Consider the following 72,089-nt stretch of genomic DNA (forward strand, 5'->3'; position numbering starts at 1 on the left):
GGAGATTAGAGATAGTAAGGGGAAGAAGTCACTGGTGGGCGTAGTTGATAGGCCCCCAAATAATAACTTCACGGTGGGGCGGGCAATAATCAAGGGAATAATGGAGGCATGTGAAAAAGGAACAGCAGTAATCATGGGGGATTTTAACCTACATATCGATTGGTCAAATCAAATCACATAGGGTAACCTTGAGGAATTCATAGAATGCATACGGGATTGTTTCTCAGAACAGTATGTTACCGAACCTACAAGGAAGCAAGCGATCTTAGATCTGGTTCTGTGTAATGAGACAGGAATAATAAACGATCTCCCAGTAAAAGATCCTCTCGGAATGAGTGATCACAGTATGGTTGAATTTGTAATACAGATTGAGGGTGAGGAAGTAGTGTCTCAAGCGAGCATACTATGCTGAAACAAAGGGGACTACAGTGGGATGAAGGCAGAGTTGGCTAAAGTAGACTGGAAACACAGACTAAACGGTGGCACAATTGAAGAACAGTTGAGGACTTTTAAGGAGCTCTTTCATAGTGCTCAACAAAAATATATTCCAGTGAAAAAGAAGGGCGGTAAGAGAAGGGATAACCAGCCGTGGATAACCAAGGAAATAAAGGAAAGTATCAAATTAAAAACCAATGCGTATAAGGTGGCCAAGGTTAGTGGGAAACTAGAAGATTGGGAAAATTTTAAACGACAGCAAAGAATGACTAAGAAAGCAATAAAGGAAAGATAGATTACAAAAGTAAACTTGCGCAAAACATAAAAACAGATATATAAAACGGAAAAGAGTGACTAAAGTAAATGTTGGTCCCTTCGAAGATGAGAAGGGGGATTTAATAATGGGAAATGTGGAAATGGCTGAGACTTTAAACAATTATTTTGCTTCAGTCTTCACAGTGGAAGACACAAAAACCATGGCAAAAATTGCTGGTCACAGGAATGTGGGAAGGGAGGACCTTGAGACAATCACTATCACTAGGGAGGTAGTGCTGGACAGGCTAATGGGACTCAAGGTAGACAAGTCCCCTGGTCCTGATGAAATGCATCCCAGGGTATTAAAAAAGATGGCGGAAGTTATAGCAGATGCATTCGTTATAATCTACCAAAATTCTCTGGACTCTTGGGAGGTACCAGCGGATTGGAAAGCAGCTAATGTAACGCCTGTTTAAAAAGGGGGCAGACAAAAGCCAGGTAACTATAGGCCAGTTAGTTTAATATCTGTAGTGGGGAAAATGATAGCTTGAAGCTATCATTAAGAAAGAAAAGCGGGACATCTAGATAGGAATAGTGCAATCAAGCAGACGCAACATGGATTCATGAAGGGGAAATCATGTTTTACTAATTTACTGGAATTCTTTGAGGATATAACGAGCATGGTGAATAGAGGTGTACCGATGGATGTGGTGTATTTAGATTTCCAAAAGGCATTCGATAAGGTGCCACACAAAAGGTTACTGCAGAAGATAAAGGTACGCGGAGTCAGAGGAAATGTATTAGCATGGATAGAGAATTGGCTGGCTAACAAAAAGCAGAGTCGGGATAAATGGGTCCTTTTCGGGTTGGAAATCGGTGGTTAGTGGTGTGCCACAGGAATTGGTGCTGGGACCACAACTGTTTACAATATACATAGATGACCTGGAAGAGGGGACAGAGTGTAGTATAACAAAATTTGCAGATGACACAAAGATTAGTGGGAAAGCGGGTTGTGTGGAGGACACAGAGAGGCTGCAAAGAGATTTAGTTAGGTTAAGCGAATGGGCTAAGGTTTGGCAGATGGAATACAATGTCGGAAAGTGTGAGGTCATCCACCTTGGAAAAAAAAACAGTAAAAGGGAATATTATTTGAATGGGGAGAAATTACAACATGCTGCGGTGCAGAGGGACCTGGGGGTCCTAGTGCATGAATCCCAAAAAGTTAGTTTGCAGGTAATCAGGAAGGCGAATGGAATGATGGCCTTCATTGCGAGAGGGATGGAGTACAAAAGCAGGGAGGTCCTGCTGCAACTGTATAGGGTATTGGTGAGGCCGCACCTGGAGTACTGCGTGCAGTTTTGGTCACCTTACTTCAGGAAGGATATACTAGCTTTGGAGGGGGTACAGAGACGATTCACTCAGCTGATTCCGGAGATGAGGGGGTTACCTTATGATGATAGATTGAGTAGACTGGGTCTTTACTCGTTGGAGTTCAGAAGGATGAGGGGTGATCTTATAGAAACATTTAAAATCATGAAAGGGATAGACAAGATAGAGGCAGAGAGGTTGTTTCCACTGGTCGGGGAGACTAGAACTAGGGGGCACAACCTCAAAATACGGGGGAGCCAATTTAAAACAGAGTTGAGAAGGAATTTCTTTTCCCAGAGGGTTGTGAATCTGTGGAATTCTCTGTCCAAGGAAGCAGTTGAGACTAGCTCATTGAATGTATTCAAATCACAGATAGATAGATTTTTAACCAATAAGTAAATTAAGGGTTACGGGGAGCGGGCAGGTAAGTGGAGCTGAGTCCATGGCAAGATCAGCCATGATCCTGTTGAATGGCGGAGCAGGCTCAAGGAGCTAGATGGCCTACTCCTGTTCCTAATTCTTATGTTATGTTCTTATGTTCTTAAGAGTCAACCACATTGGGTCTGGAATCACATATAGGCCAGACCGGATAAGGACGGCAGATTGCCTTCCCTAAAGGACATTAGTGAACCAGTTGGGTTATTACGACAATCTGGTAGTTTCATGGTCACCGTTACCGATACTAGCTTTTTATTCCAGATTTATTTAATTAACTGAATTTAAATTCCACAGCTGCCATGGTGTGATCTGATCCCATGTCTATGGATTATTAATCCAGGTCTCTGGATTACTAGTCCAGTGATGTTACCACGATGCTACCATTCCTGGTAACTACCATCAAGGAACAGCAATCTCCAAGAAACACACTATCCTAGTTTTCAATTGGTTTTGATCAAATTGTTTATATTTTTGTGTCTCTACTCGTACTTCAATCATACAATTTGATTAAAAACTGCAAGCTTCCTCTGAAATGACTTTAGTAATAGCTTCATCCCATCAACATCTCATTTTTGAAAATTCTGATGGATGACAATGAAAATCATGTAAAACATGGATTATGAATTTCATTTATAGACCCATTTTATTAGACAACCAGATGACACAGAAATCATACAATAATTACACACAGAGAAGCTGAGTATTTTAAAGATTTGTACTTGCAGTCATGCACATTATACAGGAAAGTAAGATGTTAACAAATCCAAAATTACTAAAACAGCCTATGAAAGTTGTAGCATTTATTCAGTCTGTTGTATTGGGCTTTATCATAATGCATCTGTATTTGATGAAGACAAGCTGCATTAGGGATCCTACTACGGTTTTTTCAGTAGCATCATAGGTCAATTAAATAAACACACATACAATACTTCCGATTATTACAGACATCCAAGGCAATGACAGGATAATACAATGGGGGAGGGAAAGCCAGTGGAAAAGAAAATGAAACATACTTTAATCAGAAGAAGAGTTGTACTCTTAAAGTTCAGAAATTATAAAACAAATACCACATTAGGAAATGGATTCACAGTGATCCTTTGATATAAAGGCATGTCACAATCCTGGCGAGAATGCAAAGTATGTGTTCTGGACTTGAACCCATAAAAGGGGTTGCTAAACAGTTCAGTGAGAACAGAATTGGAGGTTACAATCTTAAATCAAAAATCAGGACACAAAAAGGAAAAAAATATTCTTCTCTCAATTAATTAAAAAATATATAGCATGGATATGCTGACCATATTCTTCATACTGTAAATCTTTTTCAATTATTTTACAGCTTTTCTCAGTATAATAAAGAACTAAATGCTAGTTTCAATCATTTAAACAGATTGAGCTTGCTGTCATTAATTACTGAACAAAACCCCCTCACTGCATACCCTGCTGTCTTAATTTGCCTTCTAGATTAGATTATATGAAAATCAGACATACCCACGGTATTAAAGGATTTTTGTCTAGCCCACACGATTTAGATTTTAGTAACACATATGCATTCTAATCCTCTTGAAGTCAGTCTCCTATAATGGATCGTGTGGTGCAAAACTGGATATCACTTCCAATCCTATACAGCAACAAGATAATGGCTAGAACATACTGCTCTGAACAAGTAAAGAAACTTCATGCAATTAAATATGCTAAATGTGTTTTTTTCCTTTTGTTGCATTTTCCAAATATTAAACATTTACAAAACAGTGCAGTGCAACAGCATTTGGAAAAAATTCTGCGTGTTGAGAATTATTGTCGAGCACAGGGATCTTCACTTTTCTTCACACCACTGATTCTCTTTGCGTACCTGAAAAAAAAAAGAGTAACTCGGTGAAAAGGATGCACCCAAAGAAATGGAATTCCGAATTGTGCCAAAATTACTTGTCACTGTGCCTTGGTATCCAGTAATTCCTTCTAACCTCATCAGGAAATGGACAAATGAGCAATGACTACAGCAAAATGGAATTATTGTAACTAAACAAGTTTCATGACAATGAAATGGACAATTACTATTACGCTGTCCCCTCCCCGATTCAATAATCTATGATTTAAGGGGAAGAGATCATGTCACACTACAAAATAAAATTAGCAAGAGGTTTATTTCTAATAACTGTAGCAAAATAAGCTTAATACTGAGCAAAAGAATAATTTAATTGCACTGATGAGCATATTTTTACATTTCCAGTTCATTTCTTTGCCCACTATGGGCATATTCTGTTTAAATTTAAGCCAGCCCGCATAAACAAGGCATTTTACTTCGAGAGAGAATAAAAAGAGTTCAGCTACTCAATGTTTCAGGTGGGCTCTTCGATTTAGTTTAGGACAACAAGCATCTGCTATTCATTTCCAAATCTGAAAATCTAAGCGAATTAAGTGCTTTCAATATTCATGAATTACAAATAAAAGTGGTATTACCTGTGCTTCCTCTTCCTCAGTAAAATCATTTTTGATGTTAAAAGTCTTCCGAATTTCTTCTGGAGTTTTACCTTTGATCATATTTGCTACTGTTTTGCACGTCACATCAAGTAGACCTTTGATATCCAAATAGTTTGCAGCCTAAATAAAAAACAAATATTCAGGTCTCAACTGTGCAGCTTTCCTTCCACCCCATCACCAAGTAGAGAGACAAACTAAACTAAAACAATGTTACACCTTGAAAGTATTCTAAAATAGAATTTTAGGTGAAGATTTCTGAACATTTACAGGATTGCTTAGGGTTCCTTTAAAACATTTTGCCCAAGATAGTCTTGCGGCAGGACAATTTGTACAACATTCTCTCTTTGGTGCAGCTACTATTTTGGACTGCTGATCAGTGATTGTCCATACGAAGTAATTGTGATTTTGAAGAGATTTTTTAATAATACATATATAAAGCCAACTAGTAGCTTAAAAGTACAAAACAAAAGATTCCCCCCATCCCCAAATAACATTTAAATGGCAATTCAGGTAAATAAACTTTCCACTTTTGGGCCATATTATAAATTGGTAAGTTAACTAATAAATTAAAAATTTGACAAGACTTCTATTGTTGCTTAATATGTCTTTGCTATCATCCCAGTACAGAGGTTGTGTGCCTTTATTGTGGCAGTTAATTATATTTGGACTTATTTGAAGGGGTCTAAGAAGAACCAACACTTTCATCCTGCTTTATATGCCACACCACTTGTTAATGACTAAACTTGATCTTTTCCTCACTTTTAATTTAATCTGGTTACAGTATTAGCAACTTCAAAAAACACAAACGCACCGTGTCCCAATGGCACAAGAAACAGATGTGTCAGTGAGATGTGCCACACAGTGGTAGGACTGAACTCAGCAGGCAAGAGATACCAAATGTAAATACAGTCCTGAGGGGAAGAAAGGGTGAAGGATGACACCAAAGCTGACCAAGGCATCCCAAATTGCTTGTGGGACTAGCATCTAATTTAGAGTGCCATTGACAGAAGCCTGTGAATTTGTCACCTGATCAGTATTTTAAACAATCTTACTCATCATGGCTAGAATTCAAGTGCCGACCAAGCCAATTTAAAAATATTCTAAATTACTGTGAGCATGCATAGTGAATGTTCCTCGACTGTATTAGACAGACATGTGAAGGGACTTTCTTTCTCTACGAAACTAGTCAAACTAAAGTGAAGCTTGGCAAACTTAAAGCAACCAAGCAGGTTTAATAGGATAGTAGCCATGAAAACCTAGCAAATACTGTGAATAAAACTACATTTAGTAAATTCAGAATACTTAGGGCTGAAGGTAATGGATAGGATGACAACATTCAGTCATCTCTGGTGCACCTTGGTTTAAATCCAGCTAACATGAAAAGGAACAAAATTTCCGTTTGGCAACTCCAAATTAAGTGAATTTGGGCAAAATCTACCCAGTGCCTAGCATGTAAAGTGCACAACATAAAACTGCCTTTAATTCAGTCTAATATTTGGCAGTTTCACTTAGAGGCTACAAAAGCAGCAAGGTTAGAAAATGAAAAGATCATATTGTCGCAGTAGGAGTTAGGTTCTTCTGAGATTGAGGTTAAGGAAGATTGTTTTGGCACAAAAGAAAAGTTTCCTCTCTGTAATCCATACTATATGGGAGTGAAAATAAACAAATCATTTCTGTTAGTAACTTTTCACACCTCTCAGACATCTCAAAGCAATGTACACACAACAAATTACTTCGAAGTACAAAGTTTGTCAAGATGGGAAAATGGCAGTCATTTTGCACAGAGCAAGATATCACAAATAGCAATGAGGTGAATGACCAGTTAATCTATTTTTAGTGGTGTTCATTGAGAGAGAAATGTTGGTCAGGACACCAGAACTCCCTCCTCCACTTCAAATAGCCTCATAGGATCGTTTGATGTCCACTGGGACACACAAAGCCTCTGCTTAACATCTCATCCAAAGGACAGCACCTCTGACAATAGATTGCTCCTTCAGTACTGCACTGGATTGTCAGTCTATATGACTTTATATGTGCTCAAATCCTGGAATGGTGTCTAAACCCACAATCTTCTGACCCAAAGGTCAAAGCAATGTGGTTGTTGGGTGCCAAGTATTCCAGTATCTATGCATTTATAAAAAGCTACATCCATCTCATCATGAATTCTGAAGCATAATCAGTTCTGAATGCAGCTGTCTACTAGGAAACTTCGCTGCATGAGCATGTTTAGGCTAGTTGCCAAGACAGTACGAGTATCTTTTATCCAATTCCAATTATTCCTACATATCCTTGACAGATAGGGAAAAAAATAATCTATTAACACCTGCAGTACGATAACATATTAAGATCTGAACAATATTTATAGATCTTTTAACTTTATCAGCTATCTTACTTTTTTAATTTTCTCCTCGTCTCGTCCCTAGGCATTGACTCTTTAATAGAATGCAGTTCCATTGGTGCCAGCAGCCCTCCAGTAAATGAGCCGAAGCAATCATTCATTTGTGAACCTAGGCAGTAATTGTCAGCAAGCTGCAGATCATGCAGCACATCATATGAAGCCTAATCCCCCTCTCATCACACATCCACGTACATTCACTTCTGAGCTTGGAAAGGATGGTGAGGACAATTGTATTATCCTAGATGAGATAAGTACTCAACAACTTACACTTATATAGCACCTTTAATGTAGCAAAACATCCTGAGACACGTCACAAAAGCAGGAGAAATTAGGAAGGGTCACAAAAGCTAGGTGAAAAAGGGGTCAAATGAAAGTAGCCTGCAAAAGCTGGCGGTCAGCTTTGTTATCTTGTGGGAATGCTCTGCTGCATTACCAGCCGAGATCAGAACGTCCACATTCAAACTCAAATCCCATTTATGGATGGAGCACACTGACACACCAGTGTATCAGGCCTTCTGTAAATCAGGGCTGTTTGGCAATAGCTCAAAAAATACCAGGGTGAAACAGCACCAACCCAGGATGAATTCCAAGTACAGTTTTATCACCAAAGGAATTTTTAGAATTATACAGTTTGTAAGGGCAGCTCAAGGGCTGTGCCAGAGAGTGGGTGACCTCTGGAACCATGATTCATGGCGATCACCATGGCGAGTTCCTGATCGTGCTCATACTGTATGGAATGAGTATGAACAGAAGCCAAGAAAATAACCCCACCACCAGCAGCTGGCTAAAGAGTGGAATCAGAGGCTCAGCGGCAGATCTCCAGCCCATCCCATATGTCCAGTTTTTATTAATATGTTTCTGAAAAATTACTGACCAGAATTAGCTCAAATAGTGTTCCTTGGTCTACTTTGAGGAACTCCTGATCCCATACTGGGATGTCATCTGTTCTTTTTTCCTTGTTCTCATCATCCTCAGGAGGAGGAGGATCATCCTTGTGGTGAGTGCACCACTGAATCACCTAGAAGCAACAGTGGACATATATGTGTAGATGAAGGAGAGAAATAATTGGAACTTGAAAAAATTATGAAAAAAAGAGAGTGACATAAAAGCTTGAACGTCTTAGTTATACTTCACCACATATCACAATGTGCTGTTATAGCATGCAGCTTAGTTCATAGTTTACTCATTTTATTCTTTCCAAAACTTTTTTGGTGAATTTTGTGCTAATTTACTAAGGGTGGTTTGTGCTAGGGAATTGAACACTTTTCCATTTTAAAGTACCTATTGTCATTGTACACATTCCCAGGTCACCGATAGCAGAGTTAGAAGCTCCCTTTATCATGCTCAACCCCAATCTCAGAAAAGAACCCCAGACTTCCCATACCAGTCATCCTATATATCTTCTGAGTGTGAATGTCACTTTATTGCTACATTGTGCTGTGGACCTCTGATCAATAGGAACTAGTGTATTTCACACGGGCCTTTATTGTCAGTAGCGAAAGGAGACTTTCACCATCGGCCAGGACTGGATTCAAATCCAAATCCCAGGTGTGAAAGTGTAGATTCTAATACACTGCACCAGTCTCCCATAGGTTGCTCAATCCATTACCAATGGGAATTTAATATCAAATCATGGAATTACTGGTCCTGTAAAAACAGCATAATCACTAATATTTTGCTTAAAATAATAAAAATTGTTTCAATTTTTTCTGTATGGGGGATTCCGTGCAAATATTGAAACACTCTCAGGTTCTCACAAATATTGGCATAATCAGATGAAAATCCATGCCCTAATTTGTCAAAGACAGTATCAGCTGACCAAAGGAAATCAGTGCTATCATTGCAGAAAATATTTATTAGTATACAGCAAGAGAAATAACATGCTAATTAGTCAACAAATGTAGAAAAATACAAAAAAAACAGAATGCATAATTCTCAAGATATTATGTGAGGTATGTGAGGTATGTTATGCATAGCAACAGATGGACAAAAATATGATGATAGAATAAACCTTCTAAGATCCGCTGAGGACCAGTTTGAAAACCAACGGCTTGTTGAAATGCATCTCGTCTTCAGTTTGTCCTGAAGCACTTTACATTCAATTATTATTTAAGTACAGTTATTGTTGGGTCAGTAAATGTGGGAGCTAATTTGTACATAGCAAACTGTGAAGTTAATCTGGTTTTGGGTCAGGTAGGAATGTTTTCCAGGACACAGAAGAACTGCCTATAGTTTGAATAGAGCCATGGGATTGCTTACATCTAGCTGATAGATTTAGCACCTCATCCGAAAGATGGCACCTTTGACAATACTGGTTGAGCCTCCCTTATCCGGCATACTCGGGACCTGGCTTGTGCTGAATAAGGGATTTTGCCGGATAAAGGGAGGTCGGGGATGGGGAAGGAAAAGAGGAGGTCGGTGCACCGGGCGGGCCGCGTGTCGGTGGGCCCCAAAGTCGGCCGCATTCTGTGCATGCGCCCCGGCCGCCAGAATCATGCCGAAGGAGGGGTGGTGCCAGATAAGGGAGGTCCAACCTGTACAGTGCTCCCTCAATACTGCATTAAAATAACCTGGAGCGTTGCATCAACCCACAACCTTCTAACTCAGAGGTAAGAGCACTATTAACTGAGCCAAGACAAATCCGAGAGGTCGAGCGCTCAGAGAGGTCTGAGGAGCAGAAGGCTCGAAGGTCGGTGAGGATTTCAATTCTGACGAGTCGGGAGGTCGGTGAGTTGGGAGGTCGACAAGTCGGTAAGGCCCTCAGGTCGGCGAGTCGGGAGGTCGGTAAGGCCCTGAGGTTAGCGAGTCGGTAAGGCCCTGAGGTCGGCGAGCTGGGAGGTCGGCGAATCGGTATGGCGAGGTCGGTGAGTCGGGAGGTTGGCGAGTCAGTAAGGCCCTGAGGTCAGCGAGTCGGTAACACCCAGAGGTCGGTGAGTCGGGAGGTCGGCAAGTTGGTAAGGCCGAGGTCAACGAGTCGGTAAAGCCCTGAGGTCGACGAGTCGGTAAAGCCCTGAAGTCGGCAAATATGTAGGCCCTGTGAGGTCGGCAAGTCGGGACTCCAGAGATCGGGAGGTGGGAGGTCTCGGAGGTCGGTGAGGTGAGTTGGTAAGTAGCTCTCCTTTCTCTATTTCTTTTTAAGTAGATTTTAAACTAGATAAGGCTAACTATGGCAGTGCAGCTCAGTCCCATGGAGTGCACATCCTGCGGCATGTGGAAAGTCCTGGACGCTTCATGCAGCCCAGACAACCATGTGTGCAGGAGCTGGCTCCAGCCTCAACTGCTTGAGCTCCGCGTTTCGGAGCTGGAGCAGCGGTTGGAGTCAATAAGGTTCATCCGTGAGGCTGAGAACTATGTGAATAGCACGTTTCAGGAAGTGGTCACCCCGCAGCTTAAAGGCGTGCAGGTAGAGGAGAAGTGGGTGACCACCAGATGTAGTAAGTATGCTAGGCAGGTAGCGTAGTCCCCCCCGTGAGTCCATCTTGCTTTCAAACCAATATTCACTTCCGAGTGTCAGTAAGGACGATGGTGCCTCTGGGGAGTGCAGCCAGAGCCAATTCCAAGGCACCACGGGTGGCTCAGTTACACAGTGCAGAGGGACAAAGAACAAAAGAGCTCTAGTGATAGGGGATTCTATAGTTAGGGGAACAGACCGGCGTTTCTGTGGCCGTAGACGTGACTCCTGAATGATTTTATGCCTCCCGGGTGCCAGGGTCAAGGATGTCACAGAGCAGACCGGGGGGGGGGGGGGGGGGGAAAGAGAGGGGGGAGGGAAAACAACTAGAGGTCGTAGTCCATAGCGGGACCAACGACATAGGCAAAGGATGAGGTCCTACAGGAAGAATTCAGGGAGCAAGGAAGAAAATTAAAGGGTAGGACCTCAAAAGGTAGTAATCTCCACGTTACTACCGGTGCCACGTGCTAATGAGTGCTAATGAATAGAAGGATACAGAGGATGAACACGTGGCTGGAAAATTGGTATAGGAGGGAGGGCTTTAAATTCTTGAGGCATTAGGACCGCTTCTAGGGGAGATGGGACCTGTACAAATCTGACGGGTTGCACCTCAACAGCGCCGGGACCGATATCCTCACGGGGAGTTTTGCTAGTGCTGTTGGGGAGAGTTTAAACTAACTTGGCAGGGAGATGGGAACCTGAGAACGAATTCAAAAGGGAAGGAAGAAAAGCTGAAATTGGATAGCAAGAATCTAGAAAACAAATCTGTAAGACAGAGGAAACAGGGTTCAGTATGCAGCAAGCAAGGAGGTCTTCCTGTGCTGAAAGGTATATACTTTAATGCAAAGAGTATAGCAAGTAAGGCGGATGAGCTACGAGCACAGGTAGACACTTGGGAGTATGACATTATAGCCATTACAGAAACATGGCTGAAAGAGGGGCAGGTTTGGCAGATCAATATTCCTGGCTACAGGATTTTTAGACAAGATCGAGCGGGGGGTAAAAAGGGGGGGGGGGGGTCACGGTATTGATTAAAGAAAATAGAAAATACCAGTGATGAGGAGGGATGATATGTTAGAGAGATCATCAAATGAGGCCATATGGGTCGAATTGAAAAATAAAAAAGGGGCGATCACACTGCTGGGCATGCATTATAGACCCCCAAACAGTGGGGGGGAGATAGAAGAGAAAATATGTAGGTAAATTACTGTGAAGGCCAAAAACCATAGGGTAGTAATAGTAGTGGATTTTAACTATTCAAATAGTGATTGGGACAAATTTAGTGTGAAGGGGAGAGGGTGCGAAAATCTTGAAATGCATTCAAGAGAACATTTTTTTGTCAATATGTAGCAAGACCAACACGAGAGGGGGCGGGGTCTTGGATTTAGTTTTGGGGAATGAAGCTGGGCAGGTTGAAGGGATATAAGTGGGAGAGCTCTTGGGTGCCAGTGACCATAATTCAGGCAGATTCAAGTTGGTTATGGATAAGGACAAGAATAGGCCTGGAATAAAAGTTCCGAATTGGGGAAAAGCTAATTTTGCTAAGTTAAGGAGTGATTTGGCCATGGTGGACTGAAAACAGCTACTTGTGGGTAAATCAGTGTTGGAACAGTGGGAGGTATTTTAGGAGGAGATCCAGAAGGCTCAGGCCAAACATGTGCCCTTAAAGATAAAGGTTGGGAAAAATAATTCTAGAGCCCCCTGGATGTCTAATGACTTACAGGGGAGGATTAAGAAAAAAGGGACGCTTGTGTCATATATCAACGGTTAAATACTATAGAATCTTTAGAGGAATATAGAAAGTTAAGAGGTAAAATTAAAAAGGATATTAGGAATGCTAGGAGAGAGCACGAGAAACTCTTGGCCAGTAAAATTAAGGAAAACCCTAAGATGTTCTATAAATATATTAAGAGTAAGAGGGTAACTAAAGAAAGGGTAGGGCCTATTAGAGACCATGAGGGTAATCTTTGTGTGGAGGCAGAAGATGTTGGGAGAGTTCTTGATGAATACTTTGCATTTGTTTTCACAAAGGAAAGGAGCAATGCAAATACTGCTATCGAGGAGGAGTGTGATATGCTGGATGAAATAAATATAATGAGAGAGGAAGTATTAAGGGGTTTAGCAGCTTTGAAAGTAGATAAGTCCCCAGGCCCGGATGAAACGCATCCCAGGCTGTTGAGCGAAGTAAAAGAGGAAATAGCAGAGGCCTTGACCATCATTTTCCAGTCCTCTTTGGATCTGGGCATGGTGCCAGAGGATTGGAGGACTGCTAATGTAGTACCCTTGTTTAAGAAGGGAGAAAGGGACAGGCCAAGTAATTACAGGCCTGTCAGCCTAACCTCAGTGGTGGGAAAATTATTGGAAAAAATCCTGAAAGACAGGATAAATCTGCATTTGGAAAGGCAAGAATTAATTAGGGACAGTCAGCACGGATTTATTAAGGGAAGATCGTGTCTGACTAACCTGATTGAATTTTTTGAGGAGGTAACCTAGAGGGTTGATGATGTAGTATATATGGACTTTAGCAAAGCTTTTGATAAGGTCTCACATGGTAGACTGGTCATGAAGGTTAAAGCCCATGGGATACAGGGCAAAGTGTCAAGTTGGATCCAAAATTGGCTTGGAGGAAGGAAGCAAAGGGTAATGATTGATGGATGTTTTTGTGACTGGAAGGATGTTTCAGTGGGATTCCGCAGGGCTCAGTAATGGGACGCTTGCTTTTTGTGGTATATATCAACGATTTAGATTTGAATATAGGGAGTATGATTAAGAAGTTTGCAGATGACACTAAAATTGGCTGTGTGGTTGATAAGAGGAAAGTCATGGGTTGCAGGAGGATATCAATCTACTGGTCAGAGAATTAATAAGGAAAGGGTATACACGTTAAGCGGTAGGCCACTTAATAGTGTGGATGAACAAAGGGACCTTAGAGTGCTTGAAAGTAGCAGGCCAGGTGGATAAGGTGGTTAAGAAGGCATACGGAATGCTTGCCTTTATTGGCCGAGGCATGGAATAGAAGAGCAGGGAGGTTATGCTTAAATTGTATAATACTTTGGTTAGGCCACAGCTGGAGTATTGCGTGCAGTTCTGGTCGCCGTATTATAAGAAGGACGTGATTACACTAGAGAGGGTGCAGAGGAGATTTACTAGGATGCTGCCTAGAATAGAGAATCTTAGTTATGAGGACAGATTGGATAGGCTGGGTTTGTTCTCATTGAGAGGAGACCTCATTGAGGTGTACAAAATATTGAGGGCCCTGGACATAGTGGATAGTAAGGGTCTATTTCCATTGGTGGGGGGGGGGTCTATTACGAGGGGGCATAGTTTTAAGGTGGTTGGTGGAAGGTTTAGAGGGGATTTGAGGGGGGTTGTGGGGGGGCTCCTTTATGCAGAGGTTGTGGGGATCTGGAACTCGTTGCCTGGAAGAGCGGTGGATGCAGAAACCCTTACCACTTTTAAGAGATGGCTGGATGGGCACTAAAAGTGCAGTACCCTGCAGGGTTATGGACCTAGAGCTGGTAATTGGGATTAGACTGGATGACCTTTTGTTAGACGGAGCAGATACAATGGCAAGTACTGCAGGAAATAGAATGCGGCCAGGGTGATCTCCTGGACTAGTTTCGATTGCCTGGATGGGTCGGAGAGGAATTTTCCCAAATTTTTCCTCCCTAAATTGGCCTGGGCTTTTAATCTGGCTTTTGCCTCGCCCAGAAGATCACATGGCTCCAGTTGGGGTGGAGTGTAGAATGTTTTAGTATAAGGGGTGTCGCAGTTGTGGTGAGGCGGATTGATTGGGCTGGGTGCTCTTTGCCTTTCCATCATTGTTCATAGGTTTATATGTAATCTTTAGGGCTGCTGATCAAGGGCCGGCACAGACACGATGGTCCGGAATGGCCTCCTTCTACGCTGTAAATTTCTATGTTTCTATAAAGTATCTTTATGAAGAATTCTCTCTCTGCAGGTTATTCTCAGCATCCACTCACTCATTGAAGTAATACTGATTGAAGCACTTACAATATGTTCTGGCCTCTTACCTTTTTAAGAATTGCAGCATTAACATTTGGAAGTGGAACTGGATCATCATCACCTTCATCATCCATCCCCAAATCTGATTACAATAAAACATTAAAATTTAACTATTTATCATTATCCCTCACGTTTCCCGAAGAGATAACAGTATCGGACATTAAAGAAAGATAGCACGCCGTGGGTGCTTTCATTTTTAAGTACTTCCTCTCCTCCGTCTCATTTATAATATAGAACATGGGTAAAATATTGCTACCATCCATGAAATATCAATTTTCAGTTTGACTATTGATTCCATTCAAGTCTTCTGCACAGCAGTGCATCTGAGATCACAAACTCAGTGAGAGGAGGACAATGGAAGAATTCCAATCAGTTCACATGCAAAAGTAGCCAAAACCCATAAGTGTTTATCCATCTTGGGGAAGCACTAAACCGCAGAAGTAAAATGCTAAATCAACTCTTAGGACTTCATTATGGCCATTCAAGTGTGCCAACAGGGCAAGCCTGGAGAATAGTGCTCGTTTGCCTGTCCTCTCTCACATTCAGTTCAGGAATGGTATGCAAGAATAGAAAGAAAAGTACATTTTGGTTTATTTTAAAAAGTCTTGTTCTTAAAAGATTAGAACACAAGATGAATTAAGTTATTTTACATGTCCATTGAGTTATTCACATTTCTGCAATCGTTTTAGATTATCATTGGACTATCGCAATGAGAAGCTTCATTTATAAAATGCCAGTATTACATTGAATAGTCAGCCACCATAAGCAGGCAAACCTTACTGAAACTAAATGACATACAACAGCACTTACAAATTTAAAACTAGTTAAAGTCTTGCACTTTTTTTTCTACAAAGAAGCTTGATAGCTGTCCTTTTTAAAAAGGGTAATTAATTCCAAGTTTATTTCCAAAAAGACACAAACTGACCTTCCAACATAGTCTTGATTGTCACAGACTGTTTTGCTATCTCCACATCAACTTCAAATATTTCTCCATCAGAGCTCTGGAGTTTAATCGAAGGCATCTGAAAATCAGACAGAACCATTTCAGGGATTCGAAACTTCACAGCAGTTTTTGGTTTCAACAATTGTCCTTCACTCAAACAACTTAGTCACGGGGCTTTTTTGGTGGTGTGGGGAGGAAATGGAGACACAGAACAGAATGATGAACTTTGTCTTTGAATTGTGTGATTCTTTACGGGGGGGGGGGGGGGGGGGAAATTCCTGACATCTCAGTTGATTTTAATGGTAGCACTTCTAAGTCTTAAGATTGCCGGTTCAAGTCCCACTCCAGAGACTTGAACACATAATCTAGGCTGTCAGTGCAGTACTCAGGGATTGCTACAGTCGAAGGTTAAACCAAGACCCTGTCTGCCTGCTCGGGTAGACGCAGATAGGCACACTTTGAAGAGTAGCGGAGGAGTGAGTTCTTTCCCATGTTCAAACTTTACCCCTCAAAACAGATTATCTGGTCATTATAGATGCATTGGGGGAAGCTAGATAAGTATATGAAGAAGAAAGGAATAGGATAGGGCAAGATGAAGTAAGATAGCAGGAAGCTCACGTGCAGCATAAAGCAGCATACACCAGTTGGGTTGAATGGCTGTTTCTGTGCTATAAAATTCTATGCAAAAACAAATTTAGCCCTCTCCCAAGCAGGATTAGCAAAAGTGATGTGGGTACAAACATTCCACTGTGCAATCCATCTTTCTCATGTACAAGACTAACAAATAGAACTTTACCACCACTCTTAATTGAGGAATCCAGGGTATTGTTTATTATAAATTTCTAAAGAAACAATTAATATGCACAGCATATTCCAATACTTATTGAAAATAAGTTAAAATCCTGGTGCAAAGGTAAGAGATATCTCGGAGCAACCGGAGAGGAACCGGAAGAGGGGCACTGGCACCAGTACTGGGACAGGAAGGAGCTGTCCCGCTGGGACCTGTTCCACCTGAACTGGAGTAGGACCAGTATCCTTGCCGAAATGATATAGGGCTGTGGTTAGGACCTTAAACTAATAAAACAGGGGAAGGGATCTGGTGAAAATAACACAAGTCACAAGATAAAAGAATTAGGAGACGAGAGTACATAACATAGAAAATAGGTGCAGGAGTAGGCCATTCGGCCCTTCGAGCCTGCACCACCATTCAATATGATCATGGCTGATCATGCAACTTCATACCCCATTCCTGCTTTCTCTCCATACCGCTTGATCCCTTTAGCCATAAGGGCCACATCTAACCCCCTTTTGAATATATCTAACAAACTGGTCTCAACAGCTTTCTGTGGTAGAGAATTCCACAGGTTCACAATTCTGAGTGAAGAAGTTTCTCCTCACTCAGTCCCAAATGGCTTACCCCTTATCCTTAGACAGTGACCCCTCGTTCTGGACTTCCCCAACATCGGGAACATTCTTCTGTCCAATCTGTCCAATTCCATCAGAATTTTATATGTTTCTATGAGATACCCTCTCATTCTTCTAAACTCCAGTGAATACAGGCCCAGTCGATCCGGTTTCTCCTCATATGTCAGTCCTGCCATCCCGGGAAACTTCGCTGCACTCCCTCAATAGCATGAATGTCCTTCCTCAGATTAGGAGACCAAAACTGCACACAATATTCAAGATGTGGCCTCACCAAGACTCTGTACAACTGCAGTAAGACCTCCCTGCTCCTAAACTCAAATCCTCTCAATATGAAGGCCAACATGCCATTTGCTTTCTTCACCGCCTGCTGTACCTGCATGTCAACTTTCAATGACTGATGTACCATGATACCCAGGTCTCGTTGCACCTCCTCTTTTCCTAATCTGTCACCATTCAGATAATATTCTGCCTCCCTGTTTTTGCCACCAACGTGGATAACATCACATGCATCTGCCATGCATTTGCCCACTCACCTAACCTGTACAAGTCACCCTGCAGCCTCTTAGCATCCTCCTCACAGCTCACACCACCACCCAGCTTAGTGTCATCTGCAAACTTGGAGATATTACTTTCAATTCCTTCGTCCAAATCATTAATGTATATTGTAAATAGCTGGGGGCCCAGCACTGAGCCCTGCGGCACTCCACTAGTCACTGCCTGCCATTTTGAAAAGGACTCGTTTATCGCGACTCTCTGCTTCCTGTCTGCCAACCAGTTCTCTATCCACGTCAGTATATCACCCCCAATACCATGTGCTTTAATTTTGCACACTAATCCCTTGTGTGGGACCTTGTTAAAAGCCTTTTGAAAGTCCAAATACACCATATACACTGGTCTCCCTTGTCCACTCTACTAGTTACATCCTCAAAAAATTCTAGAAGGTTTGTCAAGCATGATTTCCCTTTCATAAATCCATGCTGACTTGGACCGATCCTGTCACTGCTTTCCAAATGCGCTGCTATTACATCTTTAATAATTGATTCCAACATTTTCCCCAGTATTGATGTCAGGCTAACCGGTCTATAATTCCCTGTTTTCTCTCTCCCTCCCTCCTTTTTTAAAAAGTGGGGTTACATTAGCTACCCTCCAATCCATAGGAACTGATCCAGAATCTATAGTATGTTGGAAAATGACTACCAATGCGTCCACTATTTCTAGGGCCACTTCATTAAGTACTCTGGGATGCAGACCATCAGACCCTGCGGATTTATCGGCCTTCAATCCCATCAATTTCCCTAACATAATTTCCTGACTAATAAGGATTTCCTTCAGTTCCTCCTTCTCGCTAGATCCTCGGTCCTCTAGTATTTCTGGAAGGTTGTGTGTATCTTCCTCATTGAAGACAGAACCAAAGTATTTGTTCAATTGGTCTGCCATTTCTTTGTTCCCCATTATAAATTCACCTGATTCTGACTGCAAGGGATCTACATTTGCCTTCACTAATTGTTTTCTCTTTACATATCTATAGAAGCTTTTGCAGTCAGTTTTTATGTTCCCTGCAAGCTTACTCTCGTACTCTATTTCCCCCCTCCTAATTAAACCCTTTGTGCTCCTCTGCTGAATTCTAAATTTCTCCCAGTCCTCAGGTTTGCTGCTTTTTCTGGCCAATTTATATGCCTCTTCCTTGGATTTAACACTATCCCTAATTTCCCTCGTTAGCCACGGTTGAGCCACCTTCCCTTTTTATTTTTACGCCAGACAGGGATGTACAATTGTTGAAGTTCGTCCATGTGATCTTTAAATGTCTGCCAATGATTAATCCACCGTCAACCCTTTAAGTATTATTCGCCAGTCTATCCTAGCCAATTCACATCTCATAGCATCGAAGTTACCTTTCTTTAAGTTCAGGACCCGAGTCTCTGAATTAACTGTGTCACTCTCCATCTTAATGAAGAATTCTACCATATTATGGTCACTCTTCCCCAAGGGACCTCGCACAACAAGATTGCTAATTAATCCTCTCTCATTACACAAGACCCAGTCTAGGATGGCCTGCTCTCTAGTTGGTTCCTCGACATATTGATCTAGAAAACCATCCCTTATGCACCCCAGGAAATTTTCCTCCACGGTGTTGCTATCAGCTTGGTTAGCCCAATCTATATGTAGATTAAAGTCACCCATGATAACTGCTGTACCTTTATTGCACGCATCCCTAATTTCCTGTTTGATGCCATCCCCAACCTCACTACTATTGTTTGCTGGTCTGTACACAACTCCCACTAGCGTTATCTGCCCTTTGGTGTTCCGCAGCTCTCCCCATACAGATTCAACATCATCCAAGCTAATGTCCTTCCTTACTATTGCGCTACCCTCATTACATCAACTGCACTACCCTCATTAACCCTCTAAATTACTTCAAAGAACTTGATCAAGCTAGTCAATTATTGCCTTTAACAAAACCGTGCACTTTCATTACCAGCCATACTTTTCTAAATGCCAATTAATTTTGTCCTGAATTGTCTCTAAGTTTCCCCACCACCGTCAGGCTGACTGACCTGTAGCCACCCCTTTTTAAATAGGGGTGTAACATTTACAAGCCTCCAGTCTTCTGGCACCACCCCCATATCCAAGGAGGATTGGAAGATTGCGGCCAGAGCCTCCGTAATTTCTATCCCTTCGTAATCTAGGATGCATTCCATCCGGTACTTTGAGGGTTGCCAGCCTTAAGTACAGGTTGTACCTCCCTTATTCAGGATTCCCTTATCTGGCACCACCCCTCGTCCGGCATGATTCTGGTGGCCGGGGGTGCATCCGCAGGACGCGGCCAACCTCCACCCTGACTTTGGGGCCCGCCGACACTTTGGGCCCGCCCGGGGTACCGACCTCCTCCCCCACCTCGGGTCGCCTTCCCCCCCAGCCCTCCCTCCCTCCCCTCCCCCGGCATGACCTCCCTTTATCTGGCAAAATCCCTTATCCGGGACATTCCAGGTCCCGAGAGTGCCGGATAAGGGAGGTTCAACCTGTACCTGCTCAATATCTATTTTAATCCTATCCAATATCGCTATTGCCTCCTCCTTTACTGCTACATTGGCAGCATCCTCTTCTCCAGTGAAGATAAATGCAAAATACTCATTTAGTACCTCTGCCTCCACAAGAAGATTTCCTTTTCAGTCCCTAATCGGCTCCACTCTTCCTTTCACTACCCGTTCACTATTTGTGTGTTCATAAAAGATTTTTAGCTTTTCTTTTATGTTAGCACTAATCTATTCTCATACTCACTCTTTGCCCCTCTTATTCCCTTGTTTAGATGTCCTCTGTACTTTCTATATTCAGCTTGATTCTCTAATACATTATGAACCTTATGATTGTCATAAGCCTCCATTTTCTGTCTCATTTTAGCCTCTATCATTAGTCATCCAGGGTGTTCTAGCTTTGGATGCCTTTCCCCCTCACAGGAATGTGTCGACTCTGTACTGAACCATTTCCTCTTTCGGGACTCCCAGTTCGTTGCTATTTTGCCTACCAATTTTTGATTCCAATCCACCTGGGCCAGATCCCTTTTTAACTCACTGAAGTTAGTCCTCCTGCAATTAAGTATTATTATTTGATTGTACCGTGTCCTTTTCAATAACTATTCTAAACCTGAAGATATCATCATTGTTCCACAAAAGCTCTCCCACTGAAACAGGCTCCACTTGTCCCACTTCATTCCCCAAAACTAGATCCAGCACTGTTTCCTGCCTCGTTGGGCTGGAAACACACTGTTCAAAAAAATTCCCATGTACACATTTCAGGAATTCCTCCCCCTCTTTCCATCCGTCTTTCAGATGAGACGTTAAACCGAGGCCCGGTCTGCTCGCTCAAGTGGACGTAAAAGATCCCACGGCACTATTTTGAAGAAGAGCAGACGAGTTATCCCCAGTGTCCTGGTCAATATTTATCCCTCAATCAACATAATAAAACAACAGATTATCTGGTCATTATCACGTTTCTGTTTGTGGGAGCTTGCTGAGTGAAAATTGGCTGCCGCGTTTCCTACATTACAACAGTGACTACACTCAAAAGTGCTTCATAGAATCATAGTGAAACTGGTTAAGGAATAAATATTGGCCAGGACACCCAGACGAACCCCTCTGCTCTTTGAAATAGTGCCATGGAATCTTTTACGTCCATCTGAGAGAGCAGACAGGGCCTCGGTTTGATGTCCCAACTGAAAGACGGCAACTCCCTCAGTATTGCACTGAAGTATCAGCCTAGATTTTGTGCTCCAGTCTCTAGAGTGGGATTTGATCTGACAGCTTTGAGTCAGAGGTGAGAGTGCTACCACTTAGCTATGTCTGAAGGCACAAATTGCTGGATGATTTGTGCCGGTCCATCATTAGCCTCGCGAAAACAGCAGCTTGTCGTCAACGTCCTTGAGAGTTTTAAAAAATTGTTGCATTCGCACATTAATTGCCAATGAAACTCACCACAGAAAGTACAAGATTAATGTTCCTTCAATGGCCAGAAAAGGAACAATTGAAACTGAAATCTCATTCCTCCATTGTTCTTAGAAATGTTTGAAATTTAACATTTATTTTCTTACTTTTCCCACCTCCCTTTATCCAATCTCTTTCCTTCTCTTTATTCCTTTCTGACCTAATTTGACTCAACTTCACCCTATTTCGTTCTGTCGTCCTGTTTCTTTCTCTGTCCTTAAATCTCATTGGTTAAGGGGATAAACAGTGGGTCCCCTTGGTTCACCAACATCCCCAGTTATCAGTTTGCACATCCAGCAACTTATAGTGCAAATTTTTTTGAGCTGAATGGTGAGGGAAAAAAATCTAATTAACGGGGCACATCATGAGATATCCTGCTCTAGCAAATTTGTGGCCATTATGTGATCTATGGAAATACAAAATGACAGAACATGCATATATTGGGGATGAGGTTTATAATCAAGCCATTCACGTACTTTGTTTGTTATTCGGTAATTAATAAATACCATTGTGTTGAATTTATTATAACTGAGTTAACCACCAGTGTAATGTTACTCCTCTGATACTTTAAAGGCTTGCTGCATCACAAATTTGTTGTGCATTATTGTTGTAGTTACAATGTAAACATGAATTGATATTGTACATTATTTTATGTCTCGAGTTGAAAGCACATTTGGTTGTGTGATCTATAGCAAACCAGAGAGTGTTAAGGAGAGATTTAATAGGTGTTCAAGATTGAGGGGTTTTGAGAGAATAAATAAGGAGAAACTGTTTCCACTGGTGGGTGAGTCAGTAACCAGAGGACACAGATTTAAGATAATTGGCAAAAGAATCAGAGGGGAGGTGAGAATTATTTTAATAAACACAGCAGGTTATGATGATTTGGAATGTACTATGTGAAAGGGTGGTGGAAGCAGATTCAACAGTAACTTTCATAGAAACATAGAAAATAGGTACAGGAGTAGGCTATTCGGCCCTTCGAGCCTGCACCACCATTCAATATGATCATGGCTGATCATGCAACTTCAGAACCCCATTCCTGCTTTCTCTCCATTCCCCTTGATCCCTTTAGCTGTAAGGGCCACATTTAACTCCCTTTTGAATATATCTAACAAACTCGCCTCAACAACTTTTTGTGGTAGAGAATTCCACAGGTTCACAATTCTCTGAGTGAAGAACTTTCTCCTCATCTTGGTCCTAAATGGCTTACCCCTTATCCTTAGACTGTGACCCCTGGTTCTGGTCTTCCCCAACATCAGGAACATTCTTACTGCATCTAACCTGTCCAATCCCGTCAGAATGTTATATGTTTCTATGAGATCCCCTCTCATTTTTCTAAATTCCAGTGAATATAAGCCTAGTCGATCCAGTCTTTTCATATGTCAGTCCTGTCATCCCAGGAATCAGTCTGGTGAACCTTTGCTGCACTCCCTCAATAGCATGAATGTCCTTCCTCTGCTTAGGAGACCAAAACTGTACACAATATACAAGGTGTGGCCTCACCAAGGCCCTGTACAACTGCAGTAAGACATTCCTGCTCCTATACTCAAATCCTTTCGCTATGAAGGTCAACATGCCATTTGCCTTCTTCACCGCCTGCTGTACCTGCATGCCAACTTTCAATTACTGATGTACCATGACACCCAGGTCTCGTTGCACCTCCCCTTTTCCTAATCAGTCACCATTCAGATAATATTCTGTCGCCTTGTTTTTGCCACCAAAGTGGATAACCTCACATTTATCTACATTATACTGCATCTGCCACGCATTTGCCCACTCACCTAACCTGTCCAAGTTACCCTGCAGCCTCTTAGCATCCTCCTCATTACTCACAATGCCACTCAGCTGAGTGTCAATTGCAAACTTGGAGATATTACATTAAATTCCTTCATCTAAATCATTCATGTATATTGTAAATAGCTGGCACTGAACCTTGCGGTACCCCACTAGTCACTGCCTGTCATTCTGAAAAGGACCCGTTTATTCCCACTCTTTGCTTCCTGTCTGCCAACCAGTTCTCTATCCACGTCAATCATTACCCCCAATACCATGTACTTTAATTTTGCACAGTGATCTCTTGTGTGGGACCTTGTCAAAAGCCTTTTGAAAGTCCAAATACACCATATCCACTGGTCTCCTTTGTCCACTCTACTAGTTATGTCCTCAAAACATTCTAGAAGATTTGTCAAGCATGATTTCCCTTTCATAAATCCATGCTGACTTGGACCGATCCTGTCACTGCTTTCCAAATGCGCTGCTATTACATCTTTAATAATTGATTCCAACATTTTCCCCAGTATTGATGTCAGGCTAACCGGTCTATAATTCCCTGTTTTCTCTCTCCCTCCCTCCTTTTTTAAAAAGTGGGGTTACATTAGCTACCCTCCAATCCATAGGAACTGATCCAGAGTCTATAGAATTTTGGAAAATGACCACCAATGCATCCACTATTTCTAGGGCCACTTCCTTACGTACTCTGGGATGCAGATTATCAGGCCCTGGGGATTTATCGGCCTTCAACCCCATCAATTTCCCTAACACAATTTCCTGACTAATAAGGATTTCCTTCAGCTCCTCCTTCTCGCTAGACCCTCGGTCCCCTAGTATTTCCAGGTGGTTATTTGTGTCTTCCTTAGTGAAGACAGAACCAAAGTATTTGTTCAATTGGTTTGCCATTTCTTTGTTCCCCATTATAAATTCACCTGAATCTGACTGCAAGGGATCTACATTTGTCTTCACTAATCTTTTTCTCTTCACATATCTATAGAAGCTTTTGCAGTCAGTTTTTATGTTCCCTGCAAGCTTACTCGCATACTCCATTTTCCTCCTCCTAATTAAACCCTTTGTCCTCCTCTGCTGAATTCTAAATTTCTCCCAGTCCTCAGGTTAGCTGCTTTTTCTGGCCAATTTATATGCCTCTTCCTTGGATTTAACACTATCCCTAAATTTCCCTTTTGAGCCACCTTCCCAGTTTTATTTTTGCGCCAGACTCGGATCTACAATTGTTGAAGTTCATCCATGTGATCTTTAAATGTCTGCCATTGCCAATCCACCGTCAACCCTTTATGTATCATTCGTCAGTCTATCCTAGCCAATTCACGTCTCATACCATCAAAGTTATCTTTCTTTAAGTTCAGGACCCTAGTCTCTGAATTAACTGTGTCACTCTCCATCTTAATGAAAGGGAATTGGATATAAACTTGAAAAGGAAACATTTGCAGTGCTACAAGGGAAGAGTGGTGGGAATGTGACCAATTAGATCGCTCTTTCAAAAAAGGATGGGCTGAATAGCCTGCTTCGATGCTCTATGATTCTATGATCACAATGGATTACACATAACCAACCAATGCAATGAGATTTAATGAATGTGAATTAATTACATGTAAGCAATGCAACGAGATTTACTCAATGTAAATCACACAACTTATCAATGCAATGAGATTTGCCGCCTGAAGTTGGAAATTACAAGCCGCCTGAAGTTGGAAAAACACATCGGTAACTTTAAAACAACGAGAACCCGAACGTCTCGTCATTTATATCCCTCCCCAAGACCCCCCTCCCCTTCTCTACAACACTGTCTCACCCCCACCTCACAGTGCCGAGAATGAAGCGGTAATAACCCGCCGCCGCCTAACTCTGCCCCCGTTGTCTCCACGGTCGGCCTTGATCTTGCTGCTCGGGCCTGGTGTAACCCGGAGACTGTCAACAAGGCCTGTCCTAGCAACCGGCCCTCGCTGCCCCGGCTCACGCGTTCGAGCGCCGCGGCGGCGGCGGCGGCAGCAGCAGCAGCAGCAGAGGCTGGAGCCGAGGGGAGGCGCGGCGGGACTGCTGTCACCGCCCGTGTACGGCACACTTACGGTGAGAGGCCGCCAACTGCAAGCGCCGAGTCCGCACTAACCGCCAGCAGCCCGGGCGCCGCGCGATAGCTGTCTCATCAGATCGCCAGCAGGAAAAAACTCCAGACAAACTTGTCAGATTTTATTTTTTAAATCAATTCTCCCCCCCCCCCTTTCATTTTTTTTTAGACAAAAATGTCCTAATATTATTTGGCCACCGTCGCTCTCCAATAATTTAGACCACCCCCCCCCCCCGCAAAAAACTATTAAAGGTACACCCACTTCTTGGAGAAAGTCTTCGCCAAAGTAGTTTTTATTTAAAATGCACAATTACAACGATGTAACTCGCACCTGTGGCAGAGACAGCATCGATGGAAACGACCAACAGTTCGACTGGCGGCTTTGTAAAAAGCAAAAAATCGCCACATGCGGACAGTGCGCCTTTAAGATGATATTGCCTTAAGCACTGAGCAGAGGGATTAGCCAGAATGAGCTAAATTTGATTTTCGAGCTGCTGAAGTCTTGCAATTTTGATACAATATTACCAGGGTATTAAAAAAAAACACGAGGTTTTAGACCCATTGGCATTTACCGCGTCAATTTTACGTTTATATTGTCGTAAACTATTTATAATGCTTCAATGAATAATAGGACGTTTTCCCCTTAGCCTTTGCATTCACAGGGTTCCAATACCCATTTTGCTTTCTTTGCCCCAGTGTCTGGTTGGTTAATGTAGCATTTTTGGCCAGTGTTCATAGAGCCGTAGAAGTTTACAGCACAGAAGGCCATCATGTCTGTACCAGCTCTTTGCTCGAGCAATTCAAAACTACTTGCTCTCCCCATCGCCCTGTATCAAATATTTATCCAATTTTCCCTTAAAAGATGTAATGATCTCAACCTCAGCTACTCCCTGTGGCAAAGCCTTCAATGCTCCAACAACCTGATGTGTAAAGAAATTTCTCCTAATCTTTTCCCCCCACTCTCAGTGACGATTTTAAACTAATGTTCCCTCACCAACCAGAAGAAATAGTAGCCCAGAATTTACTGTCAGCGCGAAGCAAAGGTGTTGGCCGCTGGCGAGAAGTTTGCCTTTTTCAACGAGCAACTTAAATCAGTGTAGTGTAGTGGGAAGCTGATGTAACATCAACAAGGTGTCTGAGCAGCCAATTACAATACCGAATTCTCACAGACAGGGAACCAAGAAATAAAGGAGTTGCTTTTATTCTGGCTTTAAAAAATGTTACAGAGCAAAACAAAGATTGGAGCTCTCATCAAAGTATACCTGAAATAAATAGAACAAACTTTTAAAAAAGTATAATTTTTTTAATGTTTCTTAAAAATGTTAACTTTTATTATAATGGCGAAATTTGACACTCCACAAAATTAAAATTAGTTTTTTTTAGAACCATATAATTTGTTTAGCAGTCAATATGCTGTTAAAACCCCATTTACACCTAATCCAACAAGGTCTAACATTTAATGGGGTATTTAACAGAGATATTACTGCAGAAAAGCCCAGGTTTTCATCACATCACTTTCACTGATTTTGCTGATTACACTGATTGCCAGCTAAGGGGTAGGGGGAGGTGGCCACAGTGCAGCTAGTGTTGGAACGCTGGGCTCTGGAACATCGTGGGCCACCCCGACCTGCGAGAGAACACCACCGCAGGTCGGGTCTATTAAAAAGAGCCGGAGCAGGCTACTGCAACTTCCAGCGCGAGCCGCTCCAAGTATGCAACGGCTTCGAGGTAACGTCATCAGGACCCAGGTCGTCATTTGGAGCGTGGGCAAAAAAATCCACGCACAGGCATCTTCCATCTCTTCAATTGGAGTTCAGGACTGAAACATCGGGTCCTTCATTGAAACATCTGTGAACTCATGTGGAAGTAAGTCATCCTCGTTCGAGGGATCGCCTATGATGGTGAGTGAATGACTGACTGCAACTTCAGGATTTTCACGTTTGGATGCACATGCACTAAATCCTGAAGCTGCAGTCAGCTTCAAGCTGTTCGTTCACTGTTATTACCCACTGCAAATTCCGGGCTACATTCTCTATTCATTCCATCAAAATGCTTCATCATTTTAAAAATGATGCATCGATGGGCAATATTGTTTCCTCTAGTGTACAGGTGTACAGACAATGTATTGAAATGGAAGGTGTAATTAGACGCGGTCCCAGCCTGCAAGACCATCAGCAGGCCGGGGCCATTGGAGGAAGCAGCGTGCGGCGGCATGCCACTGCAGGGAGTAGCACGTGCTGCTGTAGGAGGGCGACAGCTGCGAAGCCAGGTTGCTGATTGCAGTGCAGGCAGGCACAGCAGGAGGGGCGAAGGAGCGGCAAGAGTTTGTAGATGGAAGTGACCGGAGCCCAGCAAAGACGTGAGTCTGGGGCCCAGAAGAAGCGAGGGCCCAGGGGCAGCACGGGGCAGTCCACACAGCGATATGTGTGCATGCTCGATCCGTGCAGCAGAGCTGGTCTCCAATTCGTCTTGGGTAATACTTGCCACTGGACCAAGACCTAGCTCTGTCAAGCCTGTGTGGTGGCTGGTGTGCAACGGCCACCACACGTTAAAAAAATCCAAGCACAGGCATCTTCCACCCTCCAAGATGTAGTTCAGCTCTGGAATATTAGGTCCTTCATTGAAACACTTGTGAACTCATCCCTTTTAGCGTGGAAGCAAATCATCCTCGCTTCGAGGGACTGCCTATGATGATGAGTAATTAGATACAAGTCACCCAGAATTCTGCTTGGAAAATGTAATTTGATCCAGTCAGTGGCAGTCTGGCTGGAAACAGGCCTTCATGCAGAGAAGTTGACAACATCAAAATAAATACTCATATTTATATAGCATCTTTCAGGACCTTCCAAAGTGCTATACGGTCAGTGAAGTACATTTGAAGTGTAGTCATTGTTGTAATGTAGGAAACCCGGCAGCCAATTTGTGCACAGCAAGCTCCCACAAACAACAATGTGATACTGACTGATAATAATCATTTTCTAGTGATGTTGGTTGAGGGATAAATATTGGTCAGGACACCGGGGGGAACTCCCTTACTCTTCTTCGAAATTGTGCCAAAATACATCCACCTGAGAAGACAGATGGGGCCTCGGTTTAATGTCTCTTACAAAAGACGTCACCCCTGACACTGCAGCACTCCCCCAGTACTGACATCATTGAGACATTTCTGAATGGAACCAAAAGTGACCCATTTCACCAGGTTAGACAGTCAAGGAGAGATGTTGGGAAGAATGATCAGGAGTGTTAAAAACATTGGAGAGGTCAAGAAGGATGGAGGGCCAGCAAACTGCTGTCAGTTACAAAGGATGTCATTAGTAGTTTTGACAAGTACTGTCTCTGTGCTGTGAGTGCAGCAGAAACCAAGTTGGAGGGTCATAAACCTACCAATAAACCACTAGTAATGGGGGAAGGCATACCAATGAAGCCTTATCATTTTGAATCCTTATAAGACAGCACATTCTCTGACTTACTACAAGCATCACCACACAAGATTAGCTAGTATTAATTGTGTGATATGTATCGTCCAGTATCAATAAGCTCAGAGTATTTTTACTTTGTGTCATTCTTGTGAAATATTACTTCAGTACATTTGGCGTATAATGTGATTGATACAAAAGGATAGAATGCAGGTACAGCAAGTGATCAGGAAGGCCAATGGAATCTTGGTCTTTATAGCAAAGGGGATGGAATATAAAAGCAGGGAAGTCTTGCTACAGTTATATAGGGTATTGGTGAGGCCACACCTGGAATACTGCATGCAGTTTTGGTTTCCATATTTAAGAAAGGATATACTTGCTTTGGAGGCAGTTCAGAGAAGGTTCACTCGGTTGATTCCGGAGATGAGGGGGTTGACATGAGGAAAGGTTGAGAAGGTTGTGCCTCTACTCATTAGAATTCAGAAGAATGAGAGGTGATCTTATCGAAATGTATAAGATTATGAGGGGGCTTGACAAGATGGATGCAGAGAGGATGTTTCCACTGATAGGGGAGACTAGAACTAGGGGGCATAATCTTAGAATAAGGGGCTGCCCATTTAAAACTGAGATGAGGAGGAACTCCTTTTCTCAGAGAGTTGTAAATCTGTGGAATTCCTCTGCCTCAGAGAGCTGTGGAAGCTGGGTCATTGAAGAAATTTAGACAGAGATAGACAGTTTCTTAACCGATAAGGGAATAAGGGGTTATGGGGAGCAGGCAGGGAAGTGGACCTGAGTCCATGATCAGATCAGCCAAGGTCGTATTAAATGGCGGAATAGGCTCAAGGGGTCGTATGTCCTCCTCCTGCTCCTATTTCTTATGTTCTTATGACTAACTGCTGTCATTTCTATGCTGCAGAAGAACTCCAGTAAATATAAAAAATGAATCACCTGTAAGTAATGCCTCGGGAGATCTACTAGTGTAATGTAGAATTAAGGCTCAACAGGCAAAAGCTGCACTAAATGGGATTCTACTACACAGGCAGAAGTGCAGTTGACAATGATAAGATGATTCTTTTCAATTAATTATTCTATGATATTCCCATCTAAAATACCATGAAATAAATCCAGATATCAATGCTGCTGAAGTCACTTGGTACAATCCTTATCCAGTCGTCCCCCACCCAGTTTTCTCACCTCCTCACTTGACTGTTCTGACATGCTGGGGTACAATTCCATGGACTGTGGCAACCCTCCAGGACCATGCCCAAGTGCCTATTCTGCATACATTAGCATAGATTGTGAGTGTCTGCAGGATATTTGATAATGGAGACATCACAATTACCCTGATCCTGCCTTCAATTGATATCCACTTACAAGCCAGCAAGGGCCAGAGCCTTATCTTCTCTATTACATGGATGCCAAGGTTAATTACTGTGCTCCAAGAGCAGCTAACTCGGCAAGACCAGAAATTGAATGTATGACAATAAAATGATTAAATCAATGGCACTTAAAATAGTTTCAGAGTTAGTTCAGTTGTAATGATTTTTTTCAAATGTTCTTCGAATGTGGGCCGCACTGGCGAGGCCACATTTATTGTCTCTCCTTAGTTGTCCTGAGAAGGTGGCGCTGGGCCTTCTAATTTAATTACTGCAGTTTTTGTGGTGATGGAGCTCTCTCAATGGCTTAAAGGGTTGACGGTGGATAGGCAATGGCAAACATTTAAAGATCACATGGATGAACTTCAACAATTGTACATCCCTGTCTAGAGTAAAAATATAACGGAGAAGGTGGCTCAATCGTGGCTAACAAGGGAAATTAAGGATAGTGTTAAATCCAAGGAAGAGGCATATAAATTGGCCAGAAAAAGCAGCAAACCTGAGGACTGGGAGAAATTTAGAATTCAGCAGAAGAGGACAAAGGCTTTAGTTAGGAGGGGGAAAATAGAGTATGAGAGGAAGCTTGCTGGGAACATAAAAACTGACTACAAAAGCTTCTATAGATATGTGAAGTGAAAAAGATTAGTGAAGACAAACATAGGACCCTTGCAGTCAGATTCAGGTGAATTTATAATGGGGAACAAAGAAATGGCAGACCAGTTGAACAAATACTTTGCTTCTGTCTTCACGAAGGAAGACACAAATAACCTTCCGGAAATACTAGGGGACCGAGGGTCTAGAGAGAAAGAGGAACTGAAGGAAATCCTTATTAGGTGGGAAATTATGTTAGGAAAATTGATGGGATTGAAGGCCAATAAATCCCCGGGGCCTGATAGTCTGCATCCCAGAGTACTTAAGGAAGTCGCCCTAGAAATAGTGGATGCATTGGTGATCATTTTCCAACAGTCTATCGACTCTGGATCAGTTCCCATGGACTGGAGAGTAGCTAATATAACACCACTTTTTAAAAAGGGAGGGACAGAGAAAATGGGTAATTATACACCAGTTAGCCGGACATCAGTAGTGGGGAAAATGTTGGAATCAATTATTAAAGATGAAATAACAGCGCATTTGGAAAGCAGTGACAGGATCGGTCCAAGTCATCATGGATTTATGAAAGGAAAATCATGCTTGACAAATCTTCTAGAATTTTTTGAGGATGTAACTAGTAGAGTGGACAAGGGAGAACCAGTGGATGTGGTGTATTTGGACTTTCAAAAGGCTTTTGACAAGGTCCCACACAAGGGATTAGTATGCAAAATTAAAGCACATGGTATTGGGGGTAATGTACTGACGTGGATAGAGAACTGGTTGGCAGACAGGAAGCAGAGAGTCTGGATAAACGGGTCCTTTTCAGAATGACATGCAGTGACTAGTGGGGTGCCGCAGGGCTCAGTGCTGGGACCCCAGCTATTTACAATATACATCAATGATTTAGATGAAGGAACTGAGTGTAATATCTCCAAGTTTGACACTTAGCTGGGTGGCGGTGTGAGGAGGATGCTAAGAGGCTGCAGGGTGACTTGGACAGGTTAGGTGAGTGGGCAAATGCATGGCAGATGCAGTATAATGTGGATAAAAGTGAGGTTATCCACTTTGGTGAAAAAAGCGCGAAGGCAGAATATTATCTGAATGGCGGCAGATTAGGAAAAGGGGAGGCGCAACGAGACCTGGGTGTCATGGTACATCAGTTGTTGAAAGTTGGCATGCAGGTACAGCAGGTGGTGAAGAAGCCAAATGGCATGTTGGCCTTCATTGCTAGAGGATTTGAGTATAGGAGCAGGGTGGTCTTACTGCAGTTGTACAGGGCCTTGGTGAGGCCTCACCTGGAATATTGTGTTCAGTTTTGGTCTCCTAATCTGAGGAAGGACGTTCTTGCTATTGAGGGAGTGCAGCGAAGGTTCACCAGACTGATTCCAGGGATGGCTGGACTGACATATGAGGAGAGACTGGATCAACTGGGCCTTTATTCATTGGAGTTTAGAAGGATGAGAAAGGATCTCATAGAAACGTATAAGATTCTGACGGGAAGGGAGGTTGAACCGTGTCAACGCTGCCAATCGTGCCCCAGCATCGCCCCACTTCCTCTGAAGGGTGGTAACCGCAATTTTGCGGCGAGGGCGGGACGTCCGCGCTGGGCACAGCAAGTCCCGCCCCGAGCTGGTTACCGCCCCAAATCGGAGCGCTGGGGAATTTCTCCCCCTGGTCTCTGCTGAGTTAGTTGATCTCAGTCAAGCTGCTGGGTTAGATGCGGGAAGAATGTTCCCGATGTTGGGTGAAGTCCAGAACCAGGGGACATAGTCTTAGGATAAGGGGTAGGCCATTTAGGACTGAGATGAGGAGAAACTTCTTCAGTCAGCGAGTTGTTAACCTGTGGAATTCTCTGCCGCAGAGAGTTGTTGCTGCCAGTTCATTGGATATATTCAAGAGGGAGTTAGATATAGCCCTTACGGCTAATGGGATCAAGGGATATGGAAAAAAAGCAGGAAAGGGTACTGAGGGAATGATCAGCCATGATCTTATTGAATGGCGATGCAGGCTCAAAGGACAGAATGGCTTACTCCTGCACCTATTTTCTATGTTTCTATGTTACATAAGGAATTACAGGATATTGACCCACCGACAATGAAGGAACAATTTTAACTATGAGCTACACTTGGAAATCGATGTCCTATTTAACCTTTAGTTGAGCTACCAAGCCCATATCCTCTCCATCTTAAAGATTACCTACCTCCACCTCTGTAACATTGCCCATCTCCGTCCTGTCTCAGCCCATCTGCTGCTGAAACCGTCATCCAGGCCTATGTTACTTCCACACTCAACTATTCTAATACTTTCCTGGCCGGCTTCCCATCTTCCACCCTCCATAAACTTGAACTCATCAAAAACCCGCATCCTAACCCACACCATCCCACGCCTTCATCCTCCCTGTACTTGCTGACCTACATTGGTTCCTGGTCCACTGACATCTCAAATTAAAAATTCTCAACCTCATGTTCAAATCCCTCCATGGCCTTGCTCCTCCCTATTTCTGTAACATCCTCCATCCCTACAACCCTCTAAAGAACTCTGCGTTCCTCCAACTCTGGCTTCTTGCACATCCCCTGCTATTTTCACCAAACCAGGTTAGCAGGTGTGTCTTCAGCTATCTAGATTATAAGCTCTGAAATACTCTCCCTAAATCTCTCCATCTTTCCTCCTTTAAGGCTCTCCTTAAAACCTACCTCTTTGACAAAGCTTTTAGTCACCCCTCTTATCTCCTTCTTTGGCTTGGTGTCAGTTTTTATTTCTTTACATTCCCGTGATGTATGTTGGGACATTTTTCTATGTTAAAGGCACTATATAAGTGCAAGTTGTCGTTAGCAGGCAGCCCCATTGGTTTAGCAAGCTTATTCTGTGAGCAGCTTGGCCAAACAGAAAAGGAAGGCCCCAGGTTTAATCCACAATTTGTGAGAGTTAATTGATCAGAGGTACAGTGCTGGACTATAATTAGTCTGTGTTGGGCAAGGGAAATAAATTGGTCAAGTTTCCCTTTCCCGCTGGCCATCCAATGACCTCTGCTGGTAGTACATGTGTGTAGAGGCAAGAACAAGATCAGGCTTGGCAGTCAAATAGCTTGTAAACACTCATTATCAAAGCATGGACCTGCATAGTCACTTGGGTGAGATATCAGAGGGTAACTGCTGCCCATAGATCCATATCCCAGCAGTGCCTTCAAAAGAGAAGGGTAGAAGAAAAACCTTAATCCTTCCCTAAGCACCTCTGCCTCTCCACCTTCTCCTCCTCCTTTAAAGCCCTCCTTAAACGTATCGAAGCTTGGTTAGACCACACTTGGAATAGTGTGCACAATTCCATATTATAAAAAGGTTATAGAGGCATTGAAGATGGTGCAAAAAAGATTCACAAGGATGATGCCAGAACTGAGAGGATATACCTATCAGGAAAGGCTGAACAGGCTGGAGTTCTGTTCTCTCAAAAAGAGAAGGGCAAGGAGTGACCTGAAAGAGGTCTTTGAAATTATGAAAAGGTTTCATAGGATAGATGTAGAGAAAATGTTCGTGGAGTTCAAAGCTAGAGGTCATAAATATAAGATCGTAACTAATACATCCTATAGGGAATTAAGGAGAAACTTATTTACTCAGAGTGGTCAGAATGTCAAATGTGCTACCACAGGGGGGTAGTTGAGGCAAATAGCACAGATGCATTTAAGCAGAAGCTAGATAAGCATATAAGGGAGAAAGGAATAGAAGGTTATTCTGATGGAGTTAGATGAAGAGAGGTGGAGGGAGGCTTGTGTGCAGCATAATCGCCAGCATAGACCAGTTGGGCCGAATGGCTGTTTCTGCGCTGTAGACTCAATGGGCTCAGAAAGCTGGTTCTCCCCTCACCGTTTTGTGGCCATTCACGCCGACATTTTTTCCTGGCTGGGCCACTCCATATTCAGCTCCAAAAGAGAACAAATGGGTTCCAGCGCTAATGAATCCTTCCAAAGTGGATTTTTCAGCAGTGTGGCTGTCTTAATTGGAGCGTTATCACCACTGAGAAATTCAGCATGCAGGTAAGGGTTTCTAATGAGCCAGCTGGTCCCTGGTCTTTTTAAAGGTCCAGGTTTTCAGCAAGGCCCTGAGGGGGAGAAGGAGTTCAGAAGGATGGCTGGTGTAAGAGGTGCAAGGAGAGCCAACAGGTTCACTGATACGGAGCTGGAGATACTGATGGACGGTATGGAGGACAGAAGAAGAATACTGTTTCCTGATGTGAGGAGACCTGGCAGACCACCAGTACATAATGAATGGAAGGAGATTGCAGGGGAGGTGTCAGGCACCTCCATATATGTGAGGACGCACCCTCCCAGGAGGGTGCTGGCGACGGGTCGATGCCTCCTAGCTCTGGGACGACGGGGATCCTCCTCCTGTGCCTCCTCCTCCTCCTCAGGTGGGACTGCTGGCTCGACCTCCAGCTGCTGTCCCCTCATGATGGGAAGGTTGTGCAGCACGCAGCCGACCACGATGATGATGGAAACCCATTGAGGAGAGTACTGCAAGATGCCACCAGAGTGGTCCAGGCACCGGAACCTCTGCTTAAGGATGCCTATGCACTGCTCGATGATTCACCTGGTAGCACAATGAGCGTCATTGTATGCATACTCTGGCGCTGTCCTGGGTTTCCGCAGTGGAGTGAGCAGCCAAGTGTACAGGGGATATCCCTTGTCCCCAAGCAACCAACCGCAATCCTGATTTGAGCCAGTGAAGACGGTGGGCACACTGGTCTGGCACAGAATGAATGAATCATGGCTGCTGCCTCCCTTGCCCGCTGCCGGTCTGCACAGTGCTGATGGTGACGCCTTCTCCTGTGCGCCACCTTGCTTCTGACCAGGTGTCGCCCTCCCAACACTCCTCCCATCCTCATTGTGAACCCTGCCAAGCAGGTCTCAGCAGCTCACAGGACTCCACTAAAGGGTCAGACCTGAAAGTTGTACAAAAGTATGTGCAAACCTCTGAGCAGCACTCGGCAGTTTGAATGGAGCCAAAACAATTATTAAAACTATTAAAAGATAAATACAGTGGATGCTGTAATCTTGAATAAAAATACTAAAATTAATAAAACTATTTCCCTACCAAAGGGCCCCGATCGCGGCAATGCTCCAGCGGTGTTCCGTTCGAGCACCAACTCGAATACCTCGCGGGGGCACTGTTGGGAAAGGCTTAACTTTTTGCAGCTGAAAATCCCGGTCCTTGCCGCTTTCCAGCGGCCTGCAGGCTGCAGAGCTCTCCGCTGGAATGTCTCCTTTACAGCGGCTTCACCGTGCCGTTTCCGGCGGAAGTGCACACCATTCAAATCCCTCCAAGCGGAATATGGCTCGGGGAGGGAAAATCATCCGACCGCGGCAGCTGATCGATTTTATTGGTCACCCGCCCAAACTCCGCAGTAACCATCCCTTTGGGGACAGTGAATTTCGGCCTCAATGTAAAATCCTCTTTGATTAAACTTTTGATGAATCCTTCTAATACCTCTGTCATGTTTGTAACTACACCACTGTATTACTGTATACACTCAACTTAGATGCACACCTTGATAACGGGGTGAACTTGTGGGAGACACTCCTTACCTGATCATACAGGTATATAAAGGGAGGTCCCACGCAGGGTCATCACTTCTGGAGTCCTGTAATAAAGAGTTACGGTCACAGAGTGGCCTTGTCCCTGGAATGTGCCTCGTGTGGTTTCATGCTGTAGAGTAAGGACTTTACATTGGCGACGAGAAACGGGAATTCATGACACACGAGAATGGCCACCGGTAGCACAGAGGAACGGTACTGTGTTGGGGAAGACAGGGACGATTTTGTCGAGAGGCTTCAGCAAAGCTTCATTACTAAAGATTGGCTGGGGGATGCAGCGGCCGACAAGCGACGAGCTCATCTCCTGACTAGCTGCGGGCCAAAGATTTATGCGCTCATGAAGGACTTACTGGCATCCGAAAAGCCGGCGGACAAAACCTTTGAAGAGCCTAGCAAATTAATCGGGGAGCACCTCAAACCGGCGAGCAGCATACACATGGCTCGACACAGATTCAACACCCACCGACGTCATGAAAGACAGAGCATACCAGACTTTGTAGCGGACCTCCGGCGTTTGGCTAGCCTCTAAGTTCACAGATGCCTGCAGGGGGGAGATGCTAAGGGACTTCTTTATCGAGGTTATCGGTCATGCGGAAATTTTTCGCAAGTTAATTGAGACCAAGGACTTGACCTTGGAAGCGGCAGCGTTGTTAGCTCAAACTTTCATGGCGGGGGAGGAAGAGACGAAAATGATTTACGCGCGCAATTCTGCCTCTAACGCGGCGATGGATCAGGGAGTCAACATCATCAATGCTACTCCGAGCCCCGCAGGCAGGCAGGGGCAGTCTGACATTTACCAGGCAGCAATAGACCCCAGAACAGGATCTCAACAGAGACAATGGCAGGCTGAATGGATGTTCACGGCATCACAGTGGACAATGCGGCCCGGGATGGGGCCATTGACACCCACTAATAGGGTACTTAAGAGCAGTCAAAGGGACAGTCAGCGCGGAATTCCTGGCCATAGTCCCTTTGTCCCCAACAATGGAAACTTTAACTCATGCTGGAGGTGTGGGGGAAAACACTCAGCCAGATTTTGCAGATTCCAACAGTTTGTCTGCAGAAACTGCAATCTCAGTGGCCATTTAGCTCGAATGTGCAGAAAACCTATAACCAGACTTATATATGAGGCAGATGGACCAGAAGAGGGTTCTGTGAGGCAGAATGACTTTTGGGGCAAATCAATGGACGCCGAGGTTCAGCAGGTCCATGCGGTGAATATTCACAGTTCATACACCAAAAGCCACCAATGATGATGAGGGTTTTGTTGAATAATATCCCAGTACACATGGAGCTGGACACTGGGGCCAGCCAGTCACTCATGGGCGTTCAGCAATTTGAGAAGCTATGGCCACTCAACCAGTCGACCCAAATTAGAACATATTGAGACACAATTACGGACTTACAGTGCAGTGCAATGATGGCTGTCACACACAATGGGTTAGTAAACCGGCTGCCACTCTGGATTCTCCCGGCAATGGTCCCACACTGTTGGGGAGGAGCTGGTTAGCTGAGACGAACTTGAAATAGGGGGATGTTCACGCAATGTCCTCGGTGGAGCGAAATTTGTGCTCACAAGTCCTACAACAATTCGAGTCACTACTCCAACTGGGCATTGGGACTTTCAAAGGCACCAAAGTAGTGATACTCATCACCCCGGACGCCAGGCCAGTGCACCACAAAGCCAGAGCGGTGCTGTATGTGATGCGGGAAAAAAACGAGAGTGAATTGGACCAGCTGTTGCGAGAGGGCATCATCTCGCCTGTTGAATTCAGCGACTGGGCAAGCCCCATCGTTCCCGTTCTAAAAGCGGATGGCTCTGTCAGGATCTGTGGCGACTACAAGGCCACCATCAATCGGGTGTCCCTACAAGACCAATACCTGCTCCCAAGAGCAGAGGACCTCTTCACCACGCTGACAGGCGGCAAGCTGTTCACCAAGTTGGATCTCACTTCAGCCTATATGACCCAGGAACTGGCCGACGAATCCAAACTACTGACCAACATCACCATGCACAAGGGACTGTTTGCGTATAACAGGTGCCCGTTTGGCATTCGATCAGCGGTCGCGATTTTTCAACGTAACATGGAAAGCCTGCTTAAATCCATTCCGGGAATGATCGTATTCCAGGACGACATCCTCATCATGGGTCGAGACACCGAGGAACACCTCCACAACATGTAGGAGGTGCTACGCTGACTTGACCTGGTAGGCCTGTGACTCAAGAAGTCTAAATGCATGTTCTTAGCTCCTGAGGTTGAGTTTCTGGGTACGAGGGTTGCTGCAGATGGGATTCGGCCCACCGAATCCAAAACAGAGGCGATTCGATGAGCACCCAGGCCCTGCAACACGTCGGAGCTGCGTTCATTTCTGGGACTGTTGAACTATTTCGGGAACTTTCTGCCGATCTTGAGCACGTTGTTGGAGCCGCTACACATGCTACTGCGTAAGGGTTGTGATTGGTTTTGGGGGGACTGTCAGGAACGGGCTTTTGATCGGGCGCGAAACCTACTTTGTTCAAACAAGTTGTTGACCCTGTACGACCCCCGTAAACGTTTAGTTCTGACATGTGATGCATCGTCCTATGGGGTTGGGTGCATGTTGCAGCAAGGTAATGCTGAGGGTCAGCTACAACCTGTGGCTTATGCCTCCAGCTCGCTCTTTCAAGCAGAACGGGGATATGGAATGGTCGAGAAGGAAGCACTTGCATGTGTCTATGGTGTAAAAAAAATGAATCAGTACCTCTTCGGTCGAAAGTTTGAATTAGAGACGGACCACAAGCCACTCACATCCCTGTTGTCAGACAGCAAGGCTGTCAATGCCAACGCATCAGCTCACATACAGCGGTGGGCTCTCACGTTAGCTGCTTATAATTACTCCATCCGGCACCGGCCCGGCACTGAAAACTGCGCTGACGCGCTCAGTAGGCTCCCACTGGCCACCACCGAGGGGGCAGCTGAACAAAGCGCTGAGATGGTCATGGCTGTCGATGCCTTTGACAGTGCAGGCTCCCCCATCACAGCCCGCTAGATCAAAATCTGGACAAACAGAGATCCCCACCTATCCTTGATTAAGAAATATGTCCTGACTGGTGAGGAGGTCAGACCGTTCCACATGCGGATGGATGAGCTCGCCATCCAAGCCGACTGCCTACTATGGGGCAGCCGGGTAGTCATGCCCCAGAAGGGCAGGGAGGCATTCATCAGGGAACTCCACAGCGAGCACCCAGGCATTGTGATGATGAAGGCCATTGCCCAGTCACACATTTGGTGGCCTGGAATTGATTCAGACCTAGAACACTGTGTTCGCAGGTGCACGACCTGTGCCCAGCTGGGTAATGCCCCCAGGGAGGCTCCGCTCAGCCCGTGGCCCTGGCCCACCAAGCCATGGTCATGCCTTCATGTTGATTACGCGGGCCCGTTCATGGGGAAGATGTTCCTCATTGTAGTAGATGCGTACTCGAAATGGATCGAGTGCATCATCCTGAATTCATGCACGTCATCCATCACCGTGGAAAGCCTACGTGCGATCTTTGCAACCCATGGCTTGCCGGACATCCTGGTTAGTGATAATGGCCCATGTTTCATGAGCTATGAATTCCAGGAGTTTATGTCGGGCAATGGCAGCAACTACATCAGAACTGCGCCGTTCAAGCCCGCCTCCAATGGCCAGGCGGAACGGGCAGTCCAAACCATTAAGCAAGGTATGCTCAGGATTCAAGGACCCTCCCTACAATGCCGCCTATCGTGCCTCCTGCTGGCCTATAGATCCCGCCCGCACTCGCTCACGGGGGTCCCGCCCGCAGAGCTCCTCATGAAACGGACACTCAAAACTTGGTTGTCCTTCATCCACCCAGTCCTGACCGACATAGTTGAGGGCAAGCGCAAGTCACAAAACAAGTACCATGACCGCAATTCAAGGGGGAGATGTATAGAAATAAATGACCCTGTATTCGTCCTCAATCACACCATGGGGCCCAAATGGCTTGACGGTACTGTAATTGGCAAAGAGGGGAATAGGGTCATCGTAGTAAAACTCAACACTGACCAGATATGCTGTAAGCATCTGGACCAAGTTTAAAAAAAAGGTTCAGCATGGACACGGAGGAACCTGAAGAAGACCATGAGGTGGAGTTCACACTACCGCCAACGAACATGCAACAAGAGCAATCCAATGAATGCACAGTCCCTGAGGTCAGCCCGGACAGGCTGGAATCACCATAGGTGACAGACACTCATGTCAGTGTCCAATAATCAGAGCCCCAACTGCGGCGCTCCATGAGGGAGCGTAGACCACCTGAAAGACTAAACGTATGATCCCAGTAAGACTTTTGGGGGGGGGGGGGGGAAAGATGATGTCCTGTTTGTAACACCACTGTATTACTGTATACACTCAACTTAGATGCACACCTTGACCACAGGGGGTGAAATTGTGGGAGACACTCCTTACCTGATCACACCTGTACATAAAGGGAGGTCCCATGCAGGGTCATCACTTCTGGAGTCCTGTAATAAACAGTTATGGTCACAGAGTGTTCTTGTCCCTGGAATGTGCCTCGTGTGGTTTCATGCTGTAGAGTAAGGACTTTACAACCTCCTTTGGTTGAGCATCCATTTTTTGCTTATGCCTCTGTGAAGCACTTTGGGTTGTTTTTCTACAACAAAGGCACTATACAAATGTGTTCGTGAGTCGGAGAGGCGGAGCGGGGAGATCGAGGCAGCCTACAAAAGGCCCAGCATCAAGGAGAGGCTCGGGAGTTCGTGAGTCGGAGAGCCCAGTCGGTGCAGCTGCAGCAGGGAGGCAAAAAAGTAGAAAGAAATCGAAAGGTGACGTCACAGCCAAGGGGGTAAGTGATTGGCTGGTGATTTGTAAGTAGTTTTTCTTTTTCTTTCTTTATCAGTAAGTAACATTTAGCATTGTTGTTGCCAAATTAAGTTAATCTAAGGGTTAAGTCATGGCTGGAGAGCTCGGACACGTGTTATGTTCCTCCTGTACAATGTGGGAAGTCAGGGATGCTTCCGGTGTCCCTGACGACTACGTGTGCGGGAAGTGTATCCATCTGCAGTTCCTGACGGACCGCATTGTGGCACTGGAGCTGCGGGTGGATTCACTCTGGAGCATCCACGATGCTGAGAATGACGTGAATAGCACGTTTAGCGAGTTGGTCTTACCGCAGGTAAAGGGTACACAGCCAGATAGGGGATGGTGACCAACAGGAAGAGCAGTGGAAGGAAGGTAGTTCAGGGGTCACCTGCGGTCATCCCCCTGCAAAACAGATACACTGCTTTGGGTACTGTTGAGAGGGATGACTCATCAGGAGAGGGCAGCAGCAGCCAAGTTCATGGCACCGTTGGTGGCTCTGCTGCACAGGAAGGCAGGAAAAAGAGTGGGAGAGCTATAGTGATAGGGGATTTGATTGTAAGGGGAATAGATAGGCATTTCTGCAGCTGCAACCGAGACTCCAGGATGGCGTGTTGCCTCCCTGATGCAAGGTTCAAGAATGTCTCGGAGCGGGTGCAGGACATTCTGAAAAGGGAGGGTGAACAGCCAGTTGTCGTGGTGCATATAGGTACCAACGATATAGGTAAAAAACGGGATGAGGTCCTACAAGACGAATTTAGGGAGCTAGGAGCTAAATTAAAATGTAGGACCTCAAAAGTAGTAATCTCAGGATTGCTACCAGTGCCATGTGCTAGTCAGAGTAGGAATTGCAGAATAGCTCAGATGAATATGTGGCTTGAGGAGTGGTGCAAGAGGGAGGGATTCATATATACATGTTTCTATGCATGATTTTGTTGATAGTTATGATCCTGTTCCTAAGCGTGTACTCAACACTAGGTTAACAATTTACCTGGGATCTATCTTATATAAAGGATACAGAATTAGGGGAAGGACAGTGAATTGGTTTAAAAACTGGTTAGAAGGGAGGAAACTGAATATAGAATCAAAGAAATTTACAGAACAGAAGGAAGCCATTTGACTCATTGCGTCTGTGCTAGCTGAAATAGTGCTATCCAGCCTAATCCCACTTTCCAGCTCTTGGTCCATAGCCTTGTGGGTTATGGCACTTCAAGTGCATATCCAAGTACTTTTCAAATATGATGAGCATTTCTGTCTCTACCACCCTTTCAGGGAGTGAGTTCCAGACTCCCACCACCCTCTGGGTGAAAAAGTTCTCAACTCCCCTCTAATCCTTCTAATTGCTTTAAAGCTATGCCCCCTGGTTATTGATCTCTCTGCTAAGGGAAATAGATCCTTCCTATCCACTCTATCCAAGCCTCTTATAATTTTGTACACCTCAACCAAGTCTCCCTTTAGCTTCCTCTGTTCCAAAGAAAACAACCACAGCCTCCAATCTTTTCTCACAGCTGAAATTATTCAGACGTGGTAATATCCTCGTCAATCTCCTCTGTACCCTCTAGTGCAATCACATCTTTTCTGAAAATAGTACTATAACTGTGGCCTAACTACTGTTGTGTACAGATCAAGCATAACCTCCCTGCTCTTATTTTCTATGTCTCAGCCAATAAAGGAAAGTATCCCATATGCCTTCTTTAACCACCTTATCTACCTTTCCTGCTACCTTCAGAGATCTGTAGATATGCATTCCAAGATCCTTCTGTTCTTCTATACTTCTCAGTATCCTACCATTTATTGTGTATTCACTTGCCTTGTTCGCCCTCCCCAAATGCATTATCTCACACTTTTCAGGATTGAATTCTATTTGCCACTTTTCTGCCCACCTGATCAGTCCATTGATATCTTCCTTTTGCCTACAGCTTTCATCCTCACTATCAGCTACAGGGCCAATTTTTGTATCATCTGCAAACTTCTTAATCATGCCCTCTACATTGAAATCTAAATCATTGATATATACCACAAAAAGCAAGAGTCCTAGTACTGAGCTCTGCAGAACCCCATTGGAAATAGCTTTCCAGTCTCAAACATCTGTCGACCATTACACTTTGCTTCCAGCCACTGAGTGAATTTTGGATCTAACTTACCACTTTTCCTTGGATCCCATTGGCTTTTACTTTTCTGACCAGTCTGCCATGTGGGACTTTTATCAAAAGCCTTGCTGAAATCCATGTAGACTACATCAAATGCACTAACCTCATTAATCCTCCTTATGTCCAAAAAAATTCAATCAAGTTAGTCAGACACAACCTTTCCTTAACAAATCCATGCTGACTGTCCTTGATTAATTGGTGCCTTTCTAAATGATTAATACTTTCCCTCAGAATTGTTTTCCGACAATTTGTCCACCACCGAGCTTATGCTGACTGGCCTGTAATGACTCAATCTATCCCTTTCACTCTTTTGAACAATGGTACAATGTTAGCAGTCCTCCAGCACACCTGTACCAGATGGATTAAAAATGAAGGTCTTAGCCTTTGCTATTTCCTCCCTTGCTTCTCATAACAGCCTGGGATACATGTCATCCGGGCCTGGCAATTTATCTACTTTCAAAGATTCTAAACCCCTTAATGCTTCCTCACACTATGTTTATCACATCTAATATTTCACACTTCTCAACTACATCGTCCCTCTCTTTTGTGAAGACAGATGCAAAGTATTCATTAAGAACCATATCCACGTCTTCTGCTTCCACACAACCTTCCTTTTCGGTCTCTAATAGGCTTTACTCTTTCTTTAGTTATCCTTGTGCTCTTTATGTATTTATAAAACATCTTTTGATTTTCCTTGCCGATATTTTTTCATGCCCTCTCTGCTTTCGAAATGTCCTTTTTAATTTCACCCATGTAAGATCTGTCAGAAGAGACCTGTCAGTGACCACAACAAATCACACTGGGTACTGGTATATTGTAAATAAGCACAACAGATTTTATTAAGTGGTTTAACTTCCAGTAAAAGAAATAATACTTAAGGCGAAAGACAGTCTGTTCTTTGAAACCTCAACAGAAGCCCTCTGAGTGACTGTGGAGCGGTCTCTTGTGTTCTGTTGACAGTAGATCTCCTCCAGTCTTCCTGTGTCCACAATGCCTTCAGGGTTCAATAGCTGCTTCTCTTATACCTTTTCCTCCCTTTCAAATGCTGAGAGCGCTTGCAACTGCTTTAAGCCTCACAACACATCTCATTCTAAGCCTTTGACCTACAATAACACAGTCTATCGTTATCTTGCTGTCCTCCCTTTCTGCAGAAGGAACCATTTTTCCTCTGAACCTCTAGAGAAACAATTTCATATTATTTAGCTTCAGCGATAAGAAATGCATTGCAGATCACTATTATTTTGTGGCTAATTAATATTCTGGCCTTGACCATCCTAGCTCTAAAAGCCATCTCAGCAGTTAAAAAATGGTTAATGTAATATTGGCTCAATCTACCATGATGCTTTGCTTTTCAGTTTTTACCATGGTTAGCTAAGCTTACACACATTTTTGTTAATTTTATATTATAGTTAAACAAAAGCATTATTAAAACACTATCACATCATGCAGGTAAGTTTTATCTTACACCTGCCTTTTCTATACTCGAGACTTTCTGCAGTATTTAGCTCTCGGTATTTGACATAAGCTTCCCTTTTTTGCCTTATCCTACTCTATGGCCCCTTGACATCCAGGGGGCTCTAGATTTGGGAGTCCAACACTTTTTCTTTGTGAGAATATATTTGCTCTGAACCCTCTGTCTCCTCCTCAAATGCCTCTTACTGTTCTGACACTGATTTACCTTCAAGTTGGTTTCCAGTCCACTTTTGCTAAATCATATTTCTGCTTAGAAAAATCAGCCTTTCCCCAATCGAGAACTTTTAATCTGATCTATCTTTATCCTTTTCTATAATTATGTTAAATCTAAATAAATTATGATCACTCTCACTAAAATGCTCTCCCACCAATACCCCTTCCACCTGCCCAGCTTCATTCTCTAAAACTTCGGCCAGAACTGCCCCGTCTCTTGTTGGGCTTGTACTAGCTAAAAAAGTTCTCCTGATTGCATTTTTAACAATCCTACACCTGCTGTACCTTTTACACTGATTCTATCCCAGTTAATTAAAAAAAATGTTTTTTAATAGTTTTTGCACACCTCAAAAATTTGCCTACATATTTGCTCGTCTATCTCCCTCTGACTATTTGGGAATCAATAATACTCCCAGCATTGCAATTTCCCTTTTGTTCTTCAGTTCAACTCATATGTTCGAAGGGTCATCAAATAAGGCCATATCATCTCTCCTCAATTGTTTCTTTAACCAATATTGCAACCCCCCTTTTTTTTTTATCCCCCTTGCTATCTCATCTTAAAACTAACCAGGAATGTTGAACTGCCATTCCTACCCTCCTTTCAGCTATGCTTCAGTAATAGCTATATCATAGTTCCACATGTCTATCTGAGCCCACAGCTCTTCTAACTTATTCACTAGACTCCTTGAATTGAAGTATATACCATTAAGTACTGCCAAACCCCTTTGTTGTCTATTTTCTAATCTTTTGTTTCCTGCCTTCCAAACTCACTTACTAATTTACTGCCATCTATTTCCAGCTTTGCTTCTCTCCCTTCTGAATCTACATTCAGGTTCCCATCCCCAAGCTAGCTTAACCCTTCCGGCGAGGATATTAGTCCCAGCCCTTTTGAGGTGCAACCCGTAAAAGGGTAGTTCCTCAGAGTAGTTCAAAGTAGCAGTTTCCTGTAGAGTTCTTTTCTGGAACCGCTTCTGTGCAATGTGCACATCAATGATTTAGATATAGGGCTGGAGGAAATGGTGTCCAAATGAGTATTTGACACTAAAATAGTAGGCATAGCAAATAATTTGGAGGATCAAAGGAAGCTACAGGGGATATTGATTAAGATGGTGGAATGGGCAAAAAAGTGACAGATGGAATTCAATGGCAGTAAATGTGAGCTGGTAAATTTGTGAAACAATAAACTTAGAATTAGGAAAATTGCGTGACCTAGATCATCAGAGGGATTTCAGATTCATGAGGCATTAAAAGCAGCACCTCAAGTGAATAACGTCGTAACAAAATGGAATGCTAAATTTTAATCGCAAAAGGTATAGATTATAAGTCAAGATGTAATGGTGAGTCTATATAAAACCTTAGAAAGCCCGCAGTTGGGAGTACTGCGTGCAGTTTTGATCTCCACATTATAGGAAGAATACTGAGATACTAGAAAGGGTACAGTGAAGATTCACTAGAATGTTGCCTGGTACAAGGAAATACAAAGAAAGACTTTAAAAATTGGGGCTGTTTTCATTACGAGATTGCAGGGTGATTTGGTAAAGGTATTTAAAATAATGAAGACATGGGACTGAGTAGATAGAAAGAGAATGTTTAATATTGAGGAGTCCCTAAGACAGATACAACATTAAATGCAAGACTTAGGACAAATAGTAGGAGAAAAGTTTTTTTTTTTAAACAGAGGTTTTTTGAGGCTGCCAAATGCACAACTGGAGTTTGTGATTGAAGCAGAGACATATCAACATTTAAGAATAAATTAGGTAGGTGGTTGAAGGAAAAAAAGAGGAACAGAGAAATAGCTCCCCAGATACACAGGATTAGGACTACAATCTTGTTGGAAGATAAACACCAACACTGGTTGGACTGAATGGTTTGTTTTCGTGTTGTAATTTCTATGTAATATTGACAAATGTGTAAAAAATCTCTCAAGTCTTGCTAGAAGCTTACAGTCCACATCAAATAGCATTCTTACCTTTACATTATTTATGAAAATCTAGAACTTGTCTCCTCTCAATCACCTATTCTCTAATGAAAGTTCAGTTCTGTAAACATCTATTCATATGTTAGACCTCAAAGTCACAGAATCACCTTGTAATTGTTCTCAGAACCCTCTTCAATACTGGTGCCAGTGACCTGTGACATTGTGCAGAGCATATTGAGCTGATTGCAGTCTTACACTGGTTCCTAAACGTTCATCATCACCGAAAATAAATTTTGACCTTGAAAGGAATTAAGACCTACCTTATAAACAGAGATGCAGCGTACAAATATAGGGGTGTATATTTAGTTAGATACAAATATAGATATGCAAATATAACTACAGCTACAAATATAGACAGAGCTTGCAAAACCCAAGAAAATGAGGAGCATCTGGAGCTCAGCTTTGCACTCTAGTTAATGTAACAAAGGAAAAGGAGCATTGTGCTATGATGGGCGCAGATTTCTTTATTGATTTATGTAAATAGGATAGATGAAGGGAACAGATTTCTTCACATGTAATGGATTTGGGTAAGGGATATGGATATTATATTCCTTTATACATTCAATTAATTTTAAATGTTTATTTTATCCTGGAGCACTGTCAAAGGGTGTGAACTTGCAGCTGCAGATACAAATAGAGACACCAATACAAGAAAGTCGTTCACAAAAAGACTGGAAATGGGCTTTTGCAAACAATTCAGTTCTATCTGCAACTGCGATCATTTTTGGACACAACTTTTCCATCAGCTTTACTTAAATTTAAGCAGTTAGTGGCAGTCCAGGAACCACATTCAACAGCAAGCCCACAGCTTCCACTTCAGAATCACAAGGCAGGCCTCTATGCCATCATGTTGTTGAAAGAAAATGTACCAATTGATCAACAGTCCAACATTGTTTTCTATATGATAGCGTTACGTAATCAAATACATGGTTATGTTTGAAAGACCAAATTTACCTGCATCGTAGTTATACAATGAGAATATGGAAACTGTCTTCATGAAAAAGATTTTTTTTTATACAAACAAATCTTCCCCAAACCCCACAAATTTTCTTCCCTCTCCTGAAGGCATTGTTTTAAGATACCCTTACCAAGTCTCCATTGTTAATGTTTGAGGCTGAGGTTTTCTATTTTGACAGTATATTATAAATTCATATATCATGTTATTGCTAGCTGTTTGCACTGACCTGAAAAATGGTCACTGAAAACAGCATGAAGAAATGATTTAGAATCATAGATTTTCACAACACAGAAATAGGCCATTCAATCGTGTGCGTGCTGGTGTTGTTATCTACAAAATCACAACTGACTGATGAACTGGCAATTTCTGCTCAGTTGCTTATCAAAATTATTTGAAGGAAAGCTAGAGGGCAAATTTCAAAAGTTTTGTTCAGGTAAAGTTTATATCAAGTGTAATTTGTAAACAGCGAGTATTAGTAAAGGAAAAACACATAAAAAAATATAGTTGGGTTCTACAAATTTCAGAAAGCACATTAAACAGAGCATATCTTTCCTCGTCATAATTCAAATTCCTTTTTTCCCCCAAAAGAAGTTCTGAAACTGATGAAACATCCAATAATGTAATGTAATCCAATAAGCATGGTACAAGATTCTGAACTGCAGTTGACTTAAACCCCATGCATACAGTGACTAGATGGCAGCCATTACATCAAAACTAGACAAAATACCTCATTTTATGCTAAATTGATTCTGATAAAACTCAGGATTCCCTGGGGTACAAAGAGACTGTCTGAATATATTAATTAACTGATGGAAATAGCTTATGGCTTGTCTAGGGTTATGGTCTTACTAGTTAACTATGTCATTGTATAGCCCATAGGTTACAATTCAACAAAGCCAGACAAGCCCAATCTATTATTAAAATGTTTTACATCTGCACACACTTCCTATTAACTTCTCTATTATATAAATTCCGACATCCATATTAATAATGCATGTGCTCACTTCAGTGACACTCTTTCGGCAATTGATACCTCAGTGCCACGTCTAGAAGGGTGTAATTACAGCACAGCAAATTACATAGGCAGTTTTCATTGTAAATGTGGACATATGAATTTATATAAATGCATATACAAATATAAAAATTACAATGCATGGTCTGATAATTACTCCCTTCACCTGAAAGCTACATTTGGTCTCCACTTCTAAACAAAGCCACAAGGGTTTTCAAAGATCCACAGGGATTGAGGCTAGATCAAATAATAGCACACTTCAGCATTAGCATATACTCACCACCTAAAACCTCAATGCTTTATGGCTAGGAAGTATGTCATTCTGATAGCTTGTGACCAGTCGACTGGAAGCACCAACATAATCATGGGCATCATTACCATCTTGCATTTAGTTAAAATTAGTTAAGCTTGGAGGTCAGTGATATGCTAAAGCACTTTTTTGGAACATGTACCCCTGATAACTCATACAATTCTTTCAACTAATGTTACTGTTCAAACATTCACATTAGGTGTATATTCTGTAAGAACCAAACATAATTTGTATGAGTAAATCATCACCTTGCCTTTAGATTTAAACCAGGTATAATATATGTATGGAGCAATACTGCCTAACCAGTTACCTACTCCAAGGTAAGTTCTTTAGAGATAGTTTGGCTATCTATGCAGCCAAAACTTTGCTTGCATTTGTTGGGCTGTTAAATTTCTTCTAGATACAACTGTATGCCAGCCCATTGCTCAGTTGGTAACACTTTCACCTCTGAGTCAGAAGATTGTGGTATCACGTCCCACTCGAGACCTGAACACAAAAATCTAGGCCGAGACCCCATTACAGTGCTGAGGAGTGCTGCACTTTGAGTCACCGTCTTTTGGATGAGACATAAAACCAAGGCCCCGTCTGCGCTCTCCCTCAAGTGGACGCAAAAGATCCCATGGCTCTATTTCGAAGAGGAGCGGCATTATCCCCCCCGGTGTCCTGGCCAATATTTATCCCTCAAACATAAAAATCTGGTCATTATCACTTTGCTGTTTGTGACTACACTTCAAAATTACTTCATTGGCTGTAAAACACTTTGGGGTATCCGGTGGTCCTGAAAAGCGCTATATAAATGCAAGTCTGTCTTTCAACTGGTGCATGCATATCTGGATGTTATGCATAACCTAATTTACGATTTGTATTCAGATGATGCTAATGTTGGCTTGACATCATGGATTCAGGTGTAGGATTTAACAAAGGATTTGAAACATTTACAATTTCCATTCTCAATGGAACCGCATTAAAATGTTAAGAATGAGAAATCCTTCAGGTGGCTGTCTCATCAACCATTCTTCTTGCTCAATTAATCTTGGTAAATAAGCTGGATTCAGTCACTCTCCATCTTCCATTCACCTGGAATCATATTCATGCTAGGATACAGCTGCAAGACCACAGTAAAACCAATCTCTCGTGTCAGTTTAGCAGTGCTCACAACAATGTGTGGTATTTAGCCAACCAGATTACAACATGCACACACAAGAACTTTGTCTATTTTTTTTATTTGTTCAACAAATTTCAATTATATAAGCTCCACAAAAATGAAAACTGCAAATTATCACTGATCAAATGCTGTAAAAGGGATGGCCACCATGTTGAAAAGCAACTATAACACACTTGCAATTCTGGTAAAGCTTAGTTATGAAAACCTGCTGTAATGACAATGCACAACTCCTAGTAAAAGGGGAGGTTATGTGAATTGACCTTTATAATAAAAGATTACATGTAAAGACATTCATTATCTATTTTTAATACATAACTACATTATAACTGGAATGCATCATTATTGGAGTTGGCTAAGCTTTCAGAACACAAGTTCATAGGCACACCATTCGGTTACAAGAACTGAAAAATGTACGAATCATGCGGCCTGATCAAAGACAAGGTTGGTTTCAGCTTACATTCAACCAGTGACAGTAAAATAAACCAACCAAGTCCAGAGTTGCAGAAGACAGCTAATATTAACAAAAGGTCATAATTAGCTGATACAATTCACAAAACTCTGTTGGACAAATAAACTCCTAGTTCACCTTGGGGACACAATGGTTTATTTTCAGTGTTCACCCTCAAACGATGTTCTGGTCTTTGCACATCTCATAACCTATTATAAACCATCTTGTTCCCAATACGAGTAAATGGAGTTTGTTAACTCTCTTCCTCCACCCCTTACAGACAATATTAAGTTGAAAGCTGGTCCGGGTATGCAATCCTTGTATTAGCAGAATGCTCAAATACTGTTCCCTCAGCTGGTCTACTTTATCATATCTGCAGTGCCACTGTGTGGATAAGACAGTATTTATATGTTTACCCTGGAGAGAATGAGGCTAAAAGTCAACATAGTGTCCTGATACAATTGTGTGCCTCCAGGATCCATCGCAATTTGGGAAATTGCAAAACAAAAGTTCTGTTGCTGTTATATAATATAGATAAGCAGTACAGTAAATAATAAATCAAGGATCTGATCTTTGAAGAACACCAGCACAGATCAAATACTTCAACCAAGCTTCCCATCTTCAATTACAACTTTGTGTATAAGCATTACAATTATTCAATCATGCAATAAAAGTTACTTATCTGCATCCTCGCATTTTTTTTTCTGGTGTACATTGGTCTACCAAGGCTTCATTCTTCATGCATTAGTGTGGAAGTGAGCTATTCCATCAGAACTGAGCCCAAACACCTGGAACTAAACAAGCACTTCTAGTAGTGCATGCTGGCCATTTTTGCCCTCCATTTGCAATGTGCCTACTGCTGTTCCTATTGAAATCTAACAGCACAAAACAGGTACAGGTATCAATTCTAATCATGTGACTCTGTAAAACACACATGGAGTTACATAGAATGTACAGCACAGAAACAGACCATTTGTCCCAACTGATCCATGCTCCACACGAGTCTCCTCCCAGCACTATTAATCTAACCTTCTATTCCTTTCTCCCTCATGTGTTTAATCTAGCCTCCTCTTAGATTTATATCCACCAAATTCCTGTGGGAGACGCAATAGAACAAGAGCACACGTATGCGCAGAGAATGACAGACACACACACAAACACAAAGAATAAAACCAAATATTGGGCCAGCCACTAATAAAACCTCCAGAAAAACAGCACTGTACCAATATGGCACCTTAACCAAATTCAATGGTCCCATGAATGAATGGATTACCTGGCTGTGCCTAACTAGCACAATATAATACGGTACACAGCTATGAACAGAGGCCCAGGAAAGAAAAAAAAACCCAGCATAGCTACTAAAGCAGGCAGAAGCAAATATTTTAGTTGAGGCTGGATTGTATAGTTTTGTTGCGATTGGATTGTGCTGGTTTTAGGTTAACAATTTAAATAAAAATTGAATATTCTGTCTTCTGGAAGTCAGGGCAACAATCCTTTTGCTAAATTACCGCCAGGGAAAAATTAAATTAAGGATTGGTTTAGAAAATCATGAAGAACTATAATACTGACTGTGGTCTTGGTGCTTCAAAACTAATTACAACACATGCATGAGCTTTACAGTAGTTAACAGTGAATTTACGTAACTTTACACTGAATACTTCTGTGCCATGTTACGCAATTTTCTCAAATTCCCATCACGTTCATTGGGAGGAGATGCGAATGGACCGAATCAGTCTGCTCTCAAATGCACAAACATACCCTGCAGGAGTAATTTCAGTCTTTATTATTTTAACCTGGAGCCTTCAATACACATACACTTATATAAACTCAAATGTATTAGTGTAGCCATTTTACATAAAGGCATCATTATGTCTTCCATCCCAAACACAATTAAAATCTGAAATATTTCAATTCTTAGTTCACAAGTTTATTATGAAAAACAGAAAGTAGTAGACCTCTGCCATGATTCTGTAAAGAGGAAAGAATGATTTGTTCCGTACAACTAATCAGGTATGGACATTATGACAAAATAAGTGGAAAAACAGTAGAGACAGAAATTAAATTAAACAGTATTCCCTGAAACAAGATTTCAGTACTCACACAAATAAAGAGGCCTTTGTACTTTGAAATGTTCTTTTAAGCTCCATTGATTGTTTACTGCTTTTTTAAATATCTACAATTCATGCTTAATAACGCTATAGCTAAATGAAAAATTATCACGAGGTGCAGGTTTTAATGTTTACATCTTTATCTCTGCACTCTCTGGAAAAAGCAAAAGTAACTACAAACAGGTCTAGGCTCAAACCATGGCTCTCAACCCATAACTTTCACACATCAGCATGCATTGATGAATGGGTGCTCAAAAAGAACAATGTGATATTTGCAGACTGAGGCTTGTATTTATTATGGCACGTCTTTTGGTCCGTGAAGACAGCAGGTTTCTGAATGTTCGAGACTCTTTCTTGTAATTTGAAGTTACTGTTGCTCTTCCAATTTTATCAGGTCAACTTTTAATTCATGGCAATACTGTACATGATAAGATTTTACAGGAAGTAGTCTGGGGTGCGACGGGTAACATGTGGTTCACCTCTGCGAGGCGCTGGATCAAACTGCAGGCTATTAAAGTGGGAAAAACAAACATTATATCATTTAAATATGTAGCCTGGAAGCGCACCCATTCTACACAAGGATACTGATGCAAATGCCAGTGTGACTGGCCACAGAACAGGATACAATTCTGGCCACATGGTATTATGACAGTTGAGATTAGGTGGGAAAACAAGCAAACATAGAAAGCAAAACTGCCTTATCCCTTCAATCCCAATAGCAAGAGCTAAATAGATGTACTCTTAAAACCAACACAAGCAACTTCTTGTCATGCAGATGATTAAGTTGAAAGCGCCACTGATCGAAGTCCTGAAAAAATATCCCATTCAAGTTGGGAGTTGGGGCCGGGGAAGGAAAGGAAACTAGGGACTGAGGGTTGGCAGATGTGAAGCTACAGTATCAAAATGGCTCGTGGGAGCGGTGCCGAGAGAGGAGCAGCCAGTAAAGGGATGAGTCGAAGCTGAAGTCTTTATCTTTAACGTGAGTAAATAGTAAAAGACTTTATCCACCGGTGGGTGAATGAAGAACATGGGTATGGAGTCACAACTCAAAGGAAAAGATAAACTATTTTACACTGTAAAAATCACATACCTGGCCACTTGCTGCAATACCTACCATTTAAAAAATTGTCCCCTAACAAATTTCAAGTTAACCACTGAAACAAAGAGCTACGATGATTTGAGGAACACATCAGGAAAGTTATGGGGCTGAATTAACACTGGATTGGAGGGTTGCTAATGTAACCCCACGTTTTAAAAAAGGAGGGTGAGAAAACAGGCAATTATAGACCAGTTACCCTGACATCGACAGTGGAGAAAATGTTGGAATCAATTATTAAAGATGTAATAGCAGTGCATTTGGAAAGCAGTGACAGGATCGGTCCAAGTCAGCATGAATTTATGAAAGGAAAATCATGCTTGACAAATCTTCTAGAATTTTATGAGGATGTAACTAGTAGAGTGGACAAGGGAGAACCAGTGGATGTGGTGTATTTGGACTGTCAAAAGGCTTTTGACAAGGTCCCACACAAGAGATTAGTGTGCAAAATTAAAACACATGGTATTGGGGGTAAAGTATTGACGTGGATAGAGAACTAGTTTGAAGACAGGAAGCAAAGAGTAGGAATAAACGGGTCCTTTTCAGTGACTAGTGGGATACCGCAAGGTTCAGTGCTGGGACCCCAGCTATTTACAATATACATTAATGATTTAGACGAAGGAACTGTATGCAATATCTCCAAGTTTGCAGATGACACTAAGCTGGGTGGCAGTGTGAGCTGTGAAGAGGATGCTAAGAGGCTGTAGGGTGACTTGGACATGTTAGGCGAGTGGGCAAATGCAGTATAATGTAGATAAATCCACTTTGGTAGCAAAAACAGGAAGGCAGAATATTATCTGAATGGTGACAGATTAGGAAAAGAGGTGCAACGAGACCTGGGTGTCATGGTACATCAGTCATTGAAAGTTGGCATGCAGTACAGCAGGCAGTGAAGAAGGCAAATGGCATGTTGGCCTTCATAACGAGAGGAATTGAGTATAGGAGCAGGGAGGTCTTATTGCAGTTGTACACGGCCTTGGGTGAGGCCACACCTTGAATATTGTGAACAGTTTTGGTCTCCTAATCTGAGGAAGGACATTTGTGCTATTGAGGGAGTGCAGCGAAGGTTCACCAGACTAATTTCCGGAATGGCAGGACTGACAAAAGAAAGACTGGATCGACTAGGCTTATATTCACTGGAATTTAGATGAATGAGAGGGGACCCCATAGAAAGATAAAATTCTGACGGGATTGGACAGGTTAGATGCAGGAAGAATGTTCCTGATGTTGGGGAAGTCCTGAACCAGGGGTCAGTCTAAGGATAAGGGGTAAGCCATTTAGGACAGAGATGAGGAAAATCTTCTTCACTCAGAATTGTGAACCTGTGGAATTCTCTACCACAGAAAGTTGTTGAAGCCAGTTTGTTAGATATATTCAAAAGGGAGTTAAAATGTGGCCCTTATGGCTAAAGGGATCAAGGGGTATGGAGAGAAAGCAGGAATGGGGTACTGAAGTTGCATGATCAGCCATGATCATAGTGAATGGTGGTGCAGGCTCGAAGGGCCAAAAGGCCTACTCCTGTACCTATTTCCCATGTTTCTATGTACTTTGGGTTAGCATGCCAGCAATTTTTTCATTTCAAAATGGTATGTTTGTTCAGCTCCCACATTAATCCTCTCACCCAAAAATGCCAGAGCTTACTGTTTAATAGAAGCATTTAAAAAACAAAAATAATTTTACCGATTACTAGTCGATACACAGCATTTAATCTTTTTTCATCAAGTACTTACAAAGAGTATTTTAGGGTGTCATCCAGTTCCATTATTGCAGCTTGATTGCCACAACGATAGCAGTAGTTTGGAGCACTGAAGATGGTTACTACATTGCGATCATGGCACCAGTTGTAACCCTATTAACATAAATTACATTATTAATATACATATTCTGTAGCAAAACTGATTCGGCAGAGATTCTAGGGGTACTGCCTATAACTCCAAGCTGCAACCAATGAGGCAATCGTCAGGTTTTTGCGTGCAGTTTCCAGACCGACACCGTCCACCTCAATTGGGACAGAAGAATAAAATGCATTTTTTGCACAAGGCAAAAAGTTATCCCAGCACAGCATGGATCAGACAATAAATCAGACAATAGGTTAAGGTGTTTAGTTGCAGCTAGAGACATGGAGAAAATGTTACTCCTTATTCTGGAGAGATTGTCAATGTTGGCAAATTTTCAATTCCAATTCACCTAACAAACAGATTATCTGGTCATATCACATTGCTGTTTGTGGGAATTTGCTGTGCGCAAATTGGCTGCCGCATTTCCTACATTACAACAGTGACTACACTCCAAAAGTACTTCATTGGCTGTAAAACGCTTTCAGACGTCCGGTGGTTATGAAAGGCGCTATATAAATCCAAGTCTTTCTTCTTTCAATTCTCTATTTATTTTATTACTTTACTTCTGTTCTCCCCCTCCCCAACTTAAATTCTTCCCAACCCATTCCATAATCAACAAGCAAGCAACACACCCCCAAGTACCAAGGACACCACATAAGATTTCTCTCTCATTAGTAAGGAAAATGTCCTCGGATCTCATCCACATTGTGGAAACATCGGCAGACACAAAATCAGTGTGCTACCACTTGGTGTTGCAGTGAATTGCTTTGACAGTAGGCAGCCTGAAATGGGCTGCGAGCTGAACATAGCCTCTTACAGAACAGAATTATATTAAAGCGACACAGATCACTGAAGATTTACAAACAATGCAGAGAAGCTGTAGCCAAAGCAAACAGGGTAGTTAGTGGGTTGTATTAATAGAACCACTTAGCTCAAATCAAAAGGACACCATTCGGTCATTATACAGGTCGCTGGTTGGACCGCAGCTGCACCCTGTTCTGGTCCCCTCACATAGCGGGTGATACAAAGGCCTTGGAAAAGCTTTAGAGGAGAGCTAAGAGAATGATTCGTAGCTTAAACAACCTCAGGTCAGATAAGCTTATAGAGATAGTTCTATTTATTCTAGAACAGTGTAGACTTGGAGGCAACCGGACAGAGGTTTGTAAAATAACTAAAGGACTGGACAGTGTCTCTTTTGACAGATTGGAGAGGACTACACAAAAGTAGGAATAGACTGAATGTTAGACAGTTCTTGTTTTCCCAGAGGAATGAGACTCTAGAATGCAGTGTCAGCTGGTGCAGTGTATGTTGACACTCTGCATGCCTTCAAGAGGGAGCTAAATCTGGTGGGGGTTAGGAAGTGTCTAATCATGATGCCACTATGAGTGGGGCAAGCTTGATGGTCCAGCTGGTCTTTTCCTGCTCATCATTTTCATGTATTAGTGGCTGTGGAAACCTATTTCATCCCCATAGAAGCTCTGCAAGGGTCACTATTTTCCTGGGATGTGAGCATCGCTGGCAAGGCCAGCATTTATTGCCCATCCCCAATTGCCCTGGAGAAGAGGGTGTGAGCCGCCTTCTTCAATTGCTGCAGTCTGAGTGGTAAAGGTACTCCCACGGTGCTGTTAGGGCGAAGGTCCAGGATTTTGACCCTGTGACGATGATACAGCGATATACTTCCAAATCAGGATGGTGTGTGACTTGGAGGGGAACATGGAGGTGGTGGTGTTCCGATGCGCCTGCTGCCCTTGCCCTTCTAGGTGGTAAAAGTTACCAAAGAAGCCTTGGCGAGTTGCTGCAGTGCACCTTGTAGATGGTACACACTACAGCTACGGTGCAGGGAGTGAATGTTTAAGATGGTGGGTGGGGTGCCAATCAAGCGGGCTGCTTTGTCCTGGATGGCATCGAGCTTCTTGAGTGTTATTGGAGCTGCACTCATCCATGCAAGTGCATATTATTCCATCACACTCCTGACTTGTGCCTTGCAGATGGTGGAAAGGCTTTGGGGAGTCAAGAGGTGAGACACTCGTCACAGAATACCCAGCCTCTGACCTGCTCTTTTTGTCACAGTATTTGTGTGACTGGTCCAGTTAAGTTTCTGGTCAATGGTGACCCCCAGGATGTTGATGGTGGGAGATTTGGCGATGGGAATGTCAAGGGGCGGTGGTTCGACTCTCGCTTGTTGGAGATGGTCATTGCCTGGCACTTGTGTGGCACAAATGTTACTTGCCACTTATCAGCCCAAGCCTGAATGTCGTCCAGATCTTGCTGCATGCGGGACTGCTTCATTATCCGAGGAGTTCCGAATGACACTGAACACTGTGTAGTCATCAGCGAACATCCCCAGTTCTGACCTTATGATGGAGGGAAGGTCATTGATGAAGCAGCTGAAGATGGTTGGGCCTAGGACACTGCCCTGAGGAACTTCTGCAGCGATGTCCTGGGGCTGTGATGATTGAGTATGACTCCAGCCAGTGGAGAGTTTCCCCCCCGATTCCCATTGACTTCTGTTTTACTCGGGCTCCTTGATGCCACACTCGGTCAAATGCTGCCTTGATGTCAAGGGCAATCACTCTCACCTCACCTCTGGAATTCAGCTCTTTTGTCCATGTTTGGACCATGCTGCAATGAGGTCTGGAGCAGAGTGTTCCTGGTAGAACCCAAACTGGGCATCGGTGAGGTTACTGGTAAGTAGTTCTGATATTGCAAATTTTAAAGAAGGAATGCCAAAAGAAACTTGCAATGTAACTGTTTTGATAAAATAGATTCAAAACATAGAAGCTGGCAGAACCAATGATTGCTCATGAGACATGTGGCACTGCTCAGATCAATCTGAACATAGCACTCACTCGCCAGGTTTTATGTGGCATGCAATACATGTTTCTGGCTTTTTGGAAATTGCTTTATATAGCCAATGGCAAATACATTTGGATTTGTAAATTGTAAACATACCGCGTAATATTCTTTGTCTTTAATTAATGCAAGAGCCTATGCTTGGTACATATGTAAAATATTAAAATGTGCCTTTTACCTCCATTACCAGCTGGTGAGCTCGTGAGACCAATGTAAGGCCATTAGCATGATTAAAAGTCTCAGAAATATCCTGACCAAAGGTGTAACCAGCACCTCTAGGAGAGATACCCCAACCTCCACGGTCATCTGGATCTGACCACAGCAAGTCACACATTGGACCCTGAAAACACAGGAGGAGGATAAAAACATGAGGACCAAAATGTTCATTAAATATCCAGGCAGTAAATACTGCTGACAATTCTGAAAGCATACCTCATGTGGAACCTCCTGAAGACGATCAAGTGCTCGGATGTGATCCAGTGTATCTATAGAAGGAGAAAGGCCTCCATGGAGACAGAAAATCTAATGGGAAAAAAAACAGAAGCAACAATTTAAAAAAAAGGTATGAGCCAGCATGAAAGTTTACTTTAATTCAGCTTTCAAAAATTAACAGGGATTATATATATATATATATTAAAAAAAAAAACTTAGTATACTTTCAAAGTCATGGCAACAGATTTTTTGGAACCCATGTATTGTTGCAAGCAATCATTTGGATACAATATCATAAATAAACATGAACCTGACACTTGTGAATTACGGTACGAATTCATTTGATAATCTAATTTGATTTTTCATTCACTTGTGTGGTTAATTAATCACCAATTTTAAGTCACTTGCATAGGCCCTATAACATACCACGATTACACAAATAGGCCTTAGTGTCTAGTCCTCGGTTATATACACATATTGAAAAGCTATTCACCTGGCCATCAACCAAGGCAGTGAGCGGAAGATAATCAAAGAGATCTGTAAAATATTTCCAAACATTGGCATTTCCGTATTTCCTTAAACATTCATCGTAGAAGCCATAAACTTGTGTAATTTGTCTACTTTCATGATTCCCTCTAAGTATTGTGATACGTTCACGGTAACGTACCTGAAACAAAATCACCATTACATTAGTGAAGCCACATACATTCATGTCTCATCTTTCACAATAAAAGGACTGCTTTAATTTCTCATGGTTTAATAAAAATAAGCAAATGCTGAGTTCCAAGATGATTTTCATACAATAAAATGCAGTTTTTTCCCCCCAAACCTACATAAATTAAGCAGAGTTAATTCCCCAAGAAACCAATGCTCTCAGCATTTAGCCATCCTAAATTGCTAGATCCCACCCAAGACACAAACCTGCACATTAGATTCAGCCCCAGGAAATTACTTTGATGTAGTTTTAACCATTAACTGCAGAAACACTGCTATATTTAGTGATATTTCTCATGGTAGCTGAGATTAGAAAGCAGTAGTTTCATTTTGGTGACAGACAGCATAAGTATCATCTATTAAACTACAAACTATCAGCTTTTAAACGACAGACATGGAAATTGACCTAACCTTGAATTTTTTTTTAAATAAAAGTTTTAGAGTTTCCCAACTGGTGGGTTAGATCGACAATCTGCCCGTAAACAATGTCAAATGACACTGCTGCTAAGCGACTAGTTTAGTTGAACCACCATGTGACGAATCACAGTTCCCAGAGTCAAACCACTCTATGGCACAAAGCAGAGCCACATTAAAACATCTAATATATATTAGGCTGGTGCAGAGCATAAACACGACATGGCCTGTTGGGCCAAATGACGTGTTTCTGTGCTGTAAATACTATGTAATATGCTACCCCTCCCCACCATACTGAAATGAGAACATAGAAGCTTGCCTGCATCACTACATATCCCAGGACCATACTTCACAATCTCAATGCAAGATGATATTAGAGCAGTGTTCTACAAATGCTAAGCTTATGATGTAGTCGATCAAAAATGGAAATCACAAGCCATTATGCAAAATACTGTACATTTCAAGATCATATTCAGAATGACATTTACAATGCCAAATCTGCTATATCTTGCAGAAAAGCAGATTTCATATATTTTCTAGTAAATTCTTACAACTTTAATACTACACAATAAAAAGAATATTGATACCTTAAGAGCTACAAGGAGTGTAACGGTTTCAACTGAATAATAACCTCGGTCAACATAATCTCCCATAAAAAGATAATTTGTGTCTGGTGATTTGCCTCCAATTCTAAAAAGTTCCATGAGGTCATGAAATTGCCCATGGACATCCCCACAGACTGTGACAGGACATCGCACCTCCTGCACGTTTGATTCCTTTGTCAAAATTTCTTTAGCCTAAACAAAAAACAAATTGGAAGAAATGAGCTCAAAAGGTACTGGCACAACTAAATATAGCAATGTCGATACTGATTTTAACATCAATATTCAGCATATTCAAGAAGAACGATAAAAAAATAATCAGTTAGACAACTACATGACCAATATTAATTTCAAGGTTAAAAATATTTAAAGCGACAATATTTTATATTTTGAAGTTCATATTCTCAACTGCAGGAAAAAAAACAAAATTAAAAAGTTAACTTTTTTTTCATTACTAGATGAAATGCACTCAAGCAAACTTAAAAATCTTCATGACCTTCAAATATTTGATAGTTCAATTAGCTTAATCAGTCTAACTCAACATGCATGAATGAATATACCTTAAATCACAATCCACAGAAAGAGACATTGTACAATAACCTATTCAGGTGGTAAGAGTATAGATGAAATACATTTTTATTAATGGTCGGTATTAATGTATTTATGAATGCGTCAGCCATTTCTCATTTGGTAGCACTCTCGCCTCTGAGTTAGAAGGTTGTGGGTTCAAATCCCACTCCAGAGACTACCCAAGCTGACACTCCAATGTAATACCGAGGGAGTACTGCACTGTCGGAGGTGTCATTTTTCGGATGAGGGGTTAAATCATTACCTTCTGCTCTCTTAAATGGACGTAAAAGATCATAGAAATTTACTGCACAGGAGGCCATCCGGCCTATCGTGTCCGTGCTAGCCCAAAAAGAGCTGTCCAGCCTAATCCCACTTTCCAGCTCTTGGTCCGTAGCCTTGTAGGTTATGACACATTGGGCCCAAGTTTCCACAAGAAACAAAACGGGCGCCCCTCCGAGCTGGGCGCCCGTTTTTCGCGCCTAAAAAAATCCTCGGTATTCTCCACCGACTTGCAGGTCCTGTGGCACTCGGTGGGGGGGGGGCGGAGCCAGGTCCCGGCGCTGAAAACAGTGCCGGGACCTCTGCACATGCGCGCTACAGTCGGCACGCAAGTGCAGTAGCTCCAGGCGCCGAACTGTGTGGGAGGGGCCCGAAGCACGCAGCCCCTAGCCCTGGCTGAATGGCCTCACTGGGGCTGCGTGAATGAGGCTCCTCCCACGGCCAGCTCCTGCTCCCTGCCCGACCAGACCCGACACTCGCTTCCCCCCCCCACCCCCCCCCCCCCCGCCGACCAGACCCGACCCGACACCCGCTCACCCCCCCCCCCGCCGAGACCCGATCTCCCCCCCTTGCCCCGACCCGAGACCCGCCCCCCCATCGCCGACCAGACCCGCCCCGACCCGACACCCGCCCCCCGCACCGACCTGACACCCGTTCCGACCCGACCCGAGACCCGCGCTCCTGTCCCCGACCCGACGCCCTCTCCCTCTCTCTCTCTCTCTCTCTCTCCCGCTCAGCGGCACGAACGGCTGCAGAATTCTCCCTGGCTGAAGCACTTTCACACATGTAGGAAGATGGTTTATTTAATCTTTTCCTGGCTTATAAATGTTTATTCAGGTTGGATTTATTGGTATAATATTTGTAGAAGTATAAATAAGGATTTATTGTAGAATTTAATGAGTTCCCTTCCCCCCCACCTCGTTCTGGACGCCTAATTTGTAACCTGCGCCTGATTTTTTAATGTATAGAACAGGTTTTTTCAGTTCTACAAAAATCTTCACTGGCGCCATTCTACTTTAGTTTGGAGTACATTTTCACTGTGGAAACTTTCAAATCAGGCGTCAGTGGCCAGACACGCCCCCTTTTGAAGAAAAAATTCTGTTCTAAACTAAAACTGTTCTACCTGACTAGAACTGCAGAAAAAAAAATGTGGAGAATTGAGATTTCTAAAATAGTCCGTTCTCCACCAGTTGCTCCTAAAAATCAGGCGCGATTCATGTGGAAACTTGGGCCCATTAAGTGCATACCCAAGTACTTTTTAAAAATGCTACTGGGTTTCTGCCTCTACCACCTTTTCAGGCAGTGAGTTCCAGACCCCCACCACCCACTGGGTAAAAAAAAACACTTCTAAACCTCCTACCACTTACTTTAAATCTATGCCCCCTGGTTATTGGCCCCTCTGTTAAGAGGAATACGCCCTTCAAATCCACTCTAGGCCCCTCAATTCATGCAGCTCAATTAAGTCTCCCCTCAGCCTCATCTATTCAAAAGAAAACAACCGCAGCCTATCCAATCTTTCCTCATAGCTAATATTCTCCAGTCCAGGCAACATCCTTTTAAGTTTCCTCTGTACCCTCTCTAGTGCAATCACATCCTTCCTGTAACGTGGTGACCAGAACTGCACACAATACTCTAGCTGTGGCCTAACTAGTGTCTTATATAGTACAAGCATAACCTCCCTTCTCTTATATTTTATGCCTCAATAAAGGCAAGTAACCCGTATGCCTTCTTAACCACCTTATCTACCTGTCCTGCTACCTTCAGGGATCTGTGGACATGCACTCCAAGGTCCTTCTGTTCTTTACACTTCTCAGTGTCCTACCATTTAGGCATTACCTCACACTTCTCCGGATTGAATTCCATTTGCTACTGTTCTGCCCACCTGACCAGTCCATCGATATCTTCCTGCAGTCTGCAGCTTTCTTTTTCATTATCGACCACATGGCCAATTTTTGTATCATCTGCAATCTGCTTAATCCTTATATTCAAGTCCAAATCATTTATATATACCACAAAAAGCAAGGGACCTAGTACTGAGCCATGCAGAACCCCACTGGAAACAGCCTTCCAGTCACAAAAACACCCATCCCAGGGCATATTTCAAAGAAGAGCAGGGGAGTTATCCCGTGTCCTGGCTAATATTTATCCTTCAATCAACATCACAAAAGAGAGATTAAGTTGTCATGATCACATTGCTGTTTGTGGGAGCTTGCTGTATGCAAATTGGCTGCTACATTTCCAATCATCATCATAGGCAGCCCCTCAAAATGAGGATGACTTGCTTCCACGCCAAAAAGTGACGAGTTCACAGGTGTTTCAATGAAGGACCTAATATTCCAGATCCCGAACTACATCTTGAAGGGTGGAAGATGCCTGTGCGTGAATTTTTTTTGAATGTGTGGTGGCCGTTGCACACCAGCCACCACACGGGCTTGACAGAGCTAGGTCTTGGTCCAGTGGCAAAGATTACCCAAGATGACTGGAGACCAGCTCTGCTGCACGGACCTAGTGCGCATACATATCGCAGTGTGGGCTAGCACGTGCTGCACTTGGGCCCTCGCCTCTTCTGGCCCCAAACGCACGCATCTGCCGGGTCCCTCTATATTCTCTCGCCGCTCCTTTGCCCTGATCTCACCGATCCTGATGTATCTGCCCACGCTCCCATCACCGACCTGGACCTTGATAACGTCCCTCTTCGCTGCCGTCGCCCTCCTGCACCAGCTCGCGCTGCACCTTGAAGTGGTACGCCGCCACGCTGCCCATGGCTGCCGCTCATCACTCCTTTTATGGCCCCGACCTGCCGCTGATGGTCTCTCGCAGGTCGGGGCCCAGTATTACAACAGTGACTACACTTCAAAAGTATTTCATTGGCTGTAAAGGATTTTGGGACGTCCGGAGGTCGTGAAAGGCACTATTATAAATCTTTCTTTTAATTATAATTTACTCCCAACTGGTGAGGAGTTAATTTTTATTTTAAAACTTATGTCACCATGTTGATGTGCTATTCTGCTACACCACTGATTCATATGATAAATTCCCTTGGATGTTAGGCACTTGCCTTATAGATAGTAAGGGAACAATGAAGCTTCCCAACAGCAACAGTTGGTTACAAAGTTGCTATGGCAGAAGCCTGGAAAGCAAGCTACTTTTCTATCTCAGTTGGAGAACAAGACAAAAAAATTAAAACTTCCCAGGAACCAACTACTAGCACACTCAAAAATAAAGTTCAAATATGGATGCTGATTGTCAGGATTACATATATAATTTTCCCTCTTATACTTAAAAAAAATAAATTCTAGTGCTAGATTCCCCTTTCGTCACCCATTTTCCTTTCTAATTTGAGGATTCCTGTGCTCCTAAAGATATTGGAAATCTCATGACTGTCAAATATTTGATAGTTCAATGAGTTGCTAACCAGCATGAATATTTTTAGAGTGCTAAATTTAGTCAGAGATATAGCAGAAAGGGAGTGCCAACTCAAAATATTTTGAGGCTTCAGTAGCTGGCTAAAATTGCTTAATACAAAATAATCATGGTGCGAATATATAGTTTATAATATTGTAGCCACTTATTGCACAGCTGATTTGATACTTTCGGAGTAAAAAGTCCCCAAACCCTGTGCACACATTTTCCAATCAACTCCTACATCTCCACCACTAAAAGATGCAAATTGCAGCATGGGGAAACTTGCCCTTCACTGTTCACAGAATTATGCAGAAACACTTCTTCCCTTTAGGCACAGACTCTTTACTACATCGCAGGAAATCTACTACCACCAGTACAAACTGGCCACCAATGCTCCCAATTCATTCTAGAATGATTCCTAAGTGGATCGGCATTTCCTGACTGAGGCTTGAACAGACCGCCTGTAAACTAGTGGCTTTCTGCATTTTCTGTGCACACGTATGCAGTACGCACAAGTTAGTATGCAGATACAGCAAGTAATCTGTTTTTGTTATGTTGACACTGCCATATCAAGTACAAGCAGTAAATGGGGGGATAGGGGAGGGGCACCAGTTGATGGGGGATAGAGGAACCAGTAAATGGGGGATTGGGAGGGGAACCAGTAAATGGGGGGATAGGGGAGGGGCACCTGTAAATGGGAGATTGGAGAACCAGCCCCCACTGCGATAATGTGTGCGCACACTTGGTCCGTGCAGCAGAGCTGGTCTCCAGTCGCCCTCGTTCAACCCTTGCCACTGGATAAAGACCTAGCTTTGTCAAGCCCGTGTGGTGTCTGATGTGCAACGATCACCACATGTTAAAAAAATCCACGTACAGGCATCTTTCACCACCTCAATTGGAGTTCAGGACTGGAACATCTGGTCCTTCATTGAAACATCTGTGAACTCTTGTGGAAGCAAGTCATCCTCGTTCGAGGGACGGCCTATGATGATGATGGTATTTTCTGTGTGAGGAAACCCTGATAGCATTTTCGCTCCAAAAGGTCCTCCTTTCTAAACTTCCAAAAGTTAGCTTTGGGTATCAAAGGGAAAACTGTACCATTATTGAGAAAACAATCAATAATATACAACAGAAATAATAACAAAAATAGAAATCCAAGGACTTTTCAGAATTTCCTAGGGCATTCAATTAGGAATCCTATGCTGCCAAGTCGATGCCAATAATGCCAGAATGGCTACAATGTCAGCAACACATATGTTGAATGGAAGAAATGTAGTGAATGTGTTATACTTGTACTTTCTGAAAGCCTTTGGCAAGGTGCCATACAGGAAACTATTGTAGAAGATTAAAGGCAGGTTAGCAAATGAGAAACTAGTTAGAAGGGAGGAAATAAGGTCAGAATTAAGGGTGGTTTCTCAAAGTGGTTGTAAGTAGGTACTGGTGTCCTGCAGGATCTGACCACAGCAAGTCACACATTGGACCCTGAAAACACAGGAGGAAAAAAACATGAGGACCAAAAGTTCATTAAATATCCAAGCAATAAATACTGCTGACAATTCTGAAAGCATACCTCAATACAACCGGAATACAATGTCAGTTAGCGTGGTTACATTTTGGTAAGAAAATAAAATTAATAATTATACTTTGAATCGGGAAAGTCTGGACGATGTGAAAGAGCAGAGATTTGAAGGGAACATTAATGATTTAGACGAGGGGATTAAATGTAGTATCTCCAAATTTGCGGATGACACTAAGTTGGGTGGCAGTGTGAGCTGCGAGGAGGATGCTATGAGGCTGCAGAGTGACTTGGATAGATTAGGTGAGTGGGCAAATGCATGGCAGATGAAGTATAATGTGGATAAATGTGAAGTTATCCACTTTGGTGGAAAAAACAGAGAGACAGACTATTATCTGAATGGTGACAGATTAGGAAATGGGGAGGTGCAACAAGACCCGGGTGTCATGGTACATCAGTCATTGAAGGTTGGCATGCAGGTACAGCAGGCGGTTAAGAAAGCAAATGGCATGTTGGCCTTCATAGTGAGTGGATTTGAGTACAGGGGCAGGGAGGTGTTGCTACAGTTGTACAGGGCCTTGGTGAGGCCACACCTGGAGTATTGTGTACAGTTTTGGTCTCCTAACTTGAGAATGGACATTCTTGCTATTGAGGGAGTGCAGCGAAGGTTCACCAGACTGATTCCCAGGATGGCGGGACTGACATATCAATCAAGACAGGGTCAACTGGGCTTGTATTCACTGGAGTTCAGAAGAATGAGAGAGGATCTCATAGAAACGTTTAAAATTCTGACGGGTTTAGACAGGTTAGATGCAGGAAGAATGTTCCCAATGTTGGGGAAGTCCAGAACCAGGGGTCACAGTCTAAGGGGTACGCCATTTAGGACCGAGATGAGGAGAAACTTCTTCACCCAGAGAGTGGTGAACCTGTGGAATTCTCTACCACAGAAAGTTGAGGCCAATTCACTAAATATATTCAAAAAGGAGTTAGATGTAGTCCTTACTACTAGGGGGAATCAAGGAGTATGGAGAGAAATCAGGAATGGGGTACTGAAGTTTCATGTTCAGCCATGAACTCATTGAATGGTGGTGCAGGTTCGAAGGACCGAATGGCTTACTCCTGCACCTATTTTCTATGTAGGAGGGGTTCAGGTGCACAAGAAACTAAAAGCATCACTTCAAACGAATAAGGCCATAAATAAGCAAATGTAATACTGTTTATCATCACAAGAGGTCTACAATATAAAAGCAGAGATGTAATAGTGACTCTCTATAAAACTTTCGGAAGACCACAGTTGGAGTACCGTGTGTAGTTTTGGTCACCACCTTACAGGAAGAACGGGGAGCTAATAAAAAGGGTATAACGCAGATTCACTAGGATGTTGCCTGGTATGAGGAAATAGAAAGAAGACTTGAAAAAGAGGAACTGTTTTTGTTAAAACAGGAGATTATGGGGAGGGTTTGATAGAGGTGCTTAAAATAATAAAAGACCGATAGAAGAGAGAGAAGTAGATTGTTCCAGTTGTTGATGGGTCTAGAAGATGGGGACAGAAAAACAAGATTAAATGTGAAAGACTTAAGATAGAAAGCAGGACAGAAAGGGATGCAAGATCAGTTAGTGACCGAGAGACCATGGGCCCAAGTTTCCACAAGAAAAAAAACAGGCTCCCCTCCGAGCTGGGCGCCCGTTTTTCGCGCCTAAAAAATCCTCGGTATTCTCCACCTATTTGCAGGTCCTCTGGCCCTCGGTGCAGTCAGCACGAGCTGTGGGGGGGGGGGGGGGGGGCGGAGCCAGGTCCCGGCGCTGAAAACAGTGCCGGGACCTCTGCACATGTGCGCTACAGTCGGCACGCAAGTGCAGTAGCTCTAGGCGCCGAACTGTGTGGGAGGGGCCCGAAGCACGCAGCCCCTAGCCCTGGCTGAATGGCCTCACTGGGGCTGCGTGAATAAGGCTCCTCCCACGGGCAGCTCCTGCTCCCCCCCCCACCCCCGACACCCGCCCCCCCCCCCCGCCGACCAGACACCCCCCGCTCACCCGACCCGACCCCCGCTCCCCCCCCCCCCCGACTGACCCGACCCGCGCTCCTGTTCCCTGACCTGACCCCCCCCCCGCTCTCTCTCTCTCTCTCCCTCCCGCTCAGCGACACAAACGGCTCTCTTCCCCCTTCCCCCCCCCCCCCCTCCCGCTCAGCGGCACGAACGGCTGCAGAATTCTCCCTGGCTGAAGCACTTTCACACAGGTAGGAAGATGGTTTATTTAATCTTTTCTTGGCTTATAAATGTTTTTTCAGGTTGGATTTATTTGTATAATATTTGTAGAAGTATAAATAAGGATTTATTGTAGAATTTAATGAGTTCCCTTCCGCCCCCCCCCTCCCCCCACCTCGTTCTGGACGCCTAATTTGTAACCTGCGCCTGATTTTTTTAATGTGTAGAACAGGTTTTTTCAGTTCTACAAAAATCTTCACTGGCTCCATTCTACTTTAGTTTGGAGTACATTTTCACTGTGGAAACTTTCAAATCAGGCGTCAGTGGCCGGACACGCTCCCTTTTGAAGAAAAAATTCTGTTCTAAACTAGAACTGTTCTATCTGACTAGAACTGCAGAAAAAAAAATGTGGAGAATTGCGATTTCTAAAATAGTCCGTTCTCCACCAGTTGCTCCTAAAAATCAGGCGCGAATCATGTGGAAACTTGGGCCCATAGTCACCATTTAAGAATAGGTTAGATAAGTGGCTGAAGATGGAAATGAAGGGAACTGAGTGGGCACATGGGATTAGGACTACTGTTCATGTTAAAGACAAACACCAAAACAGTCTGTTTCCGTGTTGTGATTTTTATGTAACACACAGGACAAACTGTTATACAGGAGTTCAAGGATCCTTCACCAATAGTATGGATAAAAATGCAGGCCCTTAACCAGTCAATGGGGATATAAAATCAACTGAAGCACAGAATCCATCTGTAAATAAACAGCAATGCACATTTTCAAGAACATCCAGTGACACCTGTAACATATTGCAGAATCTGTCACCAGCTAGCACTCAGATTGATCCAGAAACGCTACACTCCAAAACAAAGTTAGAAAATGCTATTCAATTATTCTAAATTACCTACACTAGTTTTGCCAGTCTTCAGCTGAGTCACAAAATGAAATGTAGTACCTTTCTGAATAAAAGGATAAACCAAGCAGACTAGTCCCACCTCATTTGGCATAGGTGTCCCAAAAAGAACTTTCAATGTAAATTGCCCAGAACAAAATGGTCTAATTTGCCTTTCTAATTGTTTTTTGGCTGACTTAAAGGGCAAGTGTCATGGTCATATAATTATTCAGTATGTTACAATTTTTTAAAAAAACATTGTGAATTTATAGCTTTGGGATACACTTTCATTAGTTGGTTCAAAATTAAAACAAACTACTGTACGTTTATTTAGTGTGAAATTTTCAGAGTGATTCTGAACGATCAGGAATTTCTTCACCTCTAAATTTCCAAGAACCATGTAATCGGACAGAATTTAGACTCAGTCAAAATGTTCAGAGTTCTGACATGGTTACAACATTGGTGTCCATACCATAGTCGTTTTATTTCTATTTGTACTTTTACTTATCCTGTTCAAAATTTCATGGGCCCACAGGATTAGAAAGGGCTGCTGCCTCACAGGTGGATAAATCCTAAATTAGAAGAACTAAATTTTCAGGTTAAGATATATGCAAATTAATGGTAACATGATTTAAAATATGTATGTGGCATATGGGCTCCATAGGATGCCAATAAGGGGCCCATTATGACAAAAACTCTTGGACAGTCCTGGGATCATGGCAGTCAGGTTTGAAAACCCTTTATATCAACCGTTGAACTATTTTCAATCAAGACAGAGCTCTTGGCATTTATTTTTGAGAACTCCTTTTTTAAAACTCCGATCAGTTACAACACAAATGCATTTGTATTCTTTATTTCAACAAAAGACCAATTATGGCAATGCATTATCTAGCCCCCAAATTTGCCATTTGCTTCTTCTCTCCCGCAGTTGATCAGAATCAGTTATGCCAAGTTAAAATGATTATATAACTGGGAAGCTAAATGGCAAAGTTACAAGTAGTGATTCCTGTGAAATGGGTATTTTAGCCAATTATTCAATGCAGCCCAAAAGCTCAACCGATTTTTTTAAAATCTCTGAATGTAGACAACACTGGTAAGCTCACATTTATTGCCCAACCCTAGACAAGTGCCTCATTAGGCCACTATGGAGGGTATTAGTAGTCAAACACAGAGTGTGAACTGAAGTCACATGTAGGTCAGACCAAGTGCAGCTGTTGGGTTTTCACTAATCCAGGATCAACCACTACACCTAATCAATGAACAGATTTAGAAAGGGCAGATCAAAATAATCCCAAATGTTGTTTGTTACACAAGTAATATGATTTTCCCATTCCACTCAAAATCTTATTTGTAGCATTTAACCACTGATCAAAAACTGTGTACACGTGCAGAGAATCCCTGTATTTAGTGTCATACTGTTTGCTACTGACAGGTCAAGAGATTAAGGGCCCAAATTTGGCCCTCCGGTTTTTTCGGCGCACCTCTGAGCCTCCCGCCGACATTTTAGATCAGAAGCAGCTCCAAAAAAAATACTTGTGATCATGGCCGATTCTTAGGCCGTTTGTGGAGCTGGCGTGGCGTAGAACAAAGAGGGGGGGGCGGAGCTAGGTCCCGGCGCTGAAAACAGTGCCGGGACCTCTGCACATGCGCGCTAGAGTCTGCGCGCATGTGCAGTAGCTCCTGGCAGGCCGTTTCTACAAACGTGCGCTGCGGGTTGTGTGGGAGGGGCCGAAGCACACGTCCCTAGCCCCGGCCGAATGGGCTCCCTCATCGGCGGCCCGCTGCGTTCCCTAATGTAGGACTTCTATTTTTTATTTACTAATTGATTTTGGTGCTTTAGGGGCAGGGTTCCTTCTATTTTATTTGTTAATTAATTGCTTATTACTTTTTGTGCTTTGTTTGGTGCCTTAAATGTAGTTACTTGCGCTGATTCCAACTGTAACTGAGGTCTTTCTGTGCGGACAAAAGTGGACACATACGCCGCCCTAAGTTAGTTTAGTACAACTTTTTTCTGGCCAAATTGGCATAAATGGTGTAAGTGGCTGGGAATGCCACCCTTTGAAAAAAAAAACGACCTA

General features: G+C 43.0%; 2 protein-coding genes across 5 annotated transcripts in view; both read right to left on the minus strand.

Annotated features, from left to right (window-relative positions):
* Positions 1 to 3,120: 3,120 nt before the first annotated feature.
* LOC139262053 (S-phase kinase-associated protein 1) lies at positions 3,121 to 36,199 on the minus strand. 3 transcript variants are annotated; one of them, XM_070877212.1, is made up of 6 exons: positions 36,019 to 36,199; positions 15,775 to 15,871; positions 14,858 to 14,931; positions 8,247 to 8,390; positions 4,954 to 5,094; positions 3,121 to 4,345 (listed from the first exon to the last, which is right to left on the minus strand). In XM_070877212.1, the coding sequence occupies exons 2-6, from the start codon at positions 15,869 to 15,871 to the stop codon at positions 4,310 to 4,312; spliced, it is 492 nt and encodes a 163-aa protein (XP_070733313.1). In that variant the 5' UTR covers positions 36,019 to 36,199; the 3' UTR covers positions 3,121 to 4,309. The 3 variants fall into 3 exon arrangements, with proteins under 3 accessions (XP_070733313.1, XP_070733312.1, XP_070733314.1); XM_070877211.1 differs by lacking the exon at positions 36,019 to 36,199 and adding an exon at positions 25,553 to 25,661; XM_070877213.1 differs by lacking the exon at positions 36,019 to 36,199 and adding an exon at positions 25,285 to 25,385.
* A 14,480-nt stretch (positions 36,200 to 50,679) lies between these two features.
* The window catches only part of LOC139262910 (serine/threonine-protein phosphatase 2A catalytic subunit alpha isoform), a 29,602-nt gene continuing 8,192 nt past the window's right edge, over positions 50,680 to 72,089 (minus strand). Inside the window, exons 1-7 of one of the 2 annotated variants that reach the window (XM_070878194.1) lie at positions 66,271 to 66,357; positions 61,128 to 61,337; positions 59,906 to 60,079; positions 59,413 to 59,502; positions 59,159 to 59,320; positions 56,020 to 56,138; positions 50,680 to 53,701 (exon numbers count right to left, since the gene is read on the minus strand). In XM_070878194.1, the coding sequence (XP_070734295.1) occupies positions 53,629 to 53,701; positions 56,020 to 56,138; positions 59,159 to 59,320; positions 59,413 to 59,502; positions 59,906 to 60,079; positions 61,128 to 61,337; positions 66,271 to 66,276 (834 nt within the window). In that variant the 5' untranslated portion in view covers positions 66,277 to 66,357 and the 3' untranslated portion in view covers positions 50,680 to 53,628. Of the gene's footprint in view, positions 53,702 to 56,019; positions 56,139 to 59,158; positions 59,321 to 59,412; positions 59,503 to 59,905; positions 60,080 to 61,127; positions 61,338 to 66,270; positions 66,358 to 72,089 lie in introns of those variants that run through there. The other variant, XM_070878193.1, reaches the window with a different exon arrangement.

This window comes from Pristiophorus japonicus, chromosome 4, assembly GCF_044704955.1.
Source record: "Pristiophorus japonicus isolate sPriJap1 chromosome 4, sPriJap1.hap1, whole genome shotgun sequence".
In the NCBI taxonomy this organism is placed as follows: domain Eukaryota; kingdom Metazoa; phylum Chordata; class Chondrichthyes; family Pristiophoridae; genus Pristiophorus; species Pristiophorus japonicus.

Coding starts and splice junctions, on each gene's coding strand:
- LOC139262053 (XM_070877212.1), bottom strand. CDS start 15,871: ATGCCTTCGATTAAACTCCAGAGCTCTGATGGAGAAATATTTGAAGTT. Junction 14,932..15,774: donor AATCAAGACTATGTTGGAAG/GTCAGTTTGTGT, acceptor TATTGTAATCAG/ATTTGGGGATGGATGATGAA. Junction 4,346..4,953: donor CTGAGGAAGAGGAAGCACAG/GTAATACCACTT, acceptor TTTTTTTTTCAG/GTACGCAAAGAGAATCAGTG.